At 44.1% G+C, this 55,965-nt stretch overlaps 3 protein-coding genes across 5 annotated transcripts; 2 read left to right on the forward strand and 1 right to left on the reverse strand.

Annotated features, from left to right (window-relative positions):
• Positions 1-10,202: 10,202 nt before the first annotated feature.
• LOC120059865 (proto-oncogene tyrosine-protein kinase LCK-like) lies at positions 10,203-34,824 on the forward strand. The gene is made up of 12 exons (XM_039008919.1): positions 10,203-10,412; positions 13,243-13,352; positions 14,742-14,802; positions 14,914-15,004; positions 15,207-15,308; positions 15,495-15,748; positions 15,962-16,114; positions 27,990-28,169; positions 31,227-31,303; positions 33,601-33,754; positions 33,931-34,062; positions 34,215-34,824. The coding sequence occupies exons 2-12, from the start codon at positions 13,248-13,250 to the stop codon at positions 34,418-34,420; spliced, it is 1,515 nt and encodes a 504-aa protein (XP_038864847.1). The 5' UTR covers positions 10,203-10,412; positions 13,243-13,247; the 3' UTR covers positions 34,421-34,824.
• Positions 34,825-35,090: 266 nt separating this feature from the next.
• LOC120060279 (probable histone deacetylase 1-B) lies at positions 35,091-45,316 on the forward strand. Of its 2 annotated transcripts, XM_039009464.1 has the most exons (13): positions 35,091-35,193; positions 39,064-39,176; positions 39,305-39,422; positions 39,578-39,652; positions 39,825-39,963; positions 40,126-40,267; positions 40,466-40,558; positions 40,808-41,057; positions 41,696-41,804; positions 42,098-42,228; positions 44,136-44,330; positions 44,493-44,541; positions 44,620-45,006. In XM_039009464.1, exons 1-13 carry the CDS (start codon positions 35,142-35,144, stop codon positions 44,645-44,647), a joined length of 1,494 nt encoding a protein of 497 aa, XP_038865392.1. In that variant the 5' UTR covers positions 35,091-35,141; the 3' UTR covers positions 44,648-45,006. The 2 variants fall into 2 exon arrangements, with proteins under 2 accessions (XP_038865392.1, XP_038865390.1); XM_039009462.1 differs by lacking the exon at positions 44,493-44,541 and having other exon boundaries at positions 44,620-45,316.
• A 420-nt stretch (positions 45,317-45,736) lies between these two features.
• tmem54a (transmembrane protein 54a) lies at positions 45,737-55,714 on the reverse strand. Of its 2 annotated transcripts, XM_039009465.1 has the most exons (6): positions 55,607-55,714; positions 53,207-53,403; positions 52,774-52,833; positions 46,943-47,131; positions 46,655-46,798; positions 45,737-46,253 (listed from the first exon to the last, which is right to left on the reverse strand). In XM_039009465.1, exons 1-6 carry the CDS (start codon positions 55,617-55,619, stop codon positions 46,122-46,124), a joined length of 735 nt encoding a protein of 244 aa, XP_038865393.1. In that variant the 5' UTR covers positions 55,620-55,714; the 3' UTR covers positions 45,737-46,121. The 2 variants fall into 2 exon arrangements, with proteins under 2 accessions (XP_038865393.1, XP_038865394.1); XM_039009466.1 differs by lacking the exon at positions 52,774-52,833.
• Between the last annotated feature and the right edge of the window lie 251 nt (positions 55,715-55,965).

Genomic DNA, 55,965 nt, shown 5'->3' on the forward strand with positions numbered 1-55,965 from the left:
AAACACCACACAACTCAATGTAAAGTTTAATATTGCAAACTGCAGGCCAGCCCACTGGTCTTACTGACAAATAATTCATAAGACTATGTAATATTACTATTTTAACCAGACATTCAAAAATTATACATACCGTACATTTTCAGTAAAACAAAGATAGGGTGACAGTAGCTTACCACCCCTATGATTTAATGGAGCAGATCAGGAAGCTTAGGGGAAACAAAAAGCATAGCACAAAGCATTGTTTAGTTTTGAGAATAGCGGTAAGCTCATCCACTCATCAGCAGCCAGATAACACATGTATCATAAAGAAAAGCACTAAAGTGACAGGGTTTGAAAATGGGTTTTACTGCACCTAGATAGTTATCTCAATGAGCCTGCGTAAGAGATGTGATTTCAAACCCAAGTTACGAATAAGTGGCAATAATCTGTAGTAGAAAAGAGAAGAGGAATCCCCCTGATTTAGACAGATGCTAATTGCTTGAATAGTTTTTTCATTTTCTGTCAATAGTTTTCACTCATTGTAGCTGCAGTCACTGTGAATGTCATGAGATTTGAGCCACAGAATCACTTCACCAAGGTGAGGGCCTTACAATAGATTCTGTTCTGTGCCTGCAGAATTTTATTTATATGGGGATAGTTGAGACATAAAGACAGAAATGTGTGGCATGTGCTTCTCCTAAAGAGGTTCCCTCAGAGTTCTGAGGAAGGGTTAATCAGTTCACTTAAAATGCACTTCAAAAGAAATTCCTTAAAACCTTAGACTACCTGCAGGTATTGGATTATGTTTGTGACACCAACATTACTTATCTGATTAGACGTTTACACTGAATTAGCCTTGTTGCAAACCAGGCTTCCTGAAAACGGGAAGCCTGGTGAAGATCATTTTGCTTCTTCTTCTTCTTCTTTGGAGTTTAACGGAGGTTGTCATCCAATATGTTGCATTACCTCCCCCAACTGGACTATAATATAAATCCATTATACTTTGTGATACAAAATGGGGGGAAAAGAAAACACCCTTCCAACTAGCCCTACACTCATTAAAAACCCACTAGCCCATTCCACTACTTTGATCCTATCTACTCCTGCACCATGCCAACGGCCTGGGAGGACGGGACACCACCACTCAACACACCCTGTAGCTTCTCTGAAGTCAAATCTTGTATACCCTAATACTTCTCTGCAGATGCCACCACATCTATTTTCTGTGATTTACGTTCCATTTATGTGGTATAGTGGATAACCATTGCTATGACCGCTAAGAAGCCAAACTTACTGAAGCATATATCACTCGTTGGCCTCTCCCTCTGTGCTGGCACAGATCTACTACTCACAGGGATCCTCTCAGGATCCCTCACCCTTGACCCATCTTCCTCTACTTTCTTCACTGCCACAGCATACGGCACTTTCTTCACAACTCTGACTCTAGCCACCTCAACCTGCCTCTTTCGCACCGAACACTTCTGATCCCCAGCAACATGGGCACCCCTACAGATGACACACACAACTTTATCCACCGAAATTACACAATCCTCTATCCCATGCCCTGCTGCACCCTTCCCACATCTTGGAATCTCCCTCCTACACACTGCTGCGACATGACCATAAACGTTGCACCTGAAACAGCGCAGTGGATTCGGCACAAAAGCTCAAACAGGATGATATATCCTAACATGACTTTGTCGGGTAAGACTGATTCAAAACTCAAAAAGGGCTGACAGTGACTCCTCTGTTTCACCACACTCGCCACTGGGTCTGCGTCACACCAAACAGCGGGCATCACAAACTCCAGGAATCTTCAACTTCAATTACTCCACCTCCACACTTAACTATACCCCAGAAATCATTCCTTTCAATGGTGCCCTGTTCCTAAGAGCAAAGCAGATAACAGATCTTGACCCAAGTTCTGTGACACAGAGCGCCTGCTCCCTCTGGTCAGAGGAAACACAAACAAATATCACAAGTCCACTACAGGTTACCTTCACTGATTCAACTGCACACAACTCCTTTCCCACCCACCATGAAACCACAAATGGATCCACCAAAAGGCAAGGATCCATTTTCTCCAAAAATGTCACTACTACTGGACCAGATTCTTCTTTATCATGTCCATTACTGCCAGGCTCAGGTTCCGAACTCTTCACCACACCTTCCACCTCACTTAACTCGCCCTCATTCACTTCCATTTCCCCTACAAAACTAGGTCGGGTGCTGGGTTTACTCTGTTTTGCACTTGACACCAATCTTCTTCGATACCACATCTCCATTTTTATTGCCCTCTTCCTGATATTCAAATCCTCATTCTGTTAGACCTCTTCTTCCTCTTTTTTACCCTCCATTCCTTCTCAGAAATCGACCTTTCTGTGTCCTTGTCCCAATATTCCTCTTCATTGTGAACAAACTCTTTATAGATGGATAGCTATTCCGAGACAGCTCCATAACACCATGGCTGTACTAAATTCTACAGGGACTTCAGGTTACAAAAAAAAAGAAGGTATGGGAACTGTTTAAAATATCTGAACATTATGAAATGGATATGAACACACACGTACTCAATTACATGCTTGCTTACACATACTGTATGGACTTATACATACACACACACACCTGATCTCGCTCTCTTCTCTCACTCCCTCTTTCTCTCTTTTCTCTTCTCTTCTCTCCCTCTCTCTCTATTGTCAAGAAGTGTTTTATAATTTAATGTGTTTATTGTTTGTCTGTCTTTTTTATGTATTTGTCTACAAGTTTATATACGTTTACAACAAGCAAGGGGAAGATATCAGAATAGGGGCATTGGGGAATAATAACATATTGTATGGAATACATTTGTACTGTAGTGAAGCCATCTCTAGAGTAATGCAATGTCTCTTTCATGATCATGTGAAACGTCAATTGCTATGGAAATGCTGGGATGTGTTTTTCAATTATGTTAAAGGTAATTATGATGCAACTATGATGGTGATACGATATGGATTACAATTATCATTATGAATATTAAGGCTATACGCACTACATGTTACACACACAGAAACTCAACCATGCAAATTGGAAGAGTTATTATTTATTTGGACATCACACATTATAGTCTTACTCTTATACAGACATCGTACACGCTCTCACTATATCACATCCAATATCATACACATCAACCTACTCAGATTTGCTACACACATAATATCTTGTCTCAATTTTCTAACATCTGTGGCATTGACTCACAGGCAAACAGTCAAGGGAATAAAACAAATATTGCTAGAACCTATTTCTTGAATTCTAAATATCAGACATTTGAAAGCTCTAGTTTTGACCTTCATAATATCTCTGATGGCAGTAACTTTACAAACACTAATTATGGTCAATTTAGACTGAGAATAGTATCTAGTTATGGTAAGGGGTGAAATAAGTATAGCCAGTTATAATTGTAACGGTTTAGCAGATTATAAAAAAAGAAGATCAATCTTTACATGGCTTACTAGAAAAGGAATATAACATTTACTGTTTACAGGAAACTCACTCTACATCCTTAGATGAAGTTGCGTGGAAAAAGGAATGGAGTGGTGAAATAATTTTCTGTCATGAACAAAGGAACTCAAATGGTGTGATGATATTAATTAACAAATATTTCGATCTGAATGTGCAAATAGTCAGGAATGATTCGCAAGGAAGGTGGATCCTTTTAAATATGAAAGTGGACGAAAAAGAGATTTGGCTCATTAATCTATATGGTCCAAATCAGGATGATCCACACTTCTTCGAAAACATTTACACCAATTTGTTGAACTTACAGACAACAAATGATCTAATCATTATGGTAGGAGACTATAACACAGTGTTAAGTACCTCAATGGACCGTAAAGGTAATCACTCTACAAACTATCATTACCGTGCCCTTAAGGAAATCACAGATATTATGGACACATTAGAAATAGTGGATATTTGGAGACTAAAAAACCCTGACCTAGTGAGATATACATGGAGGAGACTTAATCAAGCTTGTCGTCTTGACTACTTTCTTGTCTATTTCTCTCTTGCATCAAAGGTTTAAAAAGTTTTAATAGGAGACAGAATGCGATCAGATCATCATCTAATTGGCATTCACATAACTCTTATTGATTTTCCACATGGACAGGATATTGGAAATGTAATCAAAGTTTACTGGAGGACAACTTATTTTTAACTAAGACAAAATAATTTATAACTGAATTTTTCCAGTATAATAAAGGTTCAGCAAATCCCCTTATTGTTTGGGATAAATGTACCTTCAGGGGTCATTCAATTCAATATTCATCAATAATAAAAAGCAGTTTATGGCTAAAGAGACAAGACTAACAAGGGAAATCAATGAACTAATAGTACAGGTAGATAGCAATAAAAACGATACTACAGAGATACAAAATAAGTTAGAGGAAAAACAAAAAGAACTTGAGGAACTTGTAATGTAATCTATTACAAAAATAAAGCAAACTGGATGGAATATGGAGAAAAATGCACAACATTCTTCCTGAATCTCCAATACAGGAACGCTAACAAAAAGAATTTGCAGAAACTCGTTACTGAAGACGGAGTCATCTATGATTCTCTGAATGATATTTTAAAAGAGGAAGCTAATTATTTTAGGCAGATGTTCTCTTTTCCGTCTCATCCTTTCCCACTGAATGAAGATGATGGTAAGGAATTATTTTCAAATAATATCAAAAATGGAAAATTAACAAATGTACAGAAAGATCAGTGCGAAGGCCAAATTACAGAGGAAGAACCTTTTGAGGCTATTGAGGCTCCTTTCAGTCTGGAAAACTCCAGGGCTTGATAGCATACCGGTAGAGGTATATCAAGTATTTTTTGATATACTAAAAGCTTGTTAGATTGTTTTAATTTCGCCAGATGGCAAATATAAACACCCAGTCTATCTAAAAAACTGGAGGCCCCTTACACTTCAATGTTGTGATGCAAAAATACGAGCAAAATGCATAGCACTCAGAATTAAAAGGGTTTTACCAGGTATTGTTCATCCTGACCAGACAGGTTTTTTACATGGACGATATATTGGAGATAATATATGACAACTACTAGAAATAATAGAACATCATGAAACATATAAGAAGCCAGGAATATTTATAGCCGATTTTGAAAAGGCATTTGATAAAGTAAGACTGGATTTTATTTATAAATGCCTGGATTTTTTCAATTTCGGTAATTCTCTTATAAAATGGGTAAAAAATAATGTTTAGCAACCCCAGGTGTAAAATAGTAAATAACGGCTACTTCTCAGAGAGTTTTGAATTGTCAAGAGGAGGTAAACAAGGGTGTCCGCTGTCACCATATCTATTCGTTATGGCCATCGAAATGCTAGCTATTAAAATCAGATCCAATAACAACATTAGAGGATTAGAAATCCAAGGCTTAAAAACAAAGGTGTCCATGTATGCCGATGACTCAAGTTTTATATTAAGTCCGTAAACTAGATCCCTGCAATGTCTCATTGAAGATCTAGATAACTTTTCTGTACTCTTTGAACTAAAACCTAATTATGATAAGTGTACAATATTACCTATTGGATCCTTAAAAAATACAACTTTTACATTACCCTGCAGTTTACCTATAAAATGGGCTGACGGTGAAGTAGACATACTTGGTATTCATATCACAAAAGATATAAGCTCTCCACAATGAATTTCAATAGAAAACTGCAAGATCCTGCAACCATGGCGAGGTAAATACCTGTCTATTTATGGGAAAATTGCCCTAATTAACTCCTTAGTCATATCTCAGTTTACTCACTTATGGGGCTGCCTACTCCCGATGATTTGTTTTTTCAAATCATATAAGCAAAAAATATTTAGCTTTATCTGGGTTGCTAAACCAGGCAAAATAAAACGTGCCTATCTATATAATGAATATGAATTGGGTGGGTTGACATGATTAAATATGAAAGCACTAAACCTCTCTGTAAAAGCTTCACTCATTCAAAAGTTTTATTTGAACCCTAAATTGTTCTCAAGTAGATTACTAAGAAAAGCTTAAGTTTTAAAATGGCCTTTTTGCCATTCACGGAGTTATCAGAATTGTACGGGAAGGTCTGCTCACCCCAAGAGTACAACCAATTGATTACAGCATTACCCCAAAAATGGAGGAGGTAGGTGGCAGCGGGAGGAGGTAGGGAACTGGTCTGTCTGCCCAATATAAAAGATCAAAACTGGCAGAGGAATAAAAATAAATAAATAAATAGGGAATAAATAATAAATAAATAGGAAAGTATACCAGTTTCATTTCAGGACCATTATGTTGACAACTGTGCCATACAGATTGCAAAAATAGTTGGGAAGAGATTTTTGATGTACCGATTCCATGGTACGAGTATGAGTTGATATATAAAACAACGCAAGATTCAAGACTTCATGCTTATCAGCTAAAATTATTATATAGAATTCTTGCCACCAACAAAATTTTGAATATTTGGAGCATAAAATCATCGAAGATCTGCAGATTTTGTTGTGAGGATACAGAATCAATAGACCATTTATTTTGGTATTGCCCTCAGGTAGCCTGTTTCTGGTCTCAGGTTCAGGGATGGCTGAAAATGCATAGCATTGAACTAAAATTGACCCTAGAAATAGTACTGTTAGGAGATCTGGAGAGACTGGTTCAGTCAATTACTAATATACTAATACTCTTAGTAAAAGTATTTATCTTCAACTCGCAATCTGTGGATTCTATTCGATTAGATAGATTGAAATTGTACGTTAAACATCACAGCATAGTTGAAAGATATGTGTTGCGTAGAAACCCGAAGTGGGTGTCCAGCAGATAGATGGGATGGGCTGAGGGAAGCTGAGGGTTGGGATGTGGAATTGAAGACAAGTGGGAGTGGAGTTGCTGTGTGAGAGATAGAATGACAGTCAAAGATAAAAGTTACAAAAAATAAATAAAAAATAAAACATAATAAAAAGTACATTTGAATGACACTAAGTGGCAGTGTTTTTACAACTATTGCCGGTTTGCCTGGGGCTGATGCCGTGCAGGTGTTTGTACACATGTATATACGCACACTCTCATTCAAATAAACACATACAAAAACACACACACATACATGTAATAGTGCCAGACATGCACACAAACATATACAGTTGGCATTGCTGTTATGATTTTAGTTGTCCTTGATGTCCTTTGTTCTAAATCTATTATTTATTTTATTATTTTTGCATTGTTGTTTGCTGTTTTCTTGTCTTTTCCTTTTTTCTCTTTGGTTCATTCTCTTGGTTGTTGGTGCATTGGGGGGTTCTTGGGGGTGGGGAATGGAATTAATTGCATTTTTTATTTTTCTACCTGGGGGGACTGTGGGGGGGGTTTCGAATGGTTGAGGGACAGCTATTGGGGAACTGTGGGGGGATCTTGGAGGGTTCGGGTTCACGTTTTTTGGCCTCGGGGTAGATCGGTCAACATGCCCTTGAGCAGGGCATTGACCCTGGATGCTTCTGTGTGTCGCTCTGAATGGGAATCTGTTGGATGACTGATGTGATGTGGTTGTTGAGCGGCTTCACTGCAAGTATATTGTATGTTTCGAATATTCAATAAATATATTTTTTTATTTAAAAATAAATACAAATATTGCTCTTCTCCCGACTTTGCTTGCAGCCCGGAAGCATCCCGACGTAACGCCATCTCCTAATCGTCCTGCTCACCTCGGAAACGTGTCTTCTCTGGCCGCCAACATTTTAAGAGCATGAGAAGTGGCCTGTCACGAGAATTTTTATCCCAATGGTTGAACTCAACTATCACTATAGCTTTGACCAATTCCCAAAAGTTTGTAAGACCCTGGTTAATGAAGAATTAGATAAAGCCCCCAGTCTGCAATAGGTTAGTTCTTAATTCAGAGAATGTTCTGAAGTCAAAAATGCAAACACAGTCATTTTATAACCCACACCCCCACATACACACACACACACACACACACACACACACACACACACACACACACACACACACACACACACACACACACACACACACACACACACACACACACACACACACATCACTTTTCTACCAGCCTTGGGGGCCCTCTTTCCTGTTGTCAGCTTTTTCAGAGCCATAACCAGGTTATGTGTAGTCTACCAGCCTCTGTTTTCTCAACCATACATTTCTCCCTCTTAACTTGTCCCACACATACATTATTGGATTATAGTCTTATAATTCTAATACATTTCACACCGTTAAATACCGTTAAATATGTGAATAAAGATTCTCTGGTCTGATGAAACCAAGATTGAACTCTTTGGACTGAATCCCAAGTGTCACGTCTGGTGGAAATGTGACCCCATCCCTACAGTGAAGCATGGTGGTGGCAGCATCATGCTGTGGGGAAGTTTTTCAGCGGCAGGGACTGGGAGAGTAGTCAGGATCGAGAGAAAGATGAACGGAGCAAAGTACAGAGAGATCCTTGATGAAAACCTGCTCCAGAGCGCTCAGGACCTCCGACTGGGGCGAAGGTTTACCTTCCAATAGCTGTGCAGCAAAGCTTCCCATCCAACCTGATAGAGCTTGAGAGGATCTACAGAGAAGAATAGGAGAAACTCCCCAAATACAGTTGTGCCAAGCTTGTAGCATCATACCCAAGAAGACTTGAGGCTGAAATCGCTGACAAAGGTGCTTCAACAAAGTACTGAGCAAAGGGTATGAATACTTATGTAAATATGATATTTCATTATACATTTTTTATATATATTTTCAAAAATGTCTAAAAAACAGTTTTTGCTTTGTCATTTTGGGGTATTGCGTGTAGTTTGATGAGGGATTTTTTTAAAAAAATCAATTTTAGGATAAGGCTGTAACGTAATAAAATTTTGAAAAAGTCAAGGGGTCTGAATACTTTCCGAATGCACTGTATATAAACTCCCAGTAATGTATTGGGTAAAACACCAATGTTTCGGCATCACTGTGCCTTCTACAAAGTAAAACTATAAAACATTGTTTTCTGGATACATAATACAATTTCTGAGACACACTCATGCTTCTTATTAATGGAAAAAGTCTTCAATCGAGTGGTTTAATATGTGAGAATCACCTGTGGCAGTCACAGTTGCACATATTTCAGTGCACTTCCTGTACATGTTTGGGCTGACTTCTGTACATGCTCTAGAGTCTAAAGCTGCAGCCTGCCACTGCCACAAAGAGCGATGTGGTCCACAGCGTTGACAACGTTCCCTCACAGAGGCACAGAAGTGAGACCAGAGAGAGGAACTGGGGACCAATGACTCATTTGGCAATTACAACTAAATGGTGATGACACAAATTTCCCATAATAACGGTCTCATTGCGATATACAGAAGATCTGAATCAAAATGTCTATCGACTGCCTGAGACTCTCCTTTACCAAGATCTTACCCAATTCCCGAATGGCGCCGCGGTCTAAGGCAATGCATCTCAGTGCTAGCGGAGTCACTACAGACCCTGGTTTGATTCCAGGCTGTATCACAACAAGCCGTAATTGGGAGTCCCATAGGGCGGCACACAATTGGCCCAGCATCATCCGGGTTAGGGGTTGGCCGGGGTAGGCCATCATGGTAAATAAGAATTTGTTCTTAACTGACTTGCCTAGTTAAATAAAGGTTAAAAAAAATACAAAAATAAATAATTGTGACTGATGGAACATTTACAAATATTTATTATGTACTTTTTAAAATTATTATATATATATTGGACCCTTCCACCCCCCCTCTTCGGAGGACAAAAATACACTTTTTTTTTTACAGTTTTTTATTTTGTTGTTACATGTAAATTTATACACACATTTTACATACATGCCACTTTTCTTTCTTTCTCTCTTTTTTTTTTTTTTACAGTAGTTACATAGCAAGAATAAAGTAATTTGATATTTTGATATACACTACATCTAGATAGATATTACTTATATATTATACATCATATTTTCAGTCATAAATATTATAGAGCATTCACAAGTATTCACACACTAGGAGAGAGGTACTGTCTTGACCCATTTGCAGAGGAGCCCAATGTTCCCTGTGTAACACACAGCTGCATGGGTAGCACCTGTCAGAGCCACTGCCGAACAACCCTCAACCTTTCAACGACAGGAAGCCCTTTGGGCTGCTATATCTCCACTGAGGTGTGTGTATGTGTGTGTGTGTGTGTCTGTGTCTGTGTGTGTGGGTGTGCGAGTGTACGTTTGGATGGCAATGCATGAGGGAGTGATGAGATCTTCACATATAAGACTCCCTGCCTGAAAAATTCACTCAACATCCTATTGTTTCTTATGTTCTCTCCAAAAGTAGTGTTATATTCTTAGTTGCTGTCTTTGATAGGATTACTAGATATCTAAATCATGGATAAAGTTGCTCTGGCTGTAGACCAGTGAAATCGCTGACACCCTGTTGAAGAGCACATTGGGGAGGTTTCATGAGGTACGTCTTCAACCTGATGTGCTATATAATGCACTCATCTATATTGGTGTGTTCTCCCATTGAAAGCGTCATTTATCAGGATGATTGTACAACAATGTATACACTTGTCTTCTACAGTAAATGAGCAGAATCAGAAATGTTTAGGCTATATTCAATATTGAGAAGATGTTAACTGTACTGAAAAAACAACATTTGGCTTGGCTTAAAAGGTCATACAAAACAACAGGGCAAAACTGGTCATTTAAGTTAAAACATCTGGTTTGGTGAATGCAATTCTTGTGGTTATTATGCTTTTATTACAAGTTGACACACAATTGTTTAGGGTTTTTGTTTGTCAGGGAGGGATCTGTTGACCAAGAAGGACTTTGTGATTTAGTATCCATCTTTATAGCAAATCATTACAGCTATAGAGTATCTAATATGCATATGTAAAACTTGATAATTTCATGAAAGCAACAACATATTTTCAGAGCAGTCTGACAGATCAGTTGATGTACTTATGGAAGGCCATCTTGTCAATGTAATTCATGAATACAGCTCTGTGAAGAGCAATGCAGGTTAGTCATACCACTAGGTAGCCTAAAGAGCAGCGTGTCCAGTCTCCACCTCTGTGTGACCATTGTCCAACCTCCAGTATGACCATTATCACACCACACAGCATCGCAGAGAGTGGAGGTGAAACAGACAGAATCAAAAACAATGTCTCGACAAATGCAGCACAACATAATGATAATAAAGCCAACAAACCAAAGGCAGCGCACTGTGAGTCACACAAACCAATCTGGCCTTTGGCCTTGAGAGGAGGGCAGCCCATCAGCAGCTGAATATGATTCAAATACGATACCAAAAGGGGAATCCTTTCAAATGGAACATTTTGACTTTGTTTCAATTTATTTCTGTAAGAGGCTGCCAGACAGAAGCAGAAGAGATGTTACCCAAAAACCATCCCTCTCGTCCTCCACCATTCTGTCCCTGAGCATCCCAGTGTATGGGGTAGACTATCGCTACCGGGGTCAGGCATTTCCCGACCCGTCAGATTTTCTCACGGATTTGTGCCCTTGGGACAGGCGGTGACTCCAACTAGCCCACTGACCCCGTTACATGAGCCGACCAATGGGATAGGAGTGTAGAACGGGCCAGAGAGCACATTGTCATACTGTACTGCTGAGGGGTAGAGCACTCCATCCGCACCGAGAGCGTGCCACACATGGTTTAACACCGGATTAGTACCATTTTTACATATAATCACATATTCTATCAAAGAATCCGAACTATGATTCATTCCGAAATTAAGTCAAATAATTATAACACGAAATGTACCTTGTGAAACATTTAGTAATTTGGCGTCTCAACAAAAAAGGTCTCATTAAATTACACTAAAAAAGTATGTGGACATTTGCTCGTCAAACATCTCATTCCAAATTCATGAGCATTAATATGGAGATGGTCCCCCCATTGCTGCTATAACAGCCTCCACTCTTCTGGAAGGCTTTCCACTAGATGTTGGAACATTGCTGCAGGGACTTGCTTCCATTCAACCACAAGAGAATTAGTAAGGTCGGGCACTGATGTTGGGCGATTAGGTCTGGCTCGCAGTTGGCGTTCCAATTCACCCCAAAGGTGTTCGATGGGGTTAAGGTCAGAGTTCTGTGCAGGCCATGGAAAGCCTTTTCATGAAGCTCCCGACGAACAGTTATTGTGCTGACATTGCTTCCAGAGGCAGTTTGCAACTCGGTAGTGAGTGTTCCACTGAGGACAGACCATTTTTACGCGCTATGCGCTTCAGCAATCCTGTTCTGTCAGCTTGTTTGGCCTACCACTTCGCGGCTCAGTCGTTGTTGCTCCTAGATGTTTTCACTTCACAAAAACAGCACTTACAGTTGATTGGGGCAGCTCTAGCTGGGCAGAAATTTGACAAACTGACTTGTTGGAAAGGTGGCATCCTATGACGGTGCCACGTTGAAAGACACTGAACTCTTCAGTAAGGCCATTCTACTATGTTTCTCTATGGAGATTGCATGGGTGTGTGCTCGATTTTATAAACCTGTCAGCAACAGGTGTGGCTGAAATAGCCGAATCCACTAATTTGAAGGGGTGTCGACATACTTTTGTATATACAGTATTATTGGCAAATCTATTTAATCTATTAACCTATTATTGGCAAATCTCTTCATTGCATCTGTCACCATCTTAAGTCTGTCATATCCCAGCAAACGACACAGTATATGGATCAGTTCTCAGTCCCATGCAGTTCCTCATCACATTACTATTGGACAAGGCCTATATACAGTTTACTGAAGGCGTACATGCCAATGTGTTGTAGTATTTGAAATTGCGATGGGGGATATTTTTAAATCCTGCTACACTCTGGTTGTTGTGTATTGATGTGAAGCTACACAGAAACAAGAATGTATGTTTAATACCTCCTGATCCATTTCACCTTTTGGTCTGGCCAAGATTATTACTTAATTGTTTCACTCGGCTGATTTAGTCATATCAGGACATCCTGAGTTGTTTGTGCAGGGCTGGGGACTTAAGGATATTAGATGTTTAAATGAATGTTAACATAAAATACATTCTGGGCAAAAAGTTTGTTTATTTGAAATTTTAAGGGATCTGAAATTGAACAGCTCTTTACTTTTAAGAGGGTAATATAATAAACTACAGCTATCTAATTCAATAAGTCTCTTGGGAACCAAGTCTAAGTATGAGGCACTAAGCAACTATATTGTTTTACTCAAGTACTCAAAAATTGTTATTATACTTTGTCAATCAATCTCTTCTATTATGTGGTGATGTAAACTGACAGAAACTCTTGACTATGTTCCAGGTAAAATGGGATGCAACTATAGTTCAGATTATGATGATGACTGGATAGAGAACCTAGACGAAGTGTGTGACCACTGCAACTGCCCGATTCCCCCCATGTCAGCTAAACTGGTGAGTGTGTTTCGACGGCGGCATAGCGTCTGGACGTGGCTGGGTAACTGGAGTGGAATGCGAGGAAGAGGGTGTGACATTTTTACATGGTCTCACACAAAAACACACAAACATCTCCAATATGCATTTAATTGAGGTATCAATGAATATTACCTATGCAACCATGGTCTACCTGAAAGGGTGTTGTGCATGTCAGTGCTTGGGAATTGACAACTTACATAATTTGGGGGGAAGTTGGCTTTTGTGTGGGCAATTAATTGGGACTGTAAACATTCACTAAATGAGATTTTTTTTGGTAACTGAAAAAAATGTGCCAAAACAATTCACTTTTTGTCCCGAATACAAAGTGTTATGTTTGGGGCAAATCCAATACAACATGTTACTGAGTACCACTCTCCATATTTTCAAGCATAGTGGTGGCTGCATCACGTTATGGGTATGCTTGTAATCGTTATGTACTGGGGAGTTTTTCAGGATAAAAATTAACAGGATGGAGCTAAGCACAGGCAAAATCCTTGAGGAAAACCTGGTTCAGTACGCTTTCTTCCAGACACTGGGAGATTAAGTCACATTTCAGCAGGAAAATAACCTAAAACACAAGGCCAAATCTACACTGGAGTTGCTTACCAAGAAGACAGTGAATGTTCCTGAGTGGCCCGAGTTACAGTTTTGACTTAAATCTGCTTTAAAATCTTTGGCAAACCTAAAAATGGTTGCCTAGCAATGATGAACAACCAATCTGACAGAGCATGAAGAATTTTGAAAAGAATAATGGGCAAATGTTGCACAATCCAGGTATCGCAAGGTCTTGCCCAGAAAGACTTACAGCTGTAATCGCTGCCAAAGGTGATTCTAGCATGTACTGACTCAGGGGGTTGAATACTTATCTAATCAAGATATGTTAGTGTTTTATGTTTTATGAATTCTTTACAAATGTTAACATTTTTCTTCCACTTCGACATTACAGAGTATTTTGTGTAGATTATTGACCCAAAAATGACAATTAAATCCATTTTAATCCCACTTTGTAACACAACAAAATGTGGAAAAAGTAATGCGGTGTGAATACTTTCTGAAGGCACTATAGATTACAAATACAGGAGAAGAGCACATGTGAATGCCGTTTTGTTGTGGGCCAGTTTGTTGGCACAAAGTAAACATTACGTAAAACCTGTTAAATGAAATGTAATCTTAATCTGGTTAAAATGGAATTGTTTTTACCGTCAATTAAATTGTAAGTGTAAATCCCCCAGACTTTTCTATTTACTGTTCTCATGCAAATAAAAACTTGAACTTCCATATTGTTAGTACACTGAATGACAATCTTTGAATTCTCAAATGGAAACCTAGGTTATTTTACTGAACCTTAACCTGCTTTGCTCTTATCAGTACACAGATCAACTGATCCCATACCCCTCTCATCTCACGCCTCCCTCTTCCCCTCTACCAGGTATGTTCTTATACATGAATATGTGGGTAAATATGTGCCATCTTCTTGGGGGTCAAATCTGATCATTACTGTTTATGTTTTCCTAACCCATGCGGGTTTTGTGTTGTGCAGATAGCCTGGTGGTTGCCATATACAGCTATGAACCCAACCACAGTGATGACCTGGGATTTGAGAAGGGAGACAAGCTGAAGATCCTCAATAAGTAAGAATAGGGGAGGATGTGTGATGATGCCATTTACTTTTTAGAGGATGTGGTATAGTTGTGTAGTTATGCAAAAGTGCGTAGTTGTTTGACGGAGCATGACACATTGCCAAGGCTTGGAAAGTATGATATAGTGAGATAGTGTGTGTTAGTTAGAACAGCTATACTACATGTAAGTGTTGTTGTTGTGTGTGCTGTCTAGGGATGACCCGGAGTGGTTCATGGCAGAGTCGCTCATCACAGGCCAGAAGGGCTTCATCCCATACAACTTTGTGGCCCCCCTGAACTCCATGGAGATGGAGACGTAAGTCAATTCAGAAACTCAAATAACTGTATTTAATTTCACTTTAAGTCACGTAGGAAGAACATACATCACCCAACAGCGTCTACTCAACCCCAACACCATCTCCCCATACACAACAGTCAACACCCGTTAAGGGAAAGGGATGTGGTTTTGTTTGAAGTTCTACGCCTGTTTGTTGTGTTTCAGATGGTTTTTCAAGAACCTCTCCAGAAATGATGCCATGAGGCTCCTGCTAGCTCCGGGGAACACACAGGGCTCCTTCGTGGTCAGAGAGAGTGAGACCACCAAAGGCTCCTTCTCCTTGTCTGTCAGGGAATTTGATCCGAACACGGGAGACACGGTCAAGCACTACCGAATCCGCAACTTGGATACTGGTGGTTTCTACATCACCGCAAAGATATCCTTCAACTCCCTGAAAGAGCTGGTCCAGCATCACTCACGTACGTGCTATGACTCACATCCTGTCTGAACTCCTGGAACGATGCCTCCAGTCAGAACACAATAATACATCAGCCAAACAATACATATAGCTTTGGTACCAAAAACCATTACCATACCATCCATAGTGCACATACTCATCTGTTTTAAAATGTGAACCGTATAAGGTGGCATTGTTTGACCTTTGACTCTGCCTGTGTTGTATGTGTCTGCAGGTGAGGCGGATGGCCTGTGCACCCGGTTGATGAAGCCCTGCCAGTCCCGTGTGCCCCAGAAACCCTGGTGGCAGGACGAATGGGAGATCCCCCGAGAGTCCCTCAAGATGGAGCGCAGGCTCGGGGCCGGGCAGTTTGGGGAAGTCTGGATGGGTGAGTAAAGGATATATTGTACTTTTTACTCCATACATTTTCCTTGACACCCAAAGGTACTCGTTACATTTTGAATGCTTAGCAGGACAGGAATAGTCAAATTCACACACATATCAACAGAACATCCCTGGTCATCCATACTGCCTCTGATCTGGCAGACTCACTAAACACGCATGCTTCGTTTGTAAATTATGTCTGAATATTGGAGTGTGCCGCTGGCTTTCTGTAAATTTTAAAAACAAGAAAGTATATTTTAAACCAAATACTTTTAGACTTTTACTCAAGTAGTATTTTACTGGGTGACTTTTACTTGAGTCATATTCTATTAAGGTATCTTTACTTTTACTCAAGTATGACAGTTGGGAACTTTTTCCACCACTGTTCAGGCTATATACAACCACAGTGGACATTTTCAGAATACAAATGTGTGTGTTGGTTTACATAGATGCCCTAGATATAAAGCAACCAGTTGCTCAATCTGGCTTTGGGCCTGTCTCTCTCTGTCTGCCAGAGCAGCTTTAGTTTAGGCTTTAGTTCTGCATTGTGTGTAATTTCCTAAATACTGCCATGACTGCAGGGCTTGTTTGAGCTGGTATAAAGTCTCTTGGGATTGATGTCAGGTATCAGTTGGATTACGCAAGAGCCAGTGAGCGTTCTAGGTTGAAGATCTAGTCAAAAACCAGAGTCTGTAGCTAAGTCTCTCTGAAGCTCTTCACATTAGTTCATACATGTATGTCTATATTACAATATTTACTATCGCCTCCCATTGTGACCCTAAATGTCACGGTCTGCCCAGCGCCGTCTGAGCCATCTGTCTGCCCAGCGCCGTCTGAGCCATCTGTCTGCCCAGCGCCTTCTGAGCCATCCGTCTGCCCAGCGCCTTCTGAGCCATCCATCTGCCCAGCGCCTTCTGAGCCATCCGTCTGCCCAGCGCCTTCTGAGCCATCCGTCTGCCCAGCGCCTTCTGAGCCATCCGTCTGCCCAGCGCCTTCTGAGCCATCCGTCTGCCCAGCGCCTTCTGAGCCATCCGTTTGCCACGAGCCATTAGAGCCGCCCGTCTGTCCCGAGCCATTAGAGCCGTCCGTCAGTCAGGAGCCGCTAGAGCCGTCCGTCAGTCAGGAGCCGCTAGAGCCGTCCGTCAGTCAGGAGCTGCCAGAGCCGCCAGCCAGTCAGGAGCTGCCAGAGCCGCCAGCCAGTCAGGAGCTGCCAGAGCCGCCAGCCAGTCAGGAGCTGCCAGAGCCGCCAGCCAGTCAGGAGCTGCCAGAGCCGCCAGCCAGTCAGGAGCTGCCAGATCCGCCAGCCAGTCAGGAGCTGCCAGAACCGCCAGCCAGTCAGGAGCTGCCAGAGCTGCCCTCCAGTCATGAGCTGCCCTCCAGTCATGAGCTGCCCTCCAGTCATGAGCTGCCCTACAGTCATGAGCTGCCCTACAGTCATGAGCTGCCACTCAGTCCGGAGCTGCCACTCAGTCCGGAGCTGCCACCCAGTCCGGAGCTGCCACTCAGTCCGGAGCTGCCACTCAGTCCGGAGCTGCCACTCAGTCCGGAGCTGCCACTCAGTCCGGAGCTGCCACTCAGTCCGGAGCTGCCATTAGTACAGAGTTGTCCCTCTGTCCTAAGCTACCTCTCTGTCCGGAGCTACCTCTCTGTCCGGAGCTACCTCTCTGTCCTGAGCTACCTCTCTGTCCTGAGCTACCTCTTTGTCCTGAGCTACCTCTTTGTCCTGAGTTGTCTCCTCTATTTTAGAGGAGCGTTGGTGAAGGTTCCTGGACCATGGTCGGGGGCGAGGGTCGCCACTCAAAGGACGCTAAGGAGGGGGACAAAGACAGTGGTGGAGTGGTGTCCTCGTCCACCGCCGGAGCCGCCACCGCGGACAGATGCCCACCCAGACCCTCCCCTTGAGTTGTAGGGGTGCGCCCGGAGTTCGCACCTTGAGGGGGGGGTTCTGTCACGTTCCTGACCTGTTTTCTGTTGTTTGGTATGTGTTTATTGGTCAGGGCGTGAGTTTTGGGTGGGCAGTCTATGTTTTCTGTTTCTATGTTGGTTTTGGGTACCTGATATGGTTCTCAATTAGAGGCAGGTGGTTTTCATCTCCTCTGATTGAGAATCATATTAAGGTAGGTGTTTTCACACTGTTTGTTTGTGGGTGGTTGTCTCCTGTGTCTGTGTTTGTCGCGCCACACGGGACTGTCTCGGTTTGTTTGTACGTTCGTTCTTTTGTGTAGTCATTTTCCTGTTCGTGAGTTCTTCGTTTTATGTAAGTTCGCATGTCCAGGTCTGTCTACTCCGTTTTGTTATTTTGTTAGTTATTCAAGTTAGTTCGTTTTTTGTCTTGTCTAATAAATCATTATGAATTCACACCCCGCTGCACTTTGGTCGAATCACTACTCCTCCTCTTCGTATGAAGAGGAGGAGGAATTCCGTTACAGAACCACCCACCAAACCCGGATCAAGCAGCGGGTTAACGGACAGCGCACGAAGCAGGATTTCTGGTCTTGGGAGGAAATCATGGAAGGAAAAGGACCATGGGCTAAAGTTGGAGTAAATCGCCGCCCATGGGAACAGCTGGAGGCAGCTCGGAGAGCGGAGGAAACCGGAGAGAGGAACCGGCGTTATGAGGGGACGCGTCTAGCACGGAAGCCCGAAAAGCCCGCAAGTACAACCCAAAAATTTATTGGGGGGGGGCTAAGAGGTAGTGGGCCGAGGGCAGGTAGGAGACCTGCGCCCACTTCCCAGGCTAACCGTGGAGAGCGGGAGTACGGGCAGACACCGTGTTACGCAGTAGAGCGCACGGTGTCTCCTGTACGTGTGCATAGCCCGGTGCGGGTTATTCCACCTCCCCGCACTGGTAGGGCTAGATTGAGCATTGAGCCAAGTGCCATGAAGCCGGCTCTACATATCTGGCCACCAGTACGTCTCCTTGGGCCGGCTTACATGGCACCAGCCTTACGCATGGTGTCCCCGGTTCGCCTACATAGCCCGGTGCGGGTTATTCCACCTCCCCGCACTGGTCAGGCGACGGGGAGCATACAACCAGGTAAGGTTGGGCAGGTTCAGTGTTCAAGGGAGCCAGTACGCCTACACGGTCCGGTATATCCGGCACCACCTTCCCTCCCCAGCTCAGTACCACCAGTGCCTACACCACGCACCAGGCCTACTGTGCGCCTCAGCGGGTCAGAGTCGGCCGTCTGCCCAACGCCTTCTGCACTGCCTGTCTGCCCAGCTCCGTCTGAGCCATCCGTCTGCCCAGTGCCATCTGAGCCATCTGTCTGCCCAGCGCCGTCTGAGCCATCTGTCTGCCCAGCGCCGTCTGAGCCATCTGTCTGCCCAGCGCCGTCTGAGCCATCTGTCTGCCCAGCGCCGTCTGAGCCATCTGTCTGCCCAGCGCCGTCTGAGCCATCTGTCTGCCCAGCGCCTTCTGAGCCATCCGTCTGCCCAGCGCCTTCTGAGCCATCCGTCTGCCCAGCGCCTTCTGAGCCATCCGTCTGCCCAGCGCCTTCTGAGCCATCCGTCTGCCCAGCGCCTTCTGAGCCATCCGTCTGCCCAGCGCCTTCTGAGCCATCCGTCTGCCCAGCGCCTTCTGAGCCATCCGTTTGCCACGAGCCATTAGAGCCACCCGTCTGTCCCGAGCCATTAGAGCCGTCCGTCAGTCAGGAGCCGCTAGAGCCGTCCGTCAGTCAGGAGCCGCTAGAGCCGTCCGTCAGTCAGGAGCTGCCAGAGCCGCCAGCCAGTCAGGAGCTGCCAGAGCCGCCAGCCAGTCAGGAGCTGCCAGAGCCGCCAGCCAGTCAGGAGCTGCCAGAGCCGCCAGCCAGTCAGGAGCTGCCAGATCCGCCAGCCAGTCAGGAGCTGCCAGAACCGCCAGCCAGTCAGGAGCTGCCAGAGCTGCCCTCCAGTCATGAGCTGCCCTCCAGTCATGAGCTGCCCTCCAGTCATGAGCTGCCCTCCAGTCATGAGCTGCCCTCCAGTCATGAGCTGCCACTCAGTCCGGAGCTGCCACTCAGTCCGGAGCTGCCACTCAGTCCGGAGCTGCCACTCAGTCCGGAGCTGCCACTCAGTCCGGAGCTGCCATTAGTACAGAGTTGTCCCTCTGTCCTAAGCTACCTCTCTGTCCGGAGCTACCTCTCTGTCCGGAGCTACCTCTCTGTCCTGAGCTACCTCTCTGTCCTGAGCTACCTCTTTGTCCTGAGCTACCTCTTTGTCCTGAGTTGTCTCCTCTATTTTAGAGGAGCGTTGGTGAAGGTTCCTGGACCATGGTCGGGGGCGAGGGTCGCCACTCAAAGGACGCTAAGGAGGGGGACAAAGACAGTGGTGGAGTGGTGTCCTCGTCCACCGCCGGAGCCGCCACCGCGGACAGATGCCCACCCAGACCCTCCCCTTGAGTTGTAGGGGTGCGCCCGGAGTTCGCACCTTGAGGGGGGGGTTCTGTCACGTTCCTGACCTGTTTTCTGTTGTTTGGTATGTGTTTATTGGTCAGGGCGTGAGTTTTGGGTGGGCAGTCTATGTTTTCTGTTTCTATGTTGGTTTTGGGTACCTGATATGGTTCTCAATTAGAGGCAGGTGGTTTTCATCTCCTCTGATTGAGAATCATATTAAGGTAGGTGTTTTCACACTGTTTGTTTGTGGGTGGTTGTCTCCTGTGTCTGTGTTTGTCGCGCCACACGGGACTGTCTCGGTTTGTTTGTACGTTCGTTCTTTTGTGTAGTCATTTTCCTGTTCGTGAGTTCTTCGTTTTATGTAAGTTCGCATGTCCAGGTCTGTCTACTCCGTTTTGTTATTTTGTTAGTTATTCAAGTTAGTTCGTTTTTTGTCTTGTCTAATAAATCATTATGAATTCACACCCCGCTGCACTTTGGTCGAATCACTACTCCTCCTCTTCGTATGAAGAGGAGGAGGAATTCCGTTACAGAACCACCCACCAAACCCGGATCAAGCAGCGGGTTAACGGACAGCGCACGAAGCAGGATTTCTGGTCTTGGGAGGAAATCATGGAAGGAAAAGGACCATGGGCTAAAGTTGGAGTAAATCGCCGCCCATGGGAACAGCTGGAGGCAGCTCGGAGAGCGGAGGAAACCGGAGAGAGGAACCGGCGTTATGAGGGGACGCGTCTAGCACGGAAGCCCGAAAAGCCCGCAAGTACAACCCAAAAATTTATTGGGGGGGGGCTAAGAGGTAGTGGGCCGAGGGCAGGTAGGAGACCTGCGCCCACTTCCCAGGCTAACCGTGGAGAGCGGGAGTACGGGCAGACACCGTGTTACGCAGTAGAGCGCACGGTGTCTCCTGTACGTGTGCATAGCCCGGTGCGGGTTATTCCACCTCCCCGCACTGGTAGGGCTAGATTGAGCATTGAGCCAAGTGCCATGAAGCCGGCTCTACATATCTGGCCACCAGTACGTCTCCTTGGGCCGGCTTACATGGCACCAGCCTTACGCATGGTGTCCCCGGTTCGCCTACATAGCCCGGTGCGGGTTATTCCACCTCCCCGCACTGGTCAGGCGACGGGGAGCATACAACCAGGTAAGGTTGGGCAGGTTCAGTGTTCAAGGGAGCCAGTACGCCTACACGGTCCGGTATATCCGGCGCCACCTTCCCTCCCCAGCTCAGTACCACCAGTGCCTACACCACGCACCAGGCCTACTGTGCGCCTCAGCGGGTCAGAGTCGGCCGTCTGCCCAACGCCTTCTGCACTGCCTGTCTGCCCAGCTCCGTCTGAGCCATCCGTCTGCCCAGTGCCATCTGAGCCATCTGTCTGCCCAGCGCCGTCTGAGCCATCTGTCTGCCCAGCGCCGTCTGAGCCATCTGTCTGCCCAGCGCCGTCTGAGCCATCTGTCTGCCCAGCGCCTTCTGAGCCATCCGTCTGCCCAGCGCCTTCTGAGCCATCCGTCTGCCCAGCGCCTTCTGAGCCATCCGTCTGCCCAGCGCCTTCTGAGCCATCCGTCTGCCCAGCGCCTTCTGAGCCATCCGTCTGCCCAGCGCCTTCTGAGCCATCCGTTTGCCACGAGCCATTAGAGCCACCCGTCTGTCCCGAGCCATTAGAGCCGTCCGTCAGTCAGGAGCCGCTAGAGCCGTCCGTCAGTCAGGAGCCGCTAGAGCCGTCCGTCAGTCAGGAGCTGCCAGAGCCGCCAGCCAGTCAGGAGCTGCCAGAGCCGCCAGCCAGTCAGGAGCTGCCAGAGCCGCCAGCCAGTCAGGAGCTGCCAGAGCCGCCAGCCAGTCAGGAGCTGCCAGAGCCGCCAGCCAGTCAGGAGCTGCCAGATCCGCCAGCCAGTCAGGAGCTGCCAGAACCGCCAGCCAGTCAGGAGCTGCCAGTGCTGCCCTCCAGTCATGAGCTGCCCTCCAGTCATGAGCTGCCCTCCAGTCATGAGCTGCCCTCCAGTCATGAGCTGCCCTCCAGTCATGAGCTGCCCTACAGTCATGAGCTGCCCTCCAGTCATGAGCTGCCACTCAGTCCGGAGCTGCCACTCAGTCCGGAGCTGCCACCCAGTCCGGAGCTGCCACTCAGTCCGGAGCTGCCACTCAGTCCGGAGCTGCCACTCAATCCGGAGCTGCCACTCAGTCCGGAGCTGCCATTAGTACAGAGTTGTCCCTCTGTCCTAAGCTACCTCTCTGTCCGGAGCTACCTCTCTGTCCGGAGCTACCTCTCTGTCCTGAGCTACCTCTCTGTCCTGAGCTACCTCTTTGTCCTGAGCTACCTCTTTGTCCTGAGTTGTCTCCTCTATTTTAGAGGAGCGTTGGTGAAGGTTCCTGGACCATGGTCGGGGGCGAGGGTCGCCACTCAAAGGACGCTAAGGAGGGGGACAAAGACAGTGGTGGAGTGGTGTCCTCGTCCACCGCCGGAGCCGCCACCGCGGACAGATGCCCACCCAGACCCTCCCCTTGAGTTGTAGGGGTGCGCCCGGAGTTCGCACCTTGAGGGGGGGGTTCTGTCACGTTCCTGACCTGTTTTCTGTTGTTTGGTATGTGTTTATTGGTCAGGGCGTGAGTTTTGGGTGGGCAGTCTATGTTTTCTGTTTCTATGTTGGTTTTGGGTACCTGATATGGTTCTCAATTAGAGGCAGGTGGTTTTCATCTCCTCTGATTGAGAATCATATTAAGGTAGGTGTTTTCATACTGTTTGTTTGTGGGTGGTTGTCTCCTGTGTCTGTGTTTGTCGCGCCACACGGGACTGTCTCGGTTTGTTTGTACGTTCGTTCTTTTGTGTAGTCATTTTCCTGTTCGTGAGTTCTTCGTTTTATGTAAGTTCGCATGTCCAGGTCTGTCTACTCCGTTTTGTTATTTTGTTAGTTATTCAAGTTAGTTCGTTTTTTGTCTTGTCTAATAAATCATTATGAATTCACACCCCGCTGCACTTTGGTCGAATCACTACTCCTCCTCTTCGTATGAAGAGGAGGAGGAATTCCGTTACAGAACCACCCACCAAACCCGGATCAAGCAGCGGGTTAACGGACAGCGCACGAAGCAGGATTTCTGGTCTTGGGAGGAAATCATGGAAGGAAAAGGACCATGGGCTAAAGTTGGAGTAAATCGCCGCCCATGGGAACAGCTGGAGGCAGCTCGGAGAGCGGAGGAAACCGGAGAGAGGAACCGGCGTTATGAGGGGACGCGTCTAGCACGGAAGCCCGAAAAGCCCGCAAGTACAACCCAAAAATTTATTGGGGGGGGGCTAAGAGGTAGTGGGCCGAGGGCAGGTAGGAGACCTGCGCCCACTTCCCAGGCTAACCGTGGAGAGCGGGAGTACGGGCAGACACCGTGTTACGCAGTAGAGCGCACGGTGTCTCCTGTACGTGTGCATAGCCCGGTGCGGGTTATTCCACCTCCCCGCACTGGTAGGGCTAGATTGAGCATTGAGCCAAGTGCCATGAAGCCGGCTCTACATATCTGGCCACCAGTACGTCTCCTTGGGCCGGCTTACATGGCACCAGCCTTACGCATGGTGTCCCCGGTTCGCCTACATAGCCCGGTGCGGGTTATTCCACCTCCCCGCACTGGTCAGGCGACGGGGAGCATACAACCAGGTAAGGTTGGGCAGGTTCAGTGTTCAAGGGAGCCAGTACGCCTACACGGTCCGGTATATCCGGCGCCACCTTCCCTCCCCAGCTCAGTACCACCAGTGCCTACACCACGCACCAGGCCTACTGTGCGCCTCAGCGGGTCAGAGTCGGCCGTCTGCCCAACGCCTTCTGCACTGCCTGTCTGCCCAGCTCCGTCTGAGCCATCCGTCTGCCCAGTGCCATCTGAGCCATCTGTCTGCCCAGCGCCGTCTGAGCCATCTGTCTGCCCAGCGCCGTCTGAGCCATCTGTCTGCCCAGCGCCGTCTGAGCCATCTGTCTGCCCAGCGCCTTCTGAGCCATCCGTCTGCCCAGCGCCTTCTGAGCCATCCGTCTGCCCAGCGCCTTCTGAGCCATCCGTCTGCCCAGCGCCTTCTGAGCCATCCGTCTGCCCAGCGCCTTCTGAGCCATCCGTCTGCCCAGCGCCTTCTGAGCCATCCGTTTGCCACGAGCCATTAGAGCCACCCGTCTGTCCCGAGCCATTAGAGCCGTCCGTCAGTCAGGAGCCGCTAGAGCCGTCCGTCAGTCAGGAGCCGCTAGAGCCGTCCGTCAGTCAGGAGCTGCCAGAGCCGCCAGCCAGTCAGGAGCTGCCAGAGCCGCCAGCCAGTCAGGAGCTGCCAGAGCCGCCAGCCAGTCAGGAGCTGCCAGAGCCGCCAGCCAGTCAGGAGCTGCCAGAGCCGCCAGCCAGTCAGGAGCTGCCAGATCCGCCAGCCAGTCAGGAGCTGCCAGAACCGCCAGCCAGTCAGGAGCTGCCAGTGCTGCCCTCCAGTCATGAGCTGCCCTCCAGTCATGAGCTGCCCTCCAGTCATGAGCTGCCCTCCAGTCATGAGCTGCCCTCCAGTCATGAGCTGCCCTACAGTCATGAGCTGCCCTCCAGTCATGAGCTGCCACTCAGTCCGGAGCTGCCACTCAGTCCGGAGCTGCCACCCAGTCCGGAGCTGCCACTCAGTCCGGAGCTGCCACTCAGTCCGGAGCTGCCACTCAATCCGGAGCTGCCACTCAGTCCGGAGCTGCCATTAGTACAGAGTTGTCCCTCTGTCCTAAGCTACCTCTCTGTCCGGAGCTACCTCTCTGTCCGGAGCTACCTCTCTGTCCTGAGCTACCTCTCTGTCCTGAGCTACCTCTTTGTCCTGAGCTACCTCTTTGTCCTGAGTTGTCTCCTCTATTTTAGAGGAGCGTTGGTGAAGGTTCCTGGACCATGGTCGGGGGCGAGGGTCGCCACTCAAAGGACGCTAAGGAGGGGGACAAAGACAGTGGTGGAGTGGTGTCCTCGTCCACCGCCGGAGCCGCCACCGCGGACAGATGCCCACCCAGACCCTCCCCTTGAGTTGTAGGGGTGCGCCCGGAGTTCGCACCTTGAGGGGGGGGTTCTGTCACGTTCCTGACCTGTTTTCTGTTGTTTGGTATGTGTTTATTGGTCAGGGCGTGAGTTTTGGGTGGGCAGTCTATGTTTTCTGTTTCTATGTTGGTTTTGGGTACCTGATATGGTTCTCAATTAGAGGCAGGTGGTTTTCATCTCCTCTGATTGAGAATCATATTAAGGTAGGTGTTTTCATACTGTTTGTTTGTGGGTGGTTGTCTCCTGTGTCTGTGTTTGTCGCGCCACACGGGACTGTCTCGGTTTGTTTGTACGTTCGTTCTTTTGTGTAGTCATTTTCCTGTTCGTGAGTTCTTCGTTTTATGTAAGTTCGCATGTCCAGGTCTGTCTACTCCGTTTTGTTATTTTGTTAGTTATTCAAGTTAGTTCGTTTTTTGTCTTGTCTAATAAATCATTATGAATTCACACCCCGCTGCACTTTGGTCGAATCACTACTCCTCCTCTTCGTATGAAGAGGAGGAGGAATTCCGTTACACTAAAATCAAACATTAGACAAGAAACCCGAGCCATTAGAGCCGTCCGTCAGTCAGGAGCCGCTAGAGCCGTCCGTCAGTCAGGAGCCGCTAGAGCCGTCCGTCAGTCAGGAGCTGCCAGAGCCGCCAGCCAGTCAGGAGCTGCCAGAGCCGCCAGCCAGTCAGGAGCTGCCAGAGCCGCAAGCCAGTCAGGAGCTGCCAGAGCCGCCAGCCAGTCAGGAGCTGCCAGAGCCGCCAGCCAGTCAGGAGCTGCCAGATCCGCCAGCCAGTCAGGAGCTGCCAGAACCGCCAGCCAGTCAGGAGCTGCCAGAGCTGCCCTCCAGTCATGAGCTGCCCTCCAGTCATGAGCTGCCCTCCAGTCATGAGCTGCCCTCCAGTCATGAGCTGCCCTCCAGTCATGAGCTGCCACTCAGTCCGGAGCTGCCACTCAGTCCGGAGCTGCCACCCAGTCCGGAGCTGCCACTCAGTCCGGAGCTGCCACTCAGTCCGGAGCTGCCACTCAATCCGGAGCTGCCACTCAGTCCGGAGCTGCCATTAGTACAGAGTTGTCCCTCTGTCCTAAGCTACCTCTCTGTCCGGAGCTACCTCTCTGTCCGGAGCTACCTCTCTGTCCTGAGCTACCTCTCTGTCCTGAGCTACCTCTTTGTCCTGAGCTACCTCTTTGTCCTGAGTTGTCTCCTCTATTTTAGAGGAGCGTTGGTGAAGGTTCCTGGACCATGGTCGGGGGCGAGGGTCGCCACTCAAAGGACGCTAAGGAGGGGGACAAAGACAGTGGTGGAGTGGTGTCCTCGTCCACCGCCGGAGCCGCCACCGCGGACAGATGCCCACCCAGACCCTCCCCTTGAGTTGTAGGGGTGCGCCCGGAGTTCGCACCTTGAGGGGGGGGTTCTGTCACGTTCCTGACCTGTTTTCTGTTGTTTGGTATGTGTTTATTGGTCAGGGCGTGAGTTTTGGGTGGGCAGTCTATGTTTTCTGTTTCTATGTTGGTTTTGGGTACCTGATATGGTTCTCAATTAGAGGCAGGTGGTTTTCATCTCCTCTGATTGAGAATCATATTAAGGTAGGTGTTTTCACACTGTTTGTTTGTGGGTGGTTGTCTCCTGTGTCTGTGTTTGTCGCGCCACACGGGACTGTCTCGGTTTGTTTGTACGTTCGTTCTTTTGTGTAGTCATTTTCCTGTTCGTGAGTTCTTCGTTTTATGTAAGTTCGCATGTCCAGGTCTGTCTACTCCGTTTTGTTATTTTGTTAGTTATTCAAGTTAGTTCGTTTTTTGTCTTGTCTAATAAATCATTATGAATTCACACCCCGCTGCACTTTGGTCGAATCACTACTCCTCCTCTTCGTATGAAGAGGAGGAGGAATTCCGTTACACTAAAATCAAACATTAGACAAGAAACTCCAATGTTTTGATGGTGAGAATATATTGTAATGTAATCTAAACCCTCCACACTATTTTTCCATTGGAGGGGGAGATTTCCCTATCGTCCATCTTCATGTATGTGAACACAATGCTACATTCAAAACAACCCCCTGTATCAGAGCTCAAAATAGCCTGCCATGGAACTTTGTATTAACAATTTCCTCCTGCATGCGATCTTGGCAACATATTTGTTTTTCCTTTCCTCATCCGAACAGCAGCAACTGAATACACCCACATCATTGGGGTGGTTGTTGTTTCACATTAAATGTTTATCCACGCTTGTCAGATTGGAAAAAAGTTCATCACCATTTTTGTTTTAGATAAAATGTAGAGAAGAATGCTTTCAATAACAAAACAAGTTGATTCTCACCCTTACAGCATAGGTTATATAACTCAACTAGTTGAGAGTGACCGATAGTGAACTTGCATGTCCTCAAGTGACTCTATCATAGGCCTACACATCGTATACTACACTACTGAATAATAACACTGTAGTGTGATAGTAGTATTACCATATACTGTATATTTATTTACTGTATCACCAAAGGCCTTCCTCTATGCTGCAGGTCTGTACAACAACCACAGACGGGTGGCCATTAAGAACCTGAAGGTGGGCACCATGTCCATGGCTGCTTTCCTGGCCGAGGCCAACCTGATGAAAGAGCTGCAGCACCCGCGCCTGGTGCGCCTCTTCGCCGTGGTAACCCAGGAGCCCATCTACATCATCACAGAGTTCATGGAGAACGGTGGGTATCACTATCTAGGTTTACATTGTTATTAGGCTAATGGTCAATGCTCGTCTTTCAGGGTAAGACTAACTCCCTATACAATAGGTAACCTTGATCCTATTCTATTCAGTTCTGTTCTTCTATTTTGGTGAACCTGCGGGACTTGCCTTAACTAAAATAATCAAATCAACAAACGTGAACTTTAACTCTGTTTTCCCCGACCAGCCGGGGCCTCTGATGTCTACACACCAAAGGGAAGTCTGTTCTGACTGGAAAAAAAGTGATGTCAAATAGGAGAGTGGTGATTCACCGTCTCATTGTTCAGTGATGGGACCTGTGTCAAACCCCATGGGCGCGTGGCTCCATTCCAGTGTCAGTACACAGACCCCCCCCCACCCCCTTCAACCCCCATAATCCCCCAGTCAGACGAGGCCTTTCAGCCACTGTCCAGTGACTACTCTCTTTCTCTCCTCACACAACAAAGAGAGAGGCTGCCTGTAAAAGGGTAGCAAACCCAGACGAACAAAAATGTCACCATGGTTACAGGTGCACTGCACTGCACACAGACTGACACTGAACACGTAACTTCATAGAATAACAACATATTTTGATACCAATATGTTCTCTCCAGTAGCCTCGGTCTTAACCTCTGACTACTGTTAGTGTATCACCTGCATGTTTTCACATTTCCCTCAAAGTTTGTTGTTGCCTTTTTGAAGGCCTTACATTGCGATAGACAATAACAAAGCACATTGGAAGACACTGTTACTCGTGCATCACCATCTTCAGTATGTAAGTGCTCCGAGCTAGTGAATGTCGGGCCTTTGTATAGTCCTCTATAAGCTGTCTCTTTGTTTGTGATTCATGTGTTCACAGACACAATTGTTGCCTCTGTTGTCACTAGAAAGGAAGGCTTGATGTTCCCATCCTCTCAATTTGTCCTTTTTTTTCATCACTGAAGACAATACAACTGGAAAATTACAGGCGTGGCACCCTTAACATCCCCCGCAACCTTGGTTTATACCGCGACCTTGGCGCACATACATCAAAGGAGTCCTCCAAAGAAGCCTGTTGCCTTTCTTTCCTGGAACAGTCATTCCTCTTTTCTTAAGGCATTTCCTGCTGCTAGCCTTGGCTGGCTGAGGTCCTGTGGCATCGTTCTGTTTTAATCAAACACAACATAGAGATGGAGGAGCCATGCCCTGTCAAATAGAAGCCATGCATCACATTGACTGATGGTGAACGAACTTCGTGGGAATGTTAATTTTCTAATTTAAAAATCTGTCTGAGACATCTAAATGTAGTTTGAATGGCAGTGTTGAGTGTCATTGATCTTTCCCACAAGGAATTTCACTGAACATAGTTTGAGATAACATTATTTGTATCTTATAATAATTCCACCTACATTTTTTTAGGTCTTGCCAATTAATTGATATTCAAATTATTGTTACATTCTAAAATATGTGAGAATAATGTGGACATTGCCTGACTAAATAGATTGGATGCATGCATGCTGATTTTTCTGTAGCCTATGTGGCCGACACAGAGACACATAATAAACCCATGAATAGCGGTAGAATTCATCTCACCATTTGAATCTCACCATCACTTTTTATAATGACAGTGACCAAAAAACAGGTAATTTTTTTAATGGATGGATTTGTATTGGACGCCAAGTTGAAACCAACATTAAGTGTTGTCCTCATAATAACCGCACTTGGTTTTACCGCAACAGAGTAGTGCAACACCCTTTAAATGAAGTGACGGGAAACAAACGAAAGTGGCCACATCGCTCACAAAAACTGATCAAAAATGTAATCACAGGTAATTATAAAGGGAGCAGGAGAACTTCTAAATTGGCTACAATAATTACAATAACTTTTCAAGCACCAAGTAAGGACATTTTCAAGGGTTGGCCTATTCCAGTACAAATTCATGTTCAATAGGCTAATTCAAGCCCCTTGTATTGTTTAAAATTGCAGGTGTAACATGGAAAACAACATGTATTTGTCATGTTAATTCATTAACAGATCATGTTGTGAATAAGCCCACTAGACGATGTCATTTGTTGTCATTATATCCAGAATAACTCATATGAATAGCGTTGGGTGTTGCTCAATAGTCTGTCCTATACAAGTGTGCACAGTAGACTCGGTGTCCAATCCGAGGTACAAAAACATAAGAAAACATGAACTCATTACCTTGATGATTTCTCTGTTAAACTTAACGAGACCCTGCTGTAAATGAAACAGACAACAACCGATGATTAACCTCAATTCACTCGGGATATTAGATTCAATGTGGATCCAGGCACAATATATATTCTGGACATTCCTCACAAACACCTTTTCTTCCAGTACTTGGGCTGTTGTTGCATCGCTTACCCTATCACAACAGCTGTTCGTCACTTGACTGTCAATCAGAAAAAGTTTGAAAATATCACAGCGTAACTAACCAATTGGACACCAAATGGCATTCAACAAGTATTATGCATAATTACTGAAGAACCACATTAATGACAGTATCGATTTAGGTTTTAAGTATCAAGCTAAGGTAGCTTTTTTGGTTAGATGCACTCGATTTTGCAATGCCTACATTATTTTGGATTTGTGTGCCCATGAAAACTGTTTTCAAGCCATACCATAAGGAGACACTAAATGTTATGTAGTTACACTTCATTTCTGATATCTCTATACAACAAACTGTCCAACAGCTAGATCCATGATTCTTACAGGGTTCAAGTTCAATGTCTAATTTAACTGATTAATGCTTAATATATGTATAACGACAACTTACACTGCTATAAATGCAAGGATTTTGGACAAATCCTTCAAGACACCAACCATGATAAAGGGTTAAACATAGGTTTTAAATCAACTGGTGAATTTTATTGACTATAGCTATGATCCCTTATATCTTAATGTAATGACATGAAGAAAAAAATCTGCTGATTATTATCAATGACTTATCAACAGCTGTAGCAAGTTGTCCAGTGTAGGAAATATTCACTGGTACCCTAGCTTATAGAAAGACCCATATATGTCATTTTAATAACTTGATCATACTTTATTACAGGCGCTCTTGTAGATTTTCTCAAGACGCCCGAGGGATCCAGAATACCCATCAACACCCTCATAGATATGGCGTCTCAGGCAAGTCCCCTGCTCTTTACTTCAATCTCAATAGCTCTCTATACACTGTCTCCCAAACTCTGTCTCACTATCCCCTCCATTCGCTCTTTCATTTTCTATTCTCTCTGTATGATCCTCGTCGACAGGAAACAGCCCTTGCTATTATGAGGCTTACACTAATCTCACTGTAACAATGGAGACCCCTGTGTGAGGTTTATTAACAATAACACCATAAGTCTAGACACATTGACACAAATCTAACTGTGTCACCACCACTGTGTTACTCACCCCTTGAACTTCATAAGATCAAGAAAGCAGTTGTATTGCTGTTTGAGCCTCTCGTATAAGGACAAATTACTTAGGAGTAGTTTGACGGCCAAATATTGGGCCAAAGATGGGAGAACATCTGCTTACACCAACATCTAATTTAATTGGGCTAAACTAACGTAATGTTATGGTTCAATTATATTAAAAAACACGAGCTGGCGCACACCCAGAATAATAGTTTGTGTGGAGGTGCTGACTAACAGTGAATAAACTATAAACTATCAAAATAAAGAAAGTCGCACACTCCATGTATAAACTCCCAGCAATTTCATGGGTATTTACCAACGTTTCGGCATCACTGTGCCTTCTTCAGGGTTCAATTATGTACTCTCATTTACAGTAATGGAAATTGAGCCACATGGAGGTGTAATTGGGTTACAGGGATGTCAAATAGCCAAGCTCAGAGTACTCTCAAAGCCGCCTGTTGCAGAGGAAGAGCCTACTCTATGGAAGGTATTATGGAAAAAGACAACGTTCCTGAGCAATAGCTAGAACACTGACGGCATTCAGCATCATACGTTGCTGTGAGCACGTAGTGAGTAAGAACACAACTGCCATGGAACTGCCATGGAATGAGTCCTGTAAGAAATGACTCTGGCCCAACTGGAAACTCTGTCTAGTGTATCGTGCTATTGAGAGCAGGGCTGCCTGTTTAGAGTCAGAATATCTTCACATCAACTGAAAGTGAGGGCAGAGGGGCATCTAAGATGTGTTTTTTTTTGTGTGACGTGACAGACAGTGAAACAACATGAACCCTAGAGCTAGTGAGTGAAAATGTAGACATTTTTGGGCATGATGATGAGGTCAAGTTCATACAACACACGCACCTCTCGGTTTTCTCCCAAGGACCTCGGGCCCCATGACGCCTATCTGTGAGATTATTACGTCTGAAATATGCACCAATGTCTGCCTAAACACACACACACGTACATGAAGGGGGCGGTGAGAACACACTCATTCCTACCACAGAAAAACTTGCACACTCTTACCATCATATGTTTCATAATCATACTCATTTTTCTCACACAGGAAATGTTACGGTTTTGCCTTTATTAAATTAATTTAGGGTAAAGACAAATATGATTAGATCAGTCACAATTATAACCTGCCTGTGAAAACTGGGTGGAGCACCAAGGTGAGGAACAGAGATTTGATCTGAGGAAGTGGGGAACCTCCCTGTCACAGGAATCTTCCTCTGCCCTGTCTGTCTCTAATACACACACACACACACACACACACACACACACACACACACACACACACACACACACACACACACACACACACACACACACACACACACACACACAGTGTATTCATAAGTCTTTGCCAGGTAAAGCCCTGCCTTATCTCAGCTCACTGGTCACCATAGCAGCACCCACCTGTAGCAGGCACTCCAGCAGGTATATTTCACTGGTCACCCCCAAAGCCAATTCCTGCTTCGGCCGCATTTCCTTCCAGTTCTCTGCTGCCAATGACTGGAACGAACTGCAAAAATCACTGAAGCTGGAGATTCATATCTCCCTCACCTAGCTTTAAGCACCAGCTGTCAGAGCAGCTCACAGATCACTGCACCTGTACATAGCTCATCTGTAAATAGCCCATCCAACTACCTCATCCCCATACTGTTATTTATTTTATATATTTTGCTCCTTGCACCCCAGTATCTCTACTTGCACACTCAACTTCTGCACATTTATCACTCCAGTGTTTAATTGCTATATTGTAATTATTTAGCCACTACGGCCTATTCATTGCCTTACCTCCCTTATCCTACCTTATTTGCACACACTGTAAATATATATATTTTTAAATTGTATTATTGACTGTATGTTTGTTATTCTATGTATAACTCTGTGTTGTTGTTTGGGTCGCACTGCTTTGCTTTATCTTGGCCAGGTCGCAGTTATAAATGAGAACTTGTTCTCATCTAGCCTACCTGGTAAATAAAGGGGGAAAAATCCTTCCTTATGTTGTACTGCCTCCTGTAGGTGGCTGAGGGAATGGCCTACATTGAAGAGAAGAACTACATCCATCGGGACCTCCGAGCGGCAAACATCCTGGTGTCTGATGAGCTCATCTGTAAGATTGCTGACTTTGGACTCGCAAGACTCATCGAGGACAACGAGTACACAGCCAGAGAGGGTAGAATGACTTTCCTTAGTTTACACTATAAAAATGGATGTGCTTGAATGTTCTGAGTGCTTTCTGCTATGCCAGGAACTCTCTCTGTACTATAGCCCCGCCAAGTGTTCATGTAGAATGCATTGGGTGCTATTGAAATGAACATAACCATAAACTAAACCTACTTCACTTTTCAGGTGCCAAATTCCCCATTAAATGGACAGCACCTGAAGCTATAAACTACGGAACCTTTTCCATCAAGTCAGATGTGTGGTCTTTTGGGATCCTCTTGACAGAGATAGTGACGTATGGTCGTATCCCATATCCAGGTATTTGACTGAGGATACTCCACACCATTCTCCAAATAGCACCTGTATACAGTAATCCTCAAAAATCACATATTTTGTTCACCAAAATACAACACTTTTCCCATATTATCAGCCAGACTGCATCCCCATCTCTTGTCTTCTCCCACTGTCAGGCATGAGTAACCCAGAGGTGATCCAGAACCTGGAGCGAGGCTACCGGATGTCCCGATCGGAGGACTGCCCTGAAGGTCTGTACAACATTATGAACCTGTGCTGGAATGAGAGCCCAGAGAACCGGCCAACCTTTGAGTACCTGAGGAGCGTTCTGGAGGACTTCTTCACAGCAACAGAGGGGCAGTACCAAGAACAGCCTTGCTAAGGCATACAGACATGGGATAGGAGAGGAGAGGTCATGACAGACATTAACTCCAACTGTTAAAACACAGAGATATAATCCCAGTTTATATGCTTTTGATACTGTCTGTCTGAGAACCTTGCTGGATCTCCTTTCAAAACACACTTTGTTATCTTAGGTGTATATCTGTCTGTCTACAGAGCCTAATAGTTTAAAGAAGGATGCAATGAAAGCATATATGGTGTAACATTTTTGAGAGCTCAGGGAAGATACCACAGTACTTTTGTATCCTCTAATTTCTTTGACATTTCATGTTATTTGTTCCATTTTGTTCTGTTTAGATATTGCTATAATCTATTTCTATATTTTGCTATGCGTTTGAAGACTATAAATGGAAGATGACATGATGTATCTTACAAAAGCACAAATGTTAGGCCTACTCTGTTCATTTACCTGTTAATGCCATTGACAAGAAATTCATATGAAATGTCAATGATGCTCATTCAATAAAAAGTAAAGTAAAACATAAAAAGGAATGTAAACATGAGCAATAAGTGTCCTTTTTTTTTTTTTTAAGATGCCTACCAGAAATCCAAAACCGTCCTTGTTGTGGCGGGATGTGTCTGCAACATTGTAAACTACTACTTGATTGGTTCAAGTGACGTTCTACAAAGTAACCGATTGTATACACCCCTTTTCCCAAGTACAGCTGCCGCTTTTCGACCACTGTAGTCTGTGATGTAAAATGGCGCTGAGTTCTCAAGGAACAAAGAAAAAAGTTTGCTACTATTATGATGGTAAGTACTCATTTTGCTATACATCGAGTTATTGTACAATGTGCCATGTTAAAAGTGGTGCAAATGGTCAGATTTGTCAGCTAGCTAACTTCGGTGTGCAAACGTGCAGCATCTCTAGCTAGCTAACGTTAGCTTTGTGAAAGAGCGAGGCATTTCCAATTCCGTACGTTGATCTTTGAGAAAATGTTCACTATTGACAAATATTATTCTCCATTGTGTAATAACGTCAAGTTAACGTTACTTGTCCACAATTGATCTTTTCGGTTAACTTGATAGCTAGCGTGTACAAAGGTAGAACCGATTAGTTAGCCAACTAATTAGCTTATGCAAGCATTGGAATCCACAAAAATACTAAGCTAGCGCTCGCTACATTAGCTAGCTATACTAGCAAGCTAACAACGTTAGCTACTAGCTAACCTATTTCACTTCCTAGACGTAATAAGCATGCGATTTATAGGGATTTTCTACAAAAGAAATGCATCCAGTTTCGTTACATTGGCCAGATTGCTTGCTTAGTGACCGTCCATTCTCCTCAAATGTGCATACGTTGGTCAGAATTGTTACATTTAAAGTGATACTTTGGATAAAGGGCCTAATTTCCAAAATGGTCATAGCTAGAAGGGATCCAACTTTTGTCAGAATTGACTTTTCATAGCAGGTTTAGGAGAATACACGTAGCAGATGAAGGTTATGAAAAGAGTTTGGGTTGGCTAAAACGCAACAACAACAAAAATATATCAACTTTTGAATGATTTTGACATGCTGGTTCCCAAGTAGATATGGCCGCCGAAATTCCGGGTAGTATCTTTTCAATCAATGAAAATATTGTTTGTTACTGCATATCACTTTGGTCCATACACAGTTTAGCAGGTGTTATGGCGGGTGCAGTGAAATGCTGTTGTTTATCAATCGAGTAAATGTAAAACAAGTACACACACACACACAAAATGTGTATATATATATATATATATATATATATATATATATATATATATATATGACCAGTCAAAGGTTTGGACATACCTACTCAATTTTTTTTTTTTTTTACATTGTAGAAAAATAGTGAAGACATCAAAACTATGAAATAACACACATGGAATCATGTAGTAACTTAAGTGTAAAACAAATCAAAATATATTTGAGATTCTTCAAAGTAGCCACCCTTTGCATTGACGATGGCCAAGACTGTGCAAAGCTTTCTCTCAACTAGCTTCACCTGGAATGCTTTTCTAACAGTCTTGAAGGAGTTCCCACAAATGCTGAGTACTTCTTGGCTGCTTATCTTTCACTCTGTGATCCAACTTATCCCAAACCATCTCAATTGGGTTGAGGCCAGGTCATCTGAGGCAGTACTCCATCACTCTCCTTCTTGGTCAAATAGCCCTTACACAGCCTGGAGGTGTGTTGGGTCATTGTCCTGTTGAAAAACAAATGATAGCCCCCGCTAAGCGCAAACAAGATGGGAGGTGTATTGCTGCAGAATGCTGTGGTAGCCATGCTGGTTAAGTGTGCCTTGAATATTAAATGCTTCACTATGGGACCACACATGCGGAGATCATCCGTTGGCCTACTCTGCGTCTCACAAAGACACAGCAATTGTAACCAAAAATCTAAAATTTGGACTTATTAGACCAAAGGACAGATTTCCACTGGTCTAATGTCCATTGCTTGTATTTCTTGGCCCAAGCAAGTCACTTCTTCTTATTGGTGTCCTTTAGAAGTGGTTTCTTTGCAGCAATTTGACAATGAAGGCCTGATTCACACAGTCTCCTCTGAACAGTTGATGTTGAGATGTCTGTTACTTGAACTCTTGTACGACTGCACATGAAGAAACTTTCAAAGTTCTAGAAATGTTCCAGATTGACTGACCTTCATGTCTTAAAGTAATGATGGACTGTTGTTTCTCTTTGCTTATTTGAGCTATTCTTGCCATAATATGGACTTGGTCTTTTACCAAATATGGCTATCTTCTGTATACCACCCCTACCTTGTCACAACACAACTGATTGGCTGAAACACATTAAGAAGGAAAGAAATTAAATTAAATTCCACAAATTAACTTAGCGTCCCACATATCCTAGAGAAGTTAACGTCCCACTTGGCCGAAAGCCAGTAAAAATGCAGAGCGCCAAATTCAAATATATTACTATTAAAAATCTAACTTTCATGAAATCACACATGAAAGACACAATTAAAGCTACACTTGTTGTGAATCCAGCCAACATGTCTGATTTCAAAAAGGATTTACGGCGAAAGCACACCAAACGATTATGTTAGGTCAGTACATAGCCACAGAAAAACACAGCCATTTTTCCAGCCAAAGAGAGGAGTAACAAAAAGCAGAAATAGAGAAAATTAATCACTAACCTTTGATCTTCATCAGATGATACTCATAGGACTTCATGTTACACAATACATGTATGTTTTGTTCGGTAAAGTTTATATTTATATCCAAAAATCTGAGTTTAGGCGGGACGCTACTGTCTCACTTGGCAAAAAGCCAGAGAAAATGCAGAGCGCCAAATTCAAATTAATATGAAAATTACTATAAAAATCTAACTTTCGTTAAATCACACATGAAAGTTACCAAATTAAAGCTACACTGGTTGTGAATCCAGCCAACATGTCAGAATTCAAATAGGCTTTTCGGCGAAAGCAAACAATGCTATTATCTGAGGATAGCACAATAGTAAACAAAGACAGAGAAGCATATTTCAACCCTGCAGGCGCGACACAAAACACAGAAATAAAAAATATAATTCTTGCCTTACCTTTGACAAGCTTCTGTTGTTGGCACTCTATGTCCCATAAACATCACAAATGGTCCTTTTTGTTTGATTAATTCCGTCGATATATATCCAAAATGTCCATTTATTTGGCACGTTTGATCCAGAAAAACACCACCTCAAACGCGACTACAAAATCTCAAAAACTTTGCCAAAAAAAATCTAACTGCTTTTGTAATACAACTTTAGGTATTTTTTAACGTTAATAATCGATAAAATTGAAGACGGGATGATCTGTGTTCAATACAGGATTAAAACCAACTATAGCCAGCTTTCTGGTCACTTGCTTCTATCTAACAGGACACTTAATGTGACTCTCGTTCAAGATGGCCGTACTTCATTACAGAAAGGAATAACCTCAACCAATTTCTCAAGACTGTTGACATCCAGTGGAAGCGGTAGGAACTGCAAGCAGGTCCCTTAGAAATCTGGTTTCCCAATGAAAACTCATTGAAAAGAGTGACCTCAACAACAAAAAAAGAAACTGAATGGTTTGTCCTCGGGGTTTCGCCTGCTAAATAAGTTCTGTTATACTCACAGACATGATTCAAACAGTTTTAGAAACTTCAGAGTGTTTTCTATCCAAATCTACTAACAATATGCAAAACTTATCTTCTGGAGATGAGTAGCTGGCAGTTGAATTTGGGTATGCTTTTCATCCAAATGTGAAAATGCTGCCCCCTATCCTAGAAGTTAACAAGGCACACCAGTTAATTGAAATGTATTCCAGATGACTACCTCATGAAGCTGGTTGACAGAATGCCAATAGTGTGCAAAGCTGTCATCCAGGCAAAGGGTGGCTACTTTAAAGAATCTCAATATAAAATATTTTGATTTGTTAAACGTTTTTTGGTTACTACATGATTCCATATGTGTTATTTAATACTTTTGTCTTCGCTATTATTCTACAATGTAGAAAATAGCAAAAATGTATGAGCAGGTTCGTCCAAACTTTTGACTGGTACTGTATATATTTTTTATAATCAAATGAAGTACATCAGTAGATAAAGGCTATGCTGTACAGAACAATTAGCTAAGATGCATTCATTGGACATCTGCTGATGTCCACTTTCTTCCTTCAAAGGTGATGTTGGGAATTACTACTATGGCCAGGGGCATCCCATGAAGCCACACCGTATCCGCATGACACACAACCTCTTGCTGAACTATGGTCTCTACAGAAAGATGGAGATATACGTATGTTGAAAATCCTGGAACTATTCATAAGAGCAGCAGAAAGCCTGCAAACTCAATAGTTCTGAATTGAAAGGTTAATACCTAGGTAGTGAGGTCTCAGTAACTGATCTTCTCCATGTCGGTCTCAGCGACCTCACAAAGCCAGTGGAGAGGAGATGACCAAGTACCACAGTGATGACTACATCAAGTTCCTGCGTTCCATCCGGCCTGACAACATGTCGGAGTACAGCAAACAGATGCAGAGATGTGAGTTTTAGGCAGAGAGGATGTCTTGTCTCAATATACCTATACAATTGAGCAGTAGCCCATGAAAAGTCAGAAATAAATACTTTGAAAAGCCTCTAGGCCAGCTTTGTCCTTATGTTTTTGAGATTAACATATTTTATGCAATTCTCACACAGTCAACGTTGGTGAAGATTGCCCTGTGTTTGATGGCCTGTTTGAGTTCTGCCAGCTCTCAACAGGAGGCTCTGTTGGTAAGTTAATATACAGGTGTAGGTCTACCCTTTTAGATGACACATTTTCCCTGGATAGTTGGAATATTCTCTGGCTTACTTGGCCTCTTCTGTGGCTGTCCATTACAAGAATGTAGCCATAGTTTCATGCTCTCTGATTCTCTGATTTGGCTTCTCTTCCCCTGTGTTTTAGCTGGAGCTGTGAAGCTGAACAAACAGCAGACAGACATTGCTATTAACTGGGCTGGAGGTCTCCATCACGCCAAGAAGTCTGAGGCGTCAGGTTTCTGCTATGTGAATGACATTGTGCTCGCCATTTTGGAGTTACTGAAGTGAGTACAACCGCTCCACTGCAGTTCATCAAGTTTGTGAAACGTAGGGAATTATATACCTTAACGGATCTCAATAGTAACTTCACTTTGGGACACTATAGGTACGCCATATTTAGGAGATTGTTATTCAACCTGTTGATGGTAAATCTTCTTTTCCCCCAGATACCACCAGAGAGTTCTGTACATAGACATTGACATTCACCATGGAGATGGAGTGGAGGAAGCGTTCTACACCACAGACCGGGTCATGACCGTGTCCTTCCACAAGTACGGAGAGTACTTCCCCGGCACTGGAGACCTGAGGGTGAGGCTGTCATGTCATCATCAGGGGATGCAAATTGGTGGCATTGTTTATTAAATGATGTCCAAAGGATAGATTTAATTCATACTTAGAAAACTTCACGGCCTGGTGATTGTAGTTTCATAATTGCTTTGTTGGTCAACTTTGCAGAGCTTGTGTCCACATTTGTAGTTGACTGAGTCTGCTTTGTTATTTCTCAAGGATATTGGCGCAGGGAAAGGCAAGTACTATGCTGTGAATTACCCTCTGAGAGATGGGATAGATGACGAGTCTTACGAAGCCATATTCAAGCCTGTAAGTATACTAACTTATCTTGGCTGTATTTAATCTCTCCTCCCTGTAACTCAAACAGACCCAAGTGTAGATAGACCACATTCTACTTTCCATTTAGCCAAACAAGCTCTTCTCTGTCCTGGTACCCCAATGGTGGAACCAGCTTCCAGAAGCATCTGAAAGGGTGCTTCAACTAACTGTCGTTCGGGGTAAGAGCTTTGGCTAAATGACTAAAATATCAATTTAATTTATGTCTGTGTGTGTGTGCAGATCATGACTAAAGTGATGGAGATGTACCAGCCTAGTGCAGTGGTTCTTCAGTGTGGAGCTGACTCTCTCTCGGGAGACAGGCTTGGCTGCTTTAACCTCACCATCAAAGGCCATGCTAAGTGTGTGGAGTACATGAAGAGCTTCAACCTGCCCCTGCTGATGCTGGGGGGTGGAGGCTATACCATCCGGAACGTGGCCCGCTGCTGGACCTATGAGACAGCTGTGGCCCTAGACAGCTCCATACCAAACGGTGAGCTCTCCTGCTGCCACCTATGCCACTATAAAAAATAAATGGTTGCACACATTTGTGGGGCGCTGAAGGCGGCAGTGTTAGGGTTTTACCCAATAAATTACTGGGAGTTTATATATATAGTGTGCGACTTAAATTTTGTTTTTATAGCTTTATAGTTTATTTGCCGTTAGCACCTCTACACTAAATACTTTTCTCTGGGTGTGCTCCAGCTTTTTATTAGTCATCCTGCTGCACTGTTGATTTATGTACTTTTACTTTCTAGTATTACTATGTTTACAGTAGTATTTGACAGGTCAGAGGGGCATGAGTGTTTTAGGATAGACCACTGCGCCGGTCGGCACAGTGGTCTAGGGCACTGCAGTGCTAGCTGCGCCACCAGAGTCTCTGGGTTCGCGCCCAGGCTCTGTCGCAGCCGGCCGCAACCGGGAGGTCCGTGGGGCGACGCACAATTGGCATAGCGTCGTCCGGGTTAGGGAGGGTTTGGCCGGTAGGGATATCCTTGTCTCAGTATGTAAAAATGTATGCACTCTACTGTAAGTCGCTCTGGATAAGAGCGTCTGCTAAATGACTAAAATGTAAATTCCACTACAGTAGACGTATGTCACTGCGTTGATAACATGAATTTTTCTCCACAGAGCTTCCATACAATGATTACTTTGAGTACTTTGGGCCAGACTTCAAACTGCACATCAGTCCCTCCAACATGACCAACCAGAACACCAACGACTACCTAGAGAAGATCAAGTGAGTCGTTGACCACACTTTGTGCCTACTGTACGTAATTAGAACTATTTTTGTTCACGATCAAACTATATTGGTCATAATGAAGTACTGTCTTTAGATTTGGGTCATAAACAGTAACTGTTATGTAAGCTAGTTATTGACGAGGTAATTTCAGATACCGCATAGGTCATATTACGGCACTTGTTATACATATCCTTGACCTTGAGACGTGTATCTATGATGGTATTTTTGCCATTGTTAGTTGAAGTGGTGTCACGTAGGTTAATGCGTCTCACTTGTATGTGTCCATTCAGGCAGCGTCTGTTTGAGAACCTTCGAATGCTGCCCCACGCCCCGGGGGTCCAGATGCAGGCCATCCCAGAAGACGCCGTGCAGGAGGACAGTGGAGACGAGGAGGAGGAAGACCCTAACAAACGCATATCCAGTAAGTCCCCTGTCCAAATGTTTAGACCCGACTGACAATGAAGAAAAATGTTTGTCAAATACAGTGCAATTCAGACCCCTTAACCGTTTCCACATTTTGTTACATTACAGCCTTGTATTAAAATGTATTACATTCTTTTTACCTTCAATCTACACACAATACCCCACACAGTGAATGTTTTTTGTTTGAAATGTATAAAAAAAGAAACATGCCTTAATAATTACATATTCAGACCCTTGGCTATGAGACTCGAAATTGAGCTTAGGGTGCATCCTGTTTCCTTTGATCATCCTTGATGTCTCTACAACTTGAATGGAGTCCACCTGTGGCAAATTCAATTGATTGTACATGTTTTGGGAAGGCACACACCTGTCTATAAGGTTTGACAGTGCATGTCAGAGCAAAAACCAAGCCATGAGGTTGACGGTCCAAATTAAATTTGGAACCACCAAGACTCTTCCTAGAGCTGGCCGCCCATCCAAATTGAGCAATCGGGAGAAGGGCCTTGGTCAGGGAAGTGACCAAGAACCCGATGGTCACTCTGACATGGCTCCAGAGTTCCTCTGTGAAGATGGGATAAACTTCCAGAAGGACAACCATCTCTGCAGCACTCCACCAATCAGGCCTTTATGGTAGAGTGGCCAGGTGGATCCACTCCTCAGTAAAAGGCACGACAGCCCGCTTGAAGTTTGCCTAAAGGCACCGACCATGAGAAACAATATTCTCTGGTCTGATGAAACCAAGATTGGCCTGAATGCCAAGTGTCACGTCTGGAGGAAACCTGGCACCATCCCTATGGTGGTGGTAGCATCATGCTGTGGGGATGTTTTTCAGCGGCAGGGACTAGGAGACTAGTCATGATCGAGGGGGAAATGGAGAAAATTAGAGAGATCCTTGATGAAAACCTGCTCCAGAGCACACAGGACCTCAGACTGGGGCGACCGTTCACCTTCCAACAGGACAATGACCCTAAGCACACAGCCAACAACGCAGGAGTGGCTTTGGGACCAGTCTGAGTGGCCCAGCCAGAGCCCCGACCGGAAAATGGCTGTGCAGCGACGCTCCCCATCCAACCTGACAGAGCTTGAGGATTTGCATAGAAACTCCCCAAATAGTTGTGCCAAGCTTGTAGCGTCATACCAAAGAAGACTCGCGGCTGTAATTGCTGCCAAAGGTGCTTCAACAAAATACTGAGTAAAGGGTCTGAATACTTATGTAAATGTGATACATTTGCTAAAAACCTGTTTTTGCTTTGTCAATATGGGGAGGTGACGATTTACTCCATTTTAGAATAAGGCTGTAACATAACAAAATGTGGGGAAAGTCCAGGGGTCTCCTTCCTGAATGCACTATGTGCAGTGAAATGTTGTTTTACAGGGTCAGCAATAGTAGTACAGTGCCCCTGGAGCAAATTAGGGTTTAGTGCCTTGCTCAAGGACAGATTTTTGTTCACCTTTGTCTCGGGTATTCAAACCAACCTTTCGGTTACTGGTACAACGCTTTATCCTCTAGGGCAGGGGTGTCAAACTCATTCCACGGAGGGCCTAGTGTCTGCAGGTTTTTGGTTTTTCCTTTCAATAAAGCCCTAGACAACCAGGTGTGGGGAGTTCCTAACTAATTAGTGATGTTAATTCATCAATCAAGTACAAGGGAGGAGCGAAAACCCGCAGACACTCGGCCCCCCGTGGAATGAGTTTGACACCTGTGCTCTAGGGTATCTGCTGCCACAAGCCTACAAGTTTTAAAATCTGACACACAGCCACAACACATGCGTCTCTTGGTAACACAATCTTGGCATACTTACTTTTTCTCAGAATTAACATATGAGAAATATACCTTCTAAATGCCCCCGCTACGCAAATCTTTGTCTGAGTTACTCACAGATGAGATGCTCATGTCTTGTGCAGTTCGCGCCCATGACAAGAGGATAGCGTGTGACGAGGAGTTCTCAGACTCTGAGGACGAGGCTGAGGGTCAAGGGGGCGGACGGAGAAATGCTGCCAGCTTCAAGAAAGCCAAGAGAACAAAGACTGAAGAAGACAAAGAAAAAGAGGGTGAAGAGAAGAAAGCAGGTGATGAAAAGAAAGCTGATGACAAGAAAGGTATCTTAATCAATTCTCTCATTCTTGTGGAATACTGATGCTTTGTGGTGCACAACTGCAGTCATCTAACATTTTGAAGCCTTATAGACAAAAAGTTCTATATCAGGCATACCATGTCCTATTGCACATTGAGGATAATTGTTTGTTGCTTCTTCATGATAGAAGTAAAAGAAGAAAAGGTGCCAGAGGAGGAGAAAATGGACACAAAGGGGTTAGCAAACATTAATTTTAAATGTTTAGGGAATATCCAATAGTCAATGTGTTAAGTCATTTTCCCTCTGTTCAACAGGCCAAAAGAGGAGTCCAAGACACCGTGAGGAGCTCCTAGCCATCTTTTTAAAGCAAATCACACCTGGGCCTAGTTTCCCAAAAGCATCTGAAGGCTAAGTTCGTTATAACGATATGGATTATTTTGCGTTTGGGAAACCGGGCCATGTTGAGAATAGTTCTGTTTGCCAGACCAGTCACCTTTACTGGCTGCTGCAAGGGAAAATCCCACCCCTCCAGATTGAAATGGGCTAAACATGTATTTTCTAGAACACTTAATGTTGCAATTTTTATAAGTACTGCTGTTTTTGTATGCTTTAAGCCCATTTTGCTTTATCCTATGAATACTTCTCCCCTTACCCAAACAAATGTAGTCTACAGTATATTAAAGGCCTGGCATAAAATATTATGCATTTTATAAATTTCAGTTTTAATTTAAATCATAGATATGTTGCCATCTCTTGTACCCCCTTTTGTATTTTGTCCCACTGTCGTCCTGTGCCTTTGGAAACATGACATGAAGTACACTTCTCAAAGATGTATTCATTCTGTGTTACCGGCTAAAGCTACTCTGAGCAATATTGTCCGGAGGATAGAATTAACCTGAATACTACACCAGGCGTACAGTATGTGATAAAACATAAATAATCTAATGACTTCCATGTATTGTATTTTTAAACATGTCATTGTTTAGTTCCAATGAAATCAGAGTTCCTGGATTATTTCTCTAGAACATGGTGTTCTGGTAAGGGCACATTCCTTTAAGTTAAAGCCAAGCAAAAATGTCATGACAAATTTACTGATTTTATTCTACAAACATGAAATTGAAGATGTCTTCCCAGGAGTGCTTACAAATATGAAGACTAAGAAAATCTACAGCTATATACTACAAATGCATTGAATTGTTTAGTCCAGAACATCTTCAGTTGCTCCTTTTTAGAGTTGCAAAACTACTTGATGTATTACATCTGTTCATCTTGTAGATTAATTTGTAGTGGATAGACCATATGTTCAAGAGGAAATAGCTTAATTAATGGAGAGAACTAAACAATAATGACATTTTCAATTAACTCTGCAACTGCTCCAATATGACTTTCCATGTGCCAAAACATTTACATAGTAAAAGTGATTTCATGTTGAAACCCTCAAATGGTATTCACCAAGCTTGTTTTACAGCTTTAAAAAAACGTAAATCATAATTTACATGTGATACAGCACCTGTGATAATCTGAAGTACCTAAAAGGCCACTAGATGTCATGTGAAAGTTTTGTTAAGCCTCAACAGTACTATACCCACCCTTTGCAACCCTACTCCTTTTCCATGGCAGGGGAAACAGGTTAAGTAGACAATATTTGCAGTGACACATCAAGAGGTTAGTCTTGAACATATTCCTTTTCAAGAAACGGCAATCATGTGACAAGAACCTCAAATTTGGCCAGTTATTCAATAGCACTACTCCCTCCAGTCAACACAGGAACCATGGGTCCTGAACAGTCAGTGCAGATGGTGGATTAGTCTATAGTTCAGACCCATTCACTCCTCTCGGTCGGTGAGTCAGGCTTCAGCAGTTCGTGTTGCTCTGCCGGCTCTGACTCAGTTTCTGACTCAGGAGTAGGCGACACCGGTAACATTTCACCTGGAGTCTGAATGCGCACCTGCAACAAAGGGGTATAAAACATGATCCGCACACCCACACATTAGCTATAGTGAAACATTGGTTATGAAACCTTAAGAGCAAAATTTGTTTCTATTGGACAAATTCAGGTAGGTACCTCCTGTTTTGATTGAGAAATGTTTTGCAACAGAATATGCCACCTGATCAGCACACAGTCGGTGAAACGTTTAGCATTGCCGTTTGTAAGTGAAGACAGGACTTTGCGACCTGGATACGAACAAATGTCATCCAGACGCGTCAATGCTGCATTAGCCCACACCAGAGAGCCGTATATAAAACAGGCCCACACCTGGGGTTCAGCGCTTTAGATCTGAGAGCTAATACAAATCTTCAGGTCTCAGACAAGGTAAGTCATCATACATGTACGGGTAGTTAACTTACCCTTCTGCCATTGACAATCTTCCTTCGTCTTCTGCACGTACAGAGGCGGAGGAAGGAGGTGCAGACAGCAAAACAGCGGCCTGAGAACACCACTTCCACCACACACATTAGAATGAGAGGAACCCACAGAATAATAGTAGTTTCCTAGGGAGCACAAAGGTGTGTTAGTACGGGCTTGTAGAGGAGTATATGTCTCTTATCTTAATATTAAATTCTACTGTTGTGTGCATTTAATGAAGTTAAAAACATAAGTGCATGTCATTAATAGCTTTTGATTAAAATACTTACATAGATCCTTGTGGGGTCAAAGGGGCACTCGTTGACACTGGAGTAGCCAATTGCATCAGGGAACTTGCAATTCTTCAGCAGGCCCCGACCTCCACTCATAATGGCCTTAACCATGGAAATGGTTAACCCCACAGTGGAGGCGATTGCCAGAAGGCCTGACACTAAACTGACCACCAACAGTGCCCACATCTGCAAGGGGCAATAAACAAAAAAGCTCACGTGAGGGTTTGAGTGGAGCTGAAGGGTGGAACTAAAAACTCGTAAAATAGTCTCCGTAAAAACTGAAAGTAGAAGTTTAAGTGTTGATGTCCATTAGTTTATTCCAATTAGAGGGGTTAGGGGAATACATACAGTGCCTTGCAAAGGTATTCATCCCCCTTGGTGTTTTTCCTATTTTGTTGCATTACAACCTGTAATTTAAAAGGATTTTTATTTGGACTTCATGTAAATGGACATACACAAAATGGTCTAAATTGGTGAAGTGAACTTCAAAAATGGAAAAGTAGTGCGTGCATATGTATTCACCCCTCTTTGCTATGAAAGCCCCTAAATAAGATCTGTTGCAACCAATTACATTCAGAAGTCACATACGTTAAATAAAGGAGATCATTAAGGGCAAGGAGGGCATTAATCAGAGAGGCAACAAAGAGACCAAAGATAACCCTAAAGGAGCTGCAAAGCTCCACAGCGGAGATTGGAGTATCTGTCCATAGGACCACTTTAAGCCGTACACTCCAGAGCTGGGCTTTACGGAAGAGTGGTCAGAAAAAAGCCATTGCTTAAAGAAAAAAATAAGCAAACACGTTTGGTGTTCGCCAAAAGGCGTGTGGGAGACTCCCCAAACATATGGAAGAAGGTACTCTGGTCAGATGAGACTAAAATTGAGCTTTTCGGCCATCAAGGAAAACGCTATGTCTGGCGCAAACCCAACACCTCGCATCACCCCGAGAACACCATCCCCACAGTAAAGCATGGTGGTGGGGATGTTTTTCCATCGGCAGGGACTGGGAAACTGGTCAGAATTGAAGGAATGATGGATGGTGCTAAATACAGCGAAATTCTTGAGGGAAACCTGTTTCAGTCTTCCAGAGATTTGAGACTGGGGTGGAGGTTCACCTTCCATCAGGACAATTACCCTAAGCATACTGCTAAAGCAACCGTCGAGTGGTTTAAGGGAAAACATTTAAATGTCTTGGAATGGCCTAGTCAAAGCCCAGACCTCAATCCAATTGAGAATCTGTGGTATGACGTAAAGATTGCTGTACACCAGCGGAACCCATCCTACTTGAAGCAGCTGGAGCAGTTTTGCCTTGAAGAATGGGCAAGAATCCCAGTGGCTAGATGTGCCAAGCTTATAGAGACATACCCAAAGAGACTTGCAGCTGTAATTGCTGCAAAAGGTGGCTCTACAAAGTATTGACTATGGGGGGGGGGTGAATAGTAATAATGTGTTGTTTAATAGTGTTCTCTTCACTATTATTCTACAATGTAGAAAATAGTCAAAAGAAAAGAAAAACCCTGGAATGAGTAGGTGTGTCCAAACCTTTGACTGTTACTGTGTATGTGTAGATATACACTGCTCAAAAAAATAAAGGGAACACTTAAACAACACAATGTAACTCCAAGTCAATCACACTTCTGTGAAATCAAACTGTCCACTTAGGAAGCAACACTGATTGACAATAAATTTCACATGCTGTTGTGCAAATGGAATAGACAAAAGGTGGAAATTATAGGCAATTAGCAAGACACCCCCAATAAAGGAGTGGTTCTGCAGGTGGTGACCACAGACCACTTCTCAGTTCCTATGCTTCCTGGCTGATGTTTTGGTCACTTTTGAATGCTGGCGGTGCTTTCACTCTAGTGGTAGCATGAGACGGAGTCTACAACCCACACAAGTGGCTCAGGTAGTGCAGCTCATCCAGGATGGCACATCAATGCGAGCTGTGGCAAGAAGGTTTGCTGTGTCCGTCAGCGTAGTGCATGGAAGCGCTACCAGGAGACAGGCCAGTACATCAGGAGACCCGTAGGAGGGCAACAACCCAGCAGCAGGACCACTACCTCCGCCTTTGTGCAAGGAGGAGCAGGTGGAGCACTGCCAGAGCCCTGCAAAATGACCTCCAGCAGGCCACAAATGTGCTTGTGTCTGCTCAAACGGTCAGAAACAGACTCCATGAGGGTGGTATGAGGGCCCGACGTCCACAGGTGGGGGTTGTGCTTACAGCCCAACACCGTGCAGGACGTTTGGCATTTGCCAGAGAACACCAAGATTGGCAAATTCGCCACTGGCGCCCTGTGCTCTTCACAGATGAAAGCAGGTTCACACTGAGCACATGTGACAGACGTGACAGAGTCTGGAGACGCCGTGGAGAACATTCTGCTACCTGCAACATCCTCCAGCCTGACCGGTTTGGCGGTGGGTCAGTCATGGTGTGGGGTGGCATTTCTTTGGGGGGCCGCACAGCCCTCCATGTGTTCGCCAGAGGTAGCCTGACTGCCATTAGGTACCGAGATGAGATCCTCAGACCCCTTGTGAGACCATATGCTGGTGCGGTTGGCCCTGGGTTCCTCCTAATGCAAGACAATGCTAGACCTCATGTGGCTGGAGTGTGTCAGCAGTTCCTGCAAGAGGAAGGCATTGATGCTATGGACTGGCCCGCCCATTCCCCAGACCTGAATCCAATTGAGCACATCTGGGACATCATGTCTCGCTCCATCCACCATCCACCATCCACTGTGTTGCACCACAGACTGTCCAGGAGCTGGCGGATGCTTTAGTCCAGGTCTGGGAGGAGATCCCTCAGGAGACCATCCGCCACCTCATCAGGAGCATGCCCAGGCGTTGTAGGGAGGTCATACAGGCACGTGGAGGCCACACACACTACTGAGCCTCATTTTGACTTGTTTTAAGGACATTACATCAAAGTTGGATCAGCCTGTAGTGTGGTTTTCCACTTTAATTTTGAGTGTGACTCCAAATCCAGACCTCCATGGGTTGATAAATTTGATTTCCATTGATAATTTTTGTGTGATTTTGTTGTCAGCACATTCAACTATGTAAAGAAAAAAGTATTTAATAAGAATATTTCATTCATTCAGATCTATGATGTGTTATTTTAGTGTTCCCTTTATTTTTTTGAGCAGTGTACCCACACACCCACAAAAGCACATGGACACCCCTTCAACATTTGTTGATTCCGCTATTTAAGCAACACCCGTTGCAACACTCACTACACAGTTCCAAACTGCCTCTGGAAGAAACGTCAGCACAGGAACTGTTAGTCGGGAGCTTCATAAAATGTGTTTCCAATGCAGAGATGCCGCACACAAGTCTAAGATTATGCGCAATGCCAAATATTGGCTGGAGTGGTGTAAAGCTCGCCGCCATTTAACTCTGGAGCAGTGGAAACACGTTCTCTGGAGTGATGAATCACGCTTCACCATCTGGCAGTCCGACAAACAAATGTGGGTTTGGCAGATGCCAGGAGAACGCTACCTGCCCGAATGCAGTGCCAACTATAATGTTTGGTGGAGGAGGAATAATGGTCTGGGGCTATTTTTAGTGGTTTGGGCTAGGCCCCTTAGTTCCAGTGAAGGGAAATCTTAATGCTACAGCATACAATGACATTCTAGACGATTCTGTGCTTCCAACTTTGTGGCAACAGTTTCAGCATGACAATGCCCCCATGCACAAAGCGAGTTCCATACAGAAATGGTTTGTCAAGATCGGTGCGGAAGAACTTGACTGGCCTGCACAGAGCCCTGACCGCAACCCCATCGAAAACCTTTGGGAAGAATTCGAACGCCCAATATCAATGCCCGACCGCACTAATGCGCGTGGCTGAAAAGAAGCGAGTCCCAACACTTTGTCACGTAGCGTATTTACCAACAACAAAAAAACTCACGTGACAGGTAGACTAGCATGTACTAGGTGTATATACCAATATTATTGGATAGTAAAATAAGTGGCTACACATGGTGCAGTTCAGCACAATTTTAGCACAATTTTTTTTATATTTAAAAAATATATATATATTTAAAAAAAAAATGTATATATATATATATATATATATATATACACACACACACACTGTACAGCGCCTATATACTGTAAAGTCTACACCCCCCTTGGATTTCCTTACATCTTATTGTGTTACAATTGATTTAATTGTCCTTTGTCTATGATCTATACAAAATACTCTGTCAAAGTGGAAGAAAAATTATTATATTTAAAGATTAATTAAAAGGAAACACTAATGTACCTTGATTAGATAATTATTCACTTCAAAACATGTTAGAAATACCTTTGGCTGTGATTATAGCTGTGAGTCTTCTGTTCTGCAATATTTGGCCATTCTTTTCAAAATTCTTCAAGCGCTATCTAGGTGTTGGGTCCATGGCTAGACAGCAAGTTTCAAGTGTTGCCATAGAGTTAAGCAAACTTAAGTCAAAACTGTAACATTCACTTGTCTCCTTGGTAAGCAACTCCAGTGTAGATTTGGCTTTGTGTTGTAGGTTATTGTCCTGCTGAAAGGTGAATTCCTCTCCCAGTGTCTGGTGTAAAGTAGACAACCATGTTTTCCTCTTGGATTTTGCCTGTGCGTCGCACCATCCTGTTTTTTTTTATCCTGAACAACTCCTCAGTCTTTGCCGATGTCAAGCCTACCCATACCATGATGCAGCTATAGCAATGCTTGAAGATGAGGCAATTACTCAGTGATGTGTTGTGTTGGATTTGTCCCAAATATAAGGTTTTGCGTTTAGGCCAAAAAGCATCTTTGCCATGTTTTTTTTGCAGTATTACTTTAGTGCCTTGTTGAATACATATGCATATTTTCTCAATATTTGTATTATTTTATCATTATTGTAGAGTCACTACAATGTCGTTGAATCATCCTCAGTTCTCCCATCACAGCCAATGGCCGTTTTAAAATCAGTAATGGCCTCATGGTGACGTCCTCTAGCAGTTTCCTTGCTGTCCTAACTAAGGCTTAGTTCAGAAGGAGGACTGCATCTTTGATGTGTGTGTAGTTTAATACATCATCCACAGCATAATTATTAACTTGACTATGCTAAAAAGATACAGTATGTTCAATGTCTGATTTGTTGTTACCCATCTACCAAACACTACCCTTCTTTATGAGGCTTTCAAAAAGCTCCCTGGTCTTTGTAGTTGAAGCTGTGCTTACAAATGTATGTATGGGGGACAGAGGAAGGGGTAATCATTCAAAAATCATGTCAACCCTTATTATTTCACAGAGTCCAGATAACTTGTGATTTGTTAAGCCAAAGTTTAGTTCTGAACTAATTTAGGCTTGCCTAAACAAAGGGGGTGAATACTTATGCAATGACTATATATTTTAGTTATTGAATTATCACATTTGTATAATTTTTTCACTTTGATATTATGGAGCATTTTGTGTAGATCAATGATAAAAGTATATTTAAATCCTACTTTGTAATGCAACAAAACAGTGTAAATGTGTATATTATGCCTATACAGTATATATTGTTTGACTTGGCTGACAAGTAAGTTTTATGACTGACTGACAGTTAATATGTAATTCAAATTATGTATGTGTATGGAGGGTGGGTTCCATTTTTGCATGTGTATTGATATTGCCTGCCTTTATTTGAATGTACATGGCATGCAATACATTTTTGAATATGGGTTTAACTCACCCACACACATAGATAAAGAACCAGAGGATACTAAATGTGCCCAGACACAAGGGCAAGTTCTGACAAATACAAACACAAAACAGTATTTTGCCCAGTCCCTGATAGGTGGAGAAGGAAACCACTGTAGGAGAGAATGAAGCAATATTTACCAGAATCCTGTTTTTCAGGTTTTTGGATAGGACAATGGCTACTATTCCAGCTATGATTCCCTGAAGACACAGAAGTCAAGTCACATGTTAGCTAATACACTGCTCCTATTGGCCCACAGGCTAGAATGGTACAACCAACAATTCACTAACTAAAATGGCTCCAGTCTACCAAAGGACCACAAACTGAGATACTACTACTATCAGGTCACATGATAAAGTTACCACAATGTCACAACCTTTACAATATTCTGTTTGGGCTCTGTTACTACAGGCTGATACTGTATTCCAAACAAGACTCATTACTTGATTAAAGAAAGCCAAAACACAGTATACTGCTCAAATGAGCAATACACAATGCAAGGACAACACAGGGAATAGTTTGGCTGCTGATGATCAGTGGTTTTATTATCTGTGCCAGCCTCCAGTCACTCACCACGAGCCCTGCCACCAGGGCGATGATGATGTAGATGGCGTACCCCATGACCCTGGCTTGAACATGCACGTTGATGTGCCTGAGCACAACGCCGTGTACCAGCGCTCCCAGCAAGAAGTTGACGTGTCCCACCAGCACCAGTCCCAGGCCCATTTTCATAAGGGTCTTGTTGTCCTTCAGGTCTGCACAGCACACACCTGGAGCAGAGGATAGAAACATTGCTTCAATATTTTTCATCACCGTAGATAATCTGTGGGTAAACAGTAAACACTGACTTAAATGTACACTACATTACCAAAAGTATATGTGGACATCTGCTTGTCGAACATCTCGTTCCAAAACCATGTGCATCAATATAGAGTTAGTCCCCCCTTTGCTGCTATAACAGCCTCCACTCTTCTGGGAAGGCTTCCCATTAGATGTTGGAACATTGCTGCGGGGACTTGCTTCCATTCAGCCACAAGAGCATTAGTGAGGTCGGCACTGATGTTGGGCGATTAGGCCTGGCTCGCAGTCAGCATTCCAATTCATCCCAAAGGTGTTTGATGGAGTTGAGGTCAGGGCTCTGTGCACGCCAGTAAAGTTCTTCCACACCGATCTCGACAAGCCATTTCTGTATGGACTTCGCTTTGTGCATGGGGGTATTGTCATGCTGAAACAGGAAAGGGCCTTCCCCAAACTGTTGCCACAAAATTGGAAGCACAGAATCGTCTAGAATGTCATTGTATGCTGTAACATTAAGATTTCCCTTCACTGCAACTAAGGGGTCTAGCCCAAACCATGAAAAATAGCCCCAGACCATTATTCCTCCTCCACCAAACTTTATAGTTGGCACTACGCAGTCGGGCAGGTAGCGTTCTCCGGGCATCCGCCAAACCCAGATTCGTCCGTCAGACTGCCAGATGGTGAAGCATGATTCATCACTCCAAATAACTTATTTCCACTGCTCCAGGGTCCAATGGAGGTGAGCTTTACAACACTCCATCCGACGCTTGCTGTTGCGCATGGTGATCTTAGGCTTGTGTGCAGCTTCACTGTCATGGAAACCCATTTCATGAAGCACCCGACGAACAGTTCTTGTGCTGACGTTGCTTCCAGAGGCAGTTTGGAACTCGGTAGTGAGTGTTGCAACCAAGGACAGATCATTTTTACGCGCTTTAGCACTTGGCAGTCCCGTTCTGTGAGCTTGTGTGGCATACCACTTTGCGGCTGAGCCGTTGTTGCTCCTAGATGTTTCCACTTCACAATAACAGCAATTACAGTTGACCGGGGCAGCTCTAGCAGGGCAGAAATTAGACGAATTGACTTGTTGGAAAGGTGGCATCCTATGACGGTACCACGTTGAAAGTCACGAAGCTTTTCAGTAAGGCCATTCTACTGCCAATGTTTGTCTATGGAGATAGCATTGCTGTGTGCTCGATTTTATACATAGGTCAACAGGTGTGGCTGAAATAACCAAATCCACAAATTTGAAGAGGTGTCCACATACTTTTGAATACACTACCGTTCAAAGGTTTGGGGTCACTTAGAAATGTCCTTGTTTTTGAAACAAAGCACATTTTTTGTCCATTGAAATAACATAAAATTGATCAGAAATACAGTGTAGACATTGTTAATGTTGTAAATGACTATTGTAGCTGGAAACGGCTGATTTGTAATGGAATATCTACATAGGCATACAGAGGCCCATTATCAGCAACCATCACTCCTGTGTTCCAATGGCACGTTGTGTTAGCTAATCCAAGTTTATCATTTTAAAAGGCTAATTGTCCATTAGAAAACCCTTTTGCATTCATGTTAGCACAGCTGAAAACTGTTGTTCTAAATAAAGAAGCAATAAAACTGCCTTCTTTAGTCTAGTTGAGAAGCTGGAGCATCAGCATTTGTGGGTTCGATTACAGGCTCAAAATGGCCAGAAACAAAGTACTTAATTCTGAAACTCGTCAGTTTATTCTTGTTCTGAGAAGTTAAGGCTATTCCATGCGAGAAATTACCAAGAAACTGAAGATCTCGTACAACGCTGTGTACTACTCCCTTCACAGATCAGCGCAAACTGTAGGCCCGCCTAATGAGCAATCATTGTCCAAACTGGGAAAATGACGTTATTGACCCACGTTCTGTTATTCATATTGTTTAATGTTACTATATTAAATCAGATAGCCAGATAGTTAGACTACATTAGGTAGATCTATGCATTATACTGGAAACGACATTGCTATAAACACGACGACATCCCATGGCAGTTCCTTTAATGACAGACCCTCTACAAAAAAAACGTCGGCATCCCGACCCCACCCAGAAAATTATGCTCAGATTGGTAACTCACACTTCTGTAGTAGCCTACGTATCTTCACTTCCATTTAAACTACACATCCGTACAATGAATACAAGTAAACTCACCTAAATTTCCCATGTTGAATTCCGTTTGCACTCAAGTCATTTTAAAGGTATTTCTGTATCGCCATTTGGCTCTTGAAGCTGCGAACGCCGCTTCTGCTTTGTTCGTTCTCTTCTCTTTCCGCACACCTGCATAGAATCCAACCCGTGCTTCAGTTTGAGGACGCTACGCTCCGCCTCGAGTTGGCTATTACCTGTGAAATAATAGTTCTCTGTCAAAACTGATCAGAAAGGAATTTCTACTGTATTTCCAATTACGTAGCCTACCTACACATATATGGGTAAACAAGTAATGTAAGGCTGCGTTTAGACAGGCAGCCCAATTTTTTTTTTTACTTATCTATTATTATATATATATTTTT

Source organism: Salvelinus namaycush, chromosome 15 (assembly GCF_016432855.1).
Source record: "Salvelinus namaycush isolate Seneca chromosome 15, SaNama_1.0, whole genome shotgun sequence".
In the NCBI taxonomy this organism is placed as follows: domain Eukaryota; kingdom Metazoa; phylum Chordata; class Actinopteri; order Salmoniformes; family Salmonidae; genus Salvelinus; species Salvelinus namaycush.

What these genes read in the sequence shown, in the direction of transcription:
- LOC120059865 (XM_039008919.1), top strand. Translation starts at nt 13,248, where the DNA reads ATGGGATGCAACTATAGTTCAGATTATGATGATGACTGGATAGAGAAC. An exon ending in CCCCCATGTCAGCTAAACTG is followed by an intron (nt 13,353 to 14,741) that starts GTGAGTGTGTTT and finishes TGCTCTTATCAG; the next exon opens with TACACAGATCAACTGATCCC. An exon ending in GTTTGGGGAAGTCTGGATGG is followed by an intron (nt 16,115 to 27,989) that starts GTGAGTAAAGGA and finishes TCTATGCTGCAG; the next exon opens with GTCTGTACAACAACCACAGA.
- LOC120060279 (XM_039009462.1), top strand. Translation starts at nt 35,142, where the DNA reads ATGGCGCTGAGTTCTCAAGGAACAAAGAAAAAAGTTTGCTACTATTAT. An exon ending in GACTACCTAGAGAAGATCAA is followed by an intron (nt 41,805 to 42,097) that starts GTGAGTCGTTGA and finishes GTGTCCATTCAG; the next exon opens with GCAGCGTCTGTTTGAGAACC. An exon ending in GAAAGCTGATGACAAGAAAG is followed by an intron (nt 44,331 to 44,619) that starts GTATCTTAATCA and finishes TCTGTTCAACAG; the next exon opens with GCCAAAAGAGGAGTCCAAGA.
- tmem54a (XM_039009465.1), bottom strand. An exon ending in CCCTGGTGGCAGGGCTCGTG is followed by an intron (nt 52,834 to 53,206) that starts GTGAGTGACTGG and finishes CTGTGTCTTCAG; the next exon opens with GGAATCATAGCTGGAATAGT. An exon ending in TTGACCCCACAAGGATCTAT is followed by an intron (nt 46,799 to 46,942) that starts GTAAGTATTTTA and finishes TGTGCTCCCTAG; the next exon opens with GAAACTACTATTATTCTGTG.